The sequence below is a fragment of the Canis lupus genome, chromosome 25, assembly GCF_011100685.1.
Source record: "Canis lupus familiaris isolate Mischka breed German Shepherd chromosome 25, alternate assembly UU_Cfam_GSD_1.0, whole genome shotgun sequence".
Taxonomy (NCBI): domain Eukaryota; kingdom Metazoa; phylum Chordata; class Mammalia; order Carnivora; family Canidae; genus Canis; species Canis lupus.
This window is the reverse complement of record NC_049246.1, coordinates 50,123,470-50,190,450: the sequence shown is the minus strand read 5'-3', so window position 1 is coordinate 50,190,450 and position 66,981 is coordinate 50,123,470. Positions and strand designations below refer to the sequence as shown.

The 66,981-nt window shown below is 57.0% G+C and overlaps 1 protein-coding gene across 1 annotated transcript; it reads right to left on the bottom strand.

The window, feature by feature from the left end:
• Positions 1-26,313: 26,313 nt before the first annotated feature.
• On the bottom strand, positions 26,314-28,046 carry LOC119865820. The gene is made up of 3 exons (XM_038573036.1): positions 27,328-28,046; positions 26,839-27,160; positions 26,314-26,512 (listed from the first exon to the last, which is right to left on the bottom strand). Exons 1-3 carry the CDS (start codon positions 27,755-27,757, stop codon positions 26,314-26,316), a joined length of 951 nt encoding a protein of 316 aa, XP_038428964.1. The 5' UTR covers positions 27,758-28,046.
• Positions 28,047-66,981: the final 38,935 nt, after the last annotated feature.

Genomic DNA, 66,981 nt, shown 5'->3' with positions numbered 1-66,981 from the left:
GCGGGGGGAGGGGGCAGGGCCGGTGCACCTGGCCAGGTGCCCTCCTTCAGGCTCCAAATCTCCCAAGTCTCCTTTTTCCCCCAACGCCCGGCGTCCATCCTTCATCGTCTCCATCCCCTGCCCCTGCCTCTGGAGCTGGTGGCGGGGCCGTCCTGCAGCCCCCTCCCCCGTGCAGCCCCCCCAGCCCCGTCTTCGGCTCGCTCCCCATGCCGCTGGCTCCAGGGACCGGAGGGTCAGACACCACCTCCCTCCGTGGTTATGAGGAGCCGGGAGACCCAGGGCGCAGCACGCCTGGGCCCTGGGCCCCAAAGCTCCTCGCAGCCGGTGAGCGTGTGCCGGGGGGCGGCGGGGGGAGGTGCCCCAGGTCCAGGGGCTGAAGGGGCCCTGACCTGGTCCTCGTGGGGACGTGCCTGGGGTCCCCGGGCTGGCCAGAGGGGCCCCTGACCCCATGGGGGGGAGGTCCTAGGGCTCAGGGGCAGGTGGGGCCCCTGACCCTGTGGTCTGGGGGAGGCGCCAGGGGTGCAGGGGGGTCAGGGATTGGGCATGAAGCTCTGGAGGTGTGGCTGGTGGGGCTCACGGGGTGGGGATCTCAAATGTCATTCTGAGGGTCCAGGGTTCACAGGGGTCCGGGGTTCACAGGGGTCCAGGGTTTGCAGGGGGTGCAGGGTTTGCAGTGGTCTCAGGTTTATGGGGGGGTCCAGGGTCTATGGGGGGTCCCAGGTTCATGGGGGTCTGGGGTTCACGTAGGGTCTGGGGTCCGTGGGGGGTCTAGGATTTGTGGGGGGTCTGGGGTCTGTGGGGGGTCTAAGGTTCACAGAGGTCCGGGGTTCACAGGGCTCACAGGAGGTCCGGGGTACACAGGGGGTCCGGGGCTCACAAGGGGTCCAGGGCTCACAGGGAGGTCCAGGGTCCATGAGGGTCCAGGGTTTGTGGGGGTTCCGGGGTCTGCGGGGGGTCCAGGGCTCACAGGGGGTTCAGGGTCCGCGGAGGTCCAGGGTATGGCTCACAGGGGTCCGGGGCTCACAGGGGTTCTGGGGTTCACAGGGGTCCGGGGCTCACAGGGGTTCTGGGGTTCACAGGGGTCCGGGGCTCTCAGGGGGTCTGGGGTCCTTGGGGTCCGGGGCTCTGAGCGGCAGGGTGACGTGTGACGTGCAGGGAAGCGGCCCGGCTGCTGGGCGCACCTGGAGCAGGTGCCCCACAACCAGGGTAGAACAGTTGCATTACCACCTGGGCCCCAGGGCGCGGCCACCAGGGGAGGGGGTGGAGCAGCCCCACCCCCACCCCGTCCCGCCCCACGCCCCGCTGCACCTGTGCTGCCCCCGCAGGCGAGGGACGGCTGTGAAAGCCGAGCTCACGCACCCCCCCAGCAGGTGCCCCCGGCCTGGGCCTGCCCCCCGGGGGGGGGGGTCCGCAGATGGGGCCCCAGGCCCTGTGCAGAGCTGAGCGGCGGCTTCCCTTGCTGTCCCGCCCTCCTGTCTCTCCGCCCGACGTCCCGTCACCTCCGCCTTCTCTGGGCTCCCGTCACCCAGGGAGTTCGCCCGCCTCTGCTGTCTCTCAAACAGAAAGCACCTCGCGTATAATTTTTCTTCTGTTTCTGGAATAATTATGTCTTCGAAATGGCGATCTTACCTGCCCTCCCCGTTAACGTGTTTGCTCCCCTTGTTTTGTGTAGACGCGCTCCCGCCTGTAGGGGGGCCGGGGGCCGTGGGGCGGGGGCTCCCCTGGGTGCTGGCGTTTGGTGTGCTGGTTTGCTGGTTTGCTTTTAGTTGTGCAATGACTGTAGGTGCACGGAAAGTGTGAAATCAGCACATGGGGGTCCCAGCCCCCCTCCCCCCGGCTGCCACAAACATCTGCACACAGGGTTTGGGGGGGGGGCATGGTTCTCATCTCTGGGGTGGGGCCCAGGACTGAGGCCTCCAGATCCCCCTGTGACCTAGGTTTAGTTTTTGTAAGGAAACCCCAAAACGTTGCCCAGAGGGCCGTCACCCCCGCCCCCCGCCCCCCACCCTGCAGGGGAGACCTTCCCCTGCAGCCGAGCCGGAGTCCCTACCTCCGAGCCGGGGTCCCTACCTCCTGGCCCTCGGCCTGCCAGGGGAGGAGCCCCAGTGCCCTGCTGACGAGGGACGCTGAGCATCTTTTCACCTGCTCCTCGGCCTCTTCTGGCTCAAATGTCTGCTCCATCCCTCGCGCACCTTTGAACGACGCAGTTTGCATCCCTCGCTGCCAAGAGTCCAGTTCTTGGCGCGAGCGGGCCGGTGACCTTTGTCACCCGGGCTGCGCCGCAGCGTCCCGAAGGGGCGTCCACGGAGCAGAAGTTGGCAGGTTTCACAAAGTCCGATGTGGTCATTTTTCTCTCTCCTGGACTGCGCTTTGGATTCGAGTCTAGGAAACGCTTCCCCTCCGTCCCGTCCCCAAGGCTGCTTCTGTGCCGTCGGGGCGGGGCTTTTTTTTTTTTTTTTTTTGGATTCTCAAGTCTCTTTTTATTCATGCTTTGTTTTTGTTTCCTTTTTAGTTTCGGAGTAGAGGTCAGGGACTCATCAGCTGCATGGAAGGCCCAAGCTCCTCCCATCACGCGCCCCCTTCACGCCCTCCCATCCCCAGTGACCCCGTCCCCCTCCCCGCCCCTCCAGCCACCCGCAGGTCGCTTCCCAGAGTTACGAGTCTTCACGGTTTGTCTCCTCTTGTTTTCATCTTATTTTTCCTTCCCTCCCCCTGTGTTCATCTGGTGTTTCTCAAGTTCCACCCAGGAGTGAGGTCACAGGCTATTTGTCTTTCTCTGACTCACGTCACTCAGCACGACACCCTCGAGGCCCATCCACGTGGTGCAAATGGCGGGATGTCATCCTTTCTGACGGCTGACGAGTGCGGACCACATCGTCTCCGCCCGTTCATCCGTCGATGGGCGTCCGGGCTGTTTCCTCAGAGCCCTACAGATGCACCTTCCACCTCTAAGGCCGCGGCCGGCTTCGGGCTGCGTGCGCGGGCGCGGGGGGACCGTCTCCCGGGCAGCGACGTGTTCCCCAGGTCCCCTTCCCCACTGCGTCCCTCCGTTTCGGCTTTGTCTCTGCAGGGTGCCTCAGTGCACGCGGAACCGGGGCCCCGGAGTCTTCTGTGGAAAACACGGTGCCCGCCCTCCGTGGCCTCTGTGCTTTCCGGGGAGAAACCTGCTGGGATGGGTCATTCCCCTCCAGGTCACGTCTCGTCCCACCAACTCGGGCTTGACTAATATTTGAATAATAAGAGATTTTTGCCAATTTGGGCAGCGCGCACATTTACGAAAGGCCCTTAGGCCTCTCTGTACCTTACACCAGGTCGCCTGTGCCTGGCCGAGGGTAAAGGATGCACGTACTGAGGCCGTAATGTTTATTTTCACCATATTGTGGACATAATACAGGGCATTTCCCCTCCAACTTGAGACCCTTAAAAATGTCTAAATAAAGTCTCACATAAAGAGCTGCCCCTGGGATCCCTGGGTGGCGCAGCGGTTTGGTGCCTGCCTTTGGCCCAGGGCACGATCCTGGAGACCTGGGATCGAGTCCCACATTGGGCTCCCGGTGCATGGAGCCTGCGTCTCCCTCTGCCTGTGTCTCTGCCTCTCTCTCTCTCTCTCTGTGACTATCATAAATAAATAAATTAAAAAAAAAAAAAAAAGAGCTGCCCGTGTGTGGGTGAGCCACACGACACCGGCACCAGTCCTGGCCGCTGACCCTGCCCACGTGCGCCCAGGTCTGGCCCCAGGGTGTGTGTCCTTTGTCGACTGGGTGGCTGCTTGTCAGGAGCCTGTCCCCGCAGGGCAGCCCCGGGATAGAAGCTCAGGGGTTGGCACGCCCCCGGAGTCAGGGTAGGGGTGCAGACTGTGGGCCCAGAGCCTTCCCAGCCCCACACCCCGAGCCCCAGAGCAGCTCAGCGGCTAGAGGGGCCACAGCAGCTCCCACCCCCTGGCGTCCAAGGGTGTCCTCTGACAGGTGGACCATGGGTTCCTCTGACAGGTGGACCGTGGACCCTAAGAAAGGTGTCCAGGTGTGGAGTCAAGGTCTGCGCCGCCGTCCTGGAAGGCGGGGGTGTCCAGCTGCCTGCGGCTCACAACCAGGTGCATCCTGCAGACCCTGGGTCGACCCTCCGAGTGCCAGGGCCTGACGAACTCCATCCGGGGCAAACTCATCTGGGACAACTGTATAACCGAGGGGAAGTTAGGAGAAAAGGAAGAAAGGGAGGGAAAGTGTGGGGGGGAGGTGGCGAGCAGCCTCCTGTGCCCTGCGCTGCGGTCTGTCCTGGCGTCCCCACACTCACCTGCAAGGCCGGCCCCGCCCCCGCCTGGGGTGCCCGGTCACCCGGACCAGGGTAGGGGTTCTGGCTGTCGGACACCCCAGGGCATTCTGGTGCGTGTCCACAGACAGCACCGGGACTCGGTGAGGCGGCTGCACAGCCGTGGCCGTGGCGGTAGGTACCCCGGGGTGATGGGGAGCCCCCTGCGGTCGGCTCTGCCTTGGAGCCCACGGTCTGTGGCAGCCCAGGGACCCCCTGTGTCCCCGGGGGCAAGGATCCCCGGTGCCAAGCAGGCCCAGGTAGCCAAGCACGAACACGGTTCCCTAAGGACGTGAGGAACAGGCCCTGGAACATTCCATGTGGCTCCTCCGTGGCCCCCGCCCTGCGGCCCTGAGGGCCAGCTGAGCTGCCCGTCTCGCTGGGGGGGGCCCTACATCCACTGCCCCCTGCACCTGGGGCCTCTCCCGTGTGCCCGGAGGCGACGCTGGCCTGCCCGGGAGAGCGATGCCAAGAAGCCGGCCGCCCGCTCCTGGCCCGGGGATCCTGTCTCCACAGTGCGACCCGTCGTGCCCAGTAGCTGCCAATCCAACAGAGCCCGGGGCGGCTTCCCGAGCCCCGTCCCCACACGCCCTGATCCCCGCGCTCTCCTGCGTCAAGCGCCGCCACCACCCTGTGTGGCCTCGTCAAGGATGTGCTTCTGGGCCTTAGGGAGGAGCACCCCTTCAATCAGGAGTCCTGATCCGGAAGGTTCCAGAGCCCGGGCAGCCACAGACGGTCGCAGGGCGTGTGGGCCGAGGGGCAGCTCCCTTCCCCGCCATCTCCAACCAAGTGTCACCGGTGCGCCCCAGCTCTGCGTGCAAACCACGCGGCGTGGCACCTAGGTCGGCTCGTGGCCCGGAAAGCAGGCTGCCGAGCTCAGGGCAACTCGCCGCAGCTTCCGGGAGACCGGGAGTGGCCTGGCTCGGCCAACTAGCCGCCCCTGGGGTCCCCACCCCTCAACTGTGGGCCTCAGGTCCCCTGCCTACAAAACAGGCACGTGACCTGCAAGGCTGCGGCTTGGGTGACGGGAGCTGCACCCCAAATGCTGGCTGTGCCGTCTCACTCTGGGATAAAGTCCCATCAGGCCTGCATCAGGGGACCCCAGAGCCCCCCCATGGGAATCCTGCTCGCCCCGGGGACTTGCCCCCAGGGCACCCCAGGCCTGACTCCCCCGATGCTGATCCAGGGAGCACCCCCCGCCCCCCGCTGCAGCCGGCTCCGGCCGGGGCCCTGTGGTCCTGTGGTCGGGGAAGCCGCTCACCGGACCCTGCAAGGCAAGGGCCTTACAGAGCGTGGGATGGCCGTGCCCTGCGTGCGCGTGAAAACGTGCGTGACACAGACCCTTCCCGGAGCAGCCCCCGCTGGGGACCGCGCAATCCGGGTTGTGCCCTGCCTACCCTACTCGTTAGGAACATGACGTTCCCCGTGAGTCACCAGACTGACTTCCTGCCCCACCTCGGAGCCGCCCAGCTCCCGGCAGCGGTGGGACAAGGTGGCCTGGTGGGTCCACGGCCGGGATCTCCCGCCCGCCCGCCTCTCCGAGCTGACCTCGCCGAGTCTGCAGCCTCCTTCTTTCCAGAATGAAAGTCACCATGTACCGACCCCCCTCCCGCCGCCCCCGGGGGCCGGGCTCACCAGATTCTCGGGCAGGGTCCCGTGGGATGCTGCTTCCTGTGACGGGGTGCGGATCCCTGCCGCCATCCGAGAGGACGGAATAAACGCCAGCTGCGCCTTCTTAGGATGACTGCTGTTCTTACAACGCCTCCCCTGATCCGGGGGGTGCCCTGTCCTCCTCCCCTTAGGGAGAGGTCCTGACGTTGGCCGCCTGCCCCCGAGGGCACCTGTTAGGTCCTCATCTCCTCGGGGGTTGGGAAGCCCCAGAAGTTCACTGGGAGCAAAGCTGCAGCATCAGCTCCTGGTTCTGGAAATCAGCCGTGGGAAGGGGAGCAGAGGGAAAGGCAGTGTCCGCGATGGCTCCTTGGGGGCCATCCTTCTGGGCTCAGGGTGCAGGGGGTGGGGGACGAGCAGGGGCGAGGATGTCAAGGCTGGGCTTTGCTTGGTTGCCCGTCCCTCCTCTCCCCTCCACACACACACCTGGGAGGACTGAGGGCAGCAGTGGCCTCTGGCCCAGGAGAGGCTGTGGGGCCCAGGTGTCATCAAGTGATGATGCTCCGGCTGCAGGAGCGCGTGGTCATCGCTTTGAGGGCTACCAGGATGGCGCGGGCAGTGGCCTCCCATCCTTGCTGCCTCCTGCTCCACCGGGAGTTCTGCTGCCTCAGACCAGGGGGCCCCGCCTGCTCCAGATCCGGGGACCCGCCCTAAGGCACCCTGGCCCTGAGGCCCAGCAGCACAGCACAGCGGACCCAGCTTCCAAGGCACCTTCTGGGCCCCAGACACGGTCCCTCCGAACCTCCCGGGATCCTACAAGGCCAGGGCTGCAAGTGCTGCCCAGCACCGGGGCTCCAGGCAGGGCAGCTGGCACCCCCACCCCGCTCCGGCACCCCCTGCCCCCGACTCTGGCCCCAGCTCAGCACCCGGCCCCAGCTCAGCACCTTTGGCCCCCCTACCCCTGCCCCAGCTCAGCCCCCCGACCCCTGCCCCGGCTCAGCACCCCCTCCCCCCACCCCTGCCCCAGCTCAGCCCCCCACCCCCCACCCCGGGCTCAGCACCCCCTGCCCACCCTACCCCCACTCCCACCCCCTAGTCCAGCCCCTGCCCCTCCCCCCTCAGTCGCACCCCCTCACCCCTCCCCACACCCTCACCCCTCCCCACCCCCTGTCCCACCTCAGCACTGCTATCCCTGCCCCAGCTCGGCCACAGGCCCCAGCCCCACGAGGGCTCCAACCCAGCCCCCCACCCCTGTAGAGCCAGGGCCTCCCCGACAGAGAGGATGCTCAGGACGGGCAGAATTGGGGACGTCATGGGAATATTCTGGCACTGCGTTCAGCACAGACAATGGCACTGCGTTTGCGGGTACTTCTGGGCCCATGCAGGTGCTGCGGTGGGAATCGGCACCCTGTGGCCAACCTCAGCCTGCCCCCTGCCTTCCAGGGAGGCCCCGTGGGGGCTGGCAAGAGAGGGGCCGCCCATTGGGGGAGTCCTCCATGGCTCCCAGGAGCCTCTGACCTTGGGGTGTCATGGACAAGTCCCCCCATGGGGAGGGGCCTCCACTGCTCTAGTTTCAATGTTTTGACCCAAGGAAGATGAGAGCCTGTTCTCTGGGGTCCACCCTGGGGCCCCTGTGGGAGGCCCAGCCCCAGCCCACACCTGTGTCCCCACCGGTGTTACTGGGAAAACAGATGATTTGAACTAAAATAAGCTCCCAGTAGGTCCCGGCTCACAGGCACTGCTGCTGCACGAGTCACAGGGGCGGGCCTGGGGACACCGTCCCGTCCAGACCCCACTTGGAAGGGTGGGCACCCTAACCCTGCCTCTCCCACTCCCGCCTGGGGAAGAGGGCTGACAGATGGTGTGGGCACCGCAGTGGGGACAGAGCCGGGAGCCCGAGCACCACCCCAGAGCCCGCTGGACAGAGCCACACTTTGAAGCATGAGGGATGGGACTGGGCCTCTGGAGCTGGGGCCCCTCGTGACAGGCTCAGGGCCGGGCATGCAGGGCCCTTGTGAGGCTGGGTCCCCCGTGAGTGGGGCCCCATGAAGCAGGACCTCACTTTCCCTGTCGCCTTTTCCTTCACAACCTTTGTTTCCGTAGGATTGGTAGTTGTGTCTCCTCTTTTCTGATTTTAGTAGCTTGGAATCTTCCCACTTTCCTCCTTGGTCAGTCTGGCTAAACAGTTCGCTTTATTGAATTTTTCAACTTAATCATTTTATTGAAATTGGCTTTGGTTTCATTGATTCTTCTGTATTTTTTAAATTCTCTGCTTCGTTGACTTTCACTCTGATTTCTCCGACCTTCCTCCATCTGCTTCCTTTATTTTACGTTTGCTGTACCTTCTTTTTCCAGTATCATCAGATGGAAGTCGGAAAGACCTGGGATCGTTCTTTTTCTTTTTTTAAAGATTATATTTATTTATTCATGAGAGATACAGAGAGAGGCAGAGACACAGGCAGAGGGAGAAGCAGGCTCCATGCAGGGAGCCAGATGCAGGACTCGATCCCAGGACCAGGTCATGACCTGAGCCAAAGGCAGATGCTCAACCGCTGAGCCACCCAGAGGCCCCAAAAGATCATTCTTTTTTAATACAGGGTCACTTGGAGCATGTGTGTCCTTCCCGTACCGCTAAACTGCAGCACACACGTGTGGGCACGTGGGCTCCTCACGTTTATCTCAAAGCATTTAGAGACTTACCTTCCGGTTTATCCTCTGACCCGTTAGTTATTTAGGGTGCGCTGTCTGTCCCAATTTCCTGTCACCCCATTTCATCGGTCCCTGAACGCAGCACGGTCTCCATCCTGTCTCGTTGACGGAGGTTTGCCTGTGGCCGGGCCCGTGGTCTGTGCTGGAGAAGGTTCCGCGTGTGCTCAGGATGGGGTGGCTCCTGCGGTCGGCGGAGCCCTGTGGAAAGCTGGTGGGTCTGGGAGGCTTTCCGTGTGTTCGGGTCATGTCCTTGTGATCTTGTCACTGCCCTCACAGGCCATGGGGTGTCCACACCTCCAGCTGTGACTGTGGAAAGTCTCTCGTCCCTCATTCCTGCCAGTTCTGCTTCCCGAACCCCCTAGTCCTTGTGGATGGTTACACGGTGCCCTGCCGACTCCTGCAGGTGTTTTTGTTTCCAGTCTGTCCTGTTTGCTGTGAGTGTGGCCGCCCCCGCCCTTCTGAGGCTGCCATTTGGTGTTTGTGTGACGCATCCGTTTCCATCCTTTCACTCGCGACTCATTGCACTTGTGACCTAGGCACATCCTGTAGGGCAGCTGTGGTCCTGAAGTGTCGTCGGCTCTGCCCAGGGGGCATCCTGGGAGCTCCGAGCTACAGCCCTTGAACTCCCAGCCCCAGCGCTGCCCCTCGGTGACCCGGCCGGACTGCAACTCGCACCCTGGGACGCACCTGCTCGCCTACGCACCTGCCCACAGGAGGGCATGTCGGGAGCCCAGCTCCTCTGCTCTCCATGATCGCCGCCCCTTGGGGCCGAGGCACCGCCGCCTCCCTCTTCAGCTGCACCAGCCGAGCTGTGGACAAAGCTGCTCTGCGGGAGGTGATCCAGCCAGTGGTGAGCGGCCCTGGGGCTGGGTGGTCTGATCGGCCGCTCGCTGTCTGGGTGCTGCCCGCGGGCCAGCCTCCCGCCCTGCACACGGGGCTCAGCAGCCAGGGTTTCCTCCCAGGTGTACCAGTCACTGCAGGGGGAGCCCGCCCTCCGGGTAGGCTCCTGTCTGCATGGATGTGGCCCCATGTCCTCCGCACCACCATGCCGTCCTCGGGCCGGGGCCGTGGGAGGGGACCGGGTGCTCAGGAAGCCTCCCCCATGGGCCCCGCGCGGCGACACTGCCGTCCCCAGAATCTCGATCCCGTCCTGCCTCAGCTTGAGCGATCGCGTGGCCCCTCAACCGCAGCCTGAAACCGAGCGAGAGGAAAGTCCAAGGTGCCCTGTGTGAGCAGCCAGATGTCGCCGTTTCCAGACGGACAGAAGAGCCGCCTTCGCACAGTGACAGTAACTGGCACCGCGGGGACATCCCTTACTAGCGGGATTGCCGCGTGTCGGGTGTACACTCGTCAGACGGCACCCTGAAACTCTCATCTCGTCGGGTCTCTAGGACGTTGGCCAAACGCTTAATAACAGCAATAAAATCAAAGCAGGAAAAACAATTGAATTTACTGTAGAAGATAAAAATCTGGCTGCGTTTCTGGGTTATTTTAGTGAATTTATTAGCAGTAGTAAAGGGAGTGAAATTAGGATACAGTGGAGAGACTAAGGTGAGTCCAACACTCGGCCGTCGTAGAGCTGTATCTGGAAAGTGTGACTAAGGTTCGAGACATGGGCTCCTCACCTCCCGGCAGGAAGACCAAGAGGAACAGTGGAAGTGCGTGCGCCGAGAGGACCCCCCCGCCCCCCGGGGCGCCGTGTTCCCGGGTCAAGGCCGCTAAGGCGGCAGCTCCTTGATTCTCGGTGACTCCATGTGCCTTCTCGGCCGGGATCCTCGTGGGGACGCTGACACGTGTCTCCTTTGTTCCTTCCAGACAGCGTTACTTTACGGCCAGAAGACAGCAGTGTCTTGCTCCTTGCTGGTGGCCTCGTTTCCCATGTTCTGGGCTGGGCTCCCTCTCACGCCTCCAGAAGTTTCTGCGTGGCCTGCAGGTGTGTTGCCAGTCCGGCCGAGCTTTCCAAGAGTGCGGGTCCTCCCTGCAGGGGGGCCGGCTCTTCATGACCCAAGTCACAGCTCAGTAATAATAGGCTGTGAGAACCATCGCACTGCAACCTCTAGCAGCATCGGGGTGTCCCCTCCTCCAGCCCCCTGCCGTCAGGTCCCCCTCAGGAGCAGCGTGATGCTGCCGGCGCTCCACGGTTCTGAGGCCACTGCCGCGTCCCCTGGGCTTCCAGGGCCCGCTGGCCACAGCAGAGACACTCGTCCCAGGGCCACAGTGGTGCCCAGCCGCCAGGGAGACCCCTGTGGAGGTCGGCAGAGGCGGCGAAGAGAACCCTGGGGACACGCTGCTTATAACAGCTGCTCCGCCCAGCTCGACGTTCCAAGTGAGCAGTGGGATGGGGCTGTGGTGCCACTGTGGCTGGGAGTGCGTGGAACCGGGGCACTTTGCATCATCCCACCGGGATGCCTCACAGCTGGAATTTTGGATGAGTTCACAGCATGTCCTTCGTTTTCTTTCTGACTCTGGAGACCGTCCCCTGCCCCTGGGGACTCAGAGCCTCTCTGGGGCCACAGGCGGCCCCTTTCTGGAAGAATCCAGAGGAGGCTCTCCAGCACCCACAGAGCAGCTGCTGGGGTGGAAGCCACCAGCAAACTAACCCTGAGCCCTGGGTCACGGGACTTGGCAGTGTTCTCTGGAACCTAGTTTGGGAAACACTGACCGACGGCCTCAGGGGCAGGGTCCGCAGCTGAGCCGGGCCTCTCACCTCCCGCCTCCCCCGCTGCACCATCCTGGACACGCGCCACCTCCCGCACATGGTCCCCACACTCTATCCTTTGAGCAGACGTGTGCTCAGTGTCTGCAACTTGTCAGTCACTTGTTCGGAGCTGGACCACCTGATGCAGAGCCCGGTGTCACAGGACCCCACCCCACCCCAGCCGCCACAGAATCCAGTTGTTGGAGTTTTGCTTTGGCTTCTGAACAACTCCCCTTTGTGGAAAAGAGGATGGCGGTTTTCAGGGCCGCGGTGTGTACAACGGTCCCTGCCAAGACTGGACACATTCACGCTGTTGGCTGACGGGAAATGACACCCCGCTGTCCCCATGACCTTGGGGGCAGCATGGATGGCTCTGGGTATGGTGCGATTGGGGCCTCAGGCACTGGCACCTGGCCCTGCCTCTTCTGCGCCACCTGTCACTCCGCCTCCCTGGACGTGTCTTCATTCCTCCCAGAGGTCTCCAGATTAGGAAACGTGGTGGTCAGCACCGTCAGGCCTGCACCGTCAGGGGGGCTCTGGATCCGTGAACGTCCGTCTCTGTCCCCCTTTCACAGCGACCACATCTCGGAGCAGCCTGAGGAAAGTCCACTCAAGGAGCGTCCTTGCCAGTGCGCGTGGGGCGTGTGCTACATACGTGCATGGCGTGTGTGCGCCATGGGAATGAGGGCTCCCCGTGTTCCTGGACCCACAAGGGCAGGGACAGGGAATCTCAAACAGCATTTAATTTTATTTAAAACAAGAAAGAAACGTGGTACTTTTTGTCGCTCAAGGATCGTGGAACTACCAGGTTTATGATGTGAGGAACAAGCAGATGAGGCCACGTGTGGCTCGGGTGACTGTGTAGCTGGTGGAACACGGGTGTTAGGGCACAACACCCAGGACATGCAGGCACCAGGGCAGCATGCAGGCAGCTGTGTCGAGGAGGAAATTGCCTGTCCTTTTACCTGGATATCGGCCACCATCCAGCTGGCTGTCGTTGACTGTCCCCACTCTGGGTGGCCACTGCATAGGCTCAGCCTGGTGCCAGCTGCTCAGACATCTTTACAGGGTTCAGCCTCCCCAGGCTTGTGGGACCCCCAGGGCCCAGCACTCCCTGCCCCCATCTACCCTCCAGTCCACACTGACCGCACCCCATGCCCCCTCCATGTCACGTGTCACATCCCCTCACCCACCATCTGCTTGTCTGGACAAAAGAGGAACCAAACCAGCGACGTGGCTGTTGGCGCCTTGTCGCACGTGCACTTGTCTTGATTTTCCCTTGTTCTGAGGGATCATTTCAATGTCTGTAGAGTCGGTAGTGATGTCTCCCCATTCACTCCTTATATAAACAACCTGTGACTTCCCTTTTTTCCCAGATAATCTGAATAGATGTTTACCATGTTTATTCATATTTTCATAGAATCAACTTTTCAATTTATTTACTATCTCCATTTTGTTATATTTTTACTGATTGCTTGGGTTACTGATGTTATTTTTATTTCCTCAAGATTAATTTTGCTCTTTTTGAAGCTCTTCAGAGTGGAAGCTTTGATCATTAATTGAGGGCCATTCTTCTTTACTAATATATACATTTAATGCTATAAATTTCCCTCTAAGTGCTGCATCAGCTGTGCTCTACAAATGTTGATGTGTTGTTTTCATTTTTATCCAGTTCATGATATTTTCAAATTTTCTCTGTGGTTTTTGAACGAATGGTTATTTTTTTAAGATTTTTTCCACCAGCAGTTTTATTTTTTTACTTTTTATTAAGGTTTTATTTATTTATTCATGAGAGACGCAGAGAGAGGCAGAGACACAGGCAGAGGGAGAAGCAGGCTCCATGCAGGGAGCCGGATGGGGAACTTGATCCCAGGACCCCAGGATTACACCCTGAGCCCAAGGCACTCGCTCAACTACTGAACCACTGAGGGGTCCCTCCCTGATCCAATGGTTATTTAAGTTTATGTTCTGTTCCAAGTATTTGGAGATATTTCAGATTTTGCAGAGGAGGGTGTAGAGTTCTGGTTTAAGTCTGTAGTGATCAGAAGTCATACTTGCATGATTTGAATACTTTTTAAAATATTGATAAATGTTAACGGTCTGTCTAGATAAATAGTCCATGTGCAATAAACACAATATGTGTGATAGTTTACTGGGTGGAGTGTTTTGTAAGTGTCCAATAGGTAATACTGGTTTGTGCATTTCTTCAGGTCTTTTATCCTTCCTGATTGTCAGTGTACTTGTGTTACTGAAAGCCAAGTTCAGCTGCCCGTCACTCTAAAGGCCAACACTCAAGAGGCGAACTCTGATCGGAAAGGAATACGAGCCAGTCAGGAGGCCAGCCCCCCGGGGAGAAGGCAGACTCGTGTCCAAAGGCCAGTTCCCAGGTTTCAGCCTGGCCCAGAGACTTTAAAGGGGCTTAATCAGTTAAAGGAGTGAGATGCTCTGTGACACTTCTTGATCATGTGCAGACTTGGCGATTGCAACCACAGAGTGGTGTCTGTGCTTGGAGGTTGTGCAAGAATTTCTAGTGCCTTGGTGCCCAGAGAACATTGTACTGAGTATCCTGTTCTTCCTGCAAAGGAGGGCAAGGTCTACAGATGTGCCGGGGGGGGGGGGGGGGGAGCGGGGGTGGTCAGTAAAGCCATTTCTGTGAACTTAAGAAAAAAAAATCATTGCTAAAAGATTGCTGAGCTAATCCGGAAGCTTAAGGGGCCTTCCACCTTAAGAGACCTGTTGGCCTCCGTGGCCTTGGGACGCTCTGGTCCTTTATTCCCTCAAGGCCAGTGGTCTGCAAATCTCAAAGAAAGTAACTTAGTTCTGTTACAGATCAGCAGCCTTAGGTCAGCAAGCAAGGAGTGTGTTATCTCCTAGCAAGTTGACCCTTAAGGCTGGCTGGAGTGCGGTCATGATCGCTCTATTAATTATTGGGACAGGAGTGTCGACACCTCGGACTGAAATGGTGGATCTGTCTGTTTTCCTTTCAGTCTGAACAGTTTTTGTTTTATGAGTTTAGAAGCCCTGTTTTTAGATATGTTTAAGATTTTCCTCTCCTTTTGATGATTTAACTGGTGAAATTATGATTATGAAATGTTTCTCTTTTTCACTAATAATTCTGTGCTCTCAAAATCTTTTTTGTGTTATATTAATATAGTCAATTCAGTTTTCTTTGGAATATTATGCAATCGATGTATATTTCCTATTGTATATTTCCTATATTTCCAGTTTAAGGTTATCTGTTAGCAACCTTAGTTACACCTGTAAACCTAGTTCCTCTCTGCTGTGTAAACCAGCATATCACAGGTTCTGAGGTTTAGGACGTAGACACCTTTGGGGGGACCATTATGCTGTGTACCACAGTCAGTCTTCCCAGAGATTTGTCACATTTTTTGTCTCTCAAAAAAAAATGTGCTTTATTTTTCTCTATTGTTTTCTGGCTTTGATTTTATTGATTTCTGCTCTTCATTATTTCCTCCTTTTTGCTTCCATAAGGTTTATTTTGCTCTCTACTTTATAGGTTCTTGAAGTGGGAAGTCAGGTTACTGACTTGAGACTTCTCTTCTTCTCTAATGTATGTGGTTATTGCTGTAAATTTCCCTCTCCGTGATGCTTTATTTAGCTCTGTCTCACGTATTTTGATACGTTGTAATTTAATTTTCATTCAGGTCAATGTACTATTTTAAAATTCCCCTTGAGATTCCATGTTAGACCCATAGATTATTTTGCAGTGTGTTTGGAGAATTTCCTGTTATCTTTCTGTTATCGATCTTTGGTTTGATTGCATCACGTTCAGAGGACATGCTCTGTATGATCAGTTCCTTTAAAGTTGGTGAGGGTTGTCTCATGGACAGGACGTGGTCTGTCTGGCTCTCTGACCCTTCGGCACTTGAAGCGGACACACATTGTGCTGCTGTTGAGTGGAGTGTTCCGTAAAGACCTGTTGTATCTGTTGTTATGATGTTGTGAGTTCTTCCAAATCCTGGCTGACGTAGTCAAGTTGTAGTTTTGAAGTTTCTACCTCTAATTAAGAGTTTGTCTTCTTTCATTTCTTTCAGTTTTTGTGTCTTATGTTATACAGCCCTGTTCTGGGAATGTACACATTAAAGATTCCTGTGTCTTTTTGCTGGATTGGCCACATTATTATGTGATGTCCCTCTCGGTTTCTGGTATTTTTCTTTGCTGTGAAATCCACTTTACCTAATCTTGATGTAGGCCCCCCACCCCTGCTTACAAAGGTAATTAATATTAGATGATACTTAGATCATTAATATTTAGATGATACTTTTTCCATTATTTTACTGTTAACCTTTCTATATCATTATATTGAAGTGACTTGCAGTCAGCTTGTAGTTGGGTCGTGATTTTTTTATCAATCTTTGTCTTTTAACTGGTGCATTGAGACCATTTGCATCTAATGTAACGATTGATATGCAAAGGCTATTGTTTCCAATATTAATTTTTGTTTTCTGTCTGTTTTGGTTTTTATTTTGGTTTCTTCTGTATTTCTGTGGTTTATTGGACATTTTTAGCATCCTATTTTGACTTATCTATAGGTTTTTTCAGTGTATATGTTTGTATAGCTTTTTTAGTGGTTGCTCTACATGTTATATTATGCACACAAAACGTCACAGTCTGGTGGCATTAGTTTGCCAGTCTGAGTTAAATGCAGAAAACTTATTTCCCTTTACATCTCTTTGTCCTCCTCATTTATAATATAGTTGTCTTAAATATTTCCCCTGTATAAATCTAGAGCCCTATCAGACAATTATAACTTTTGCATAAATTGCCAACCTTAATTTAGAAAACTCAAAGAGAATTATATTTACTCTTTTTATTTTTTTTATTTTTTATTTTTTTTAATTTTTATTTATGATAGAGAGAGAGAGAGAGAGAGAGAGAGAGAGAGAGAGGCAGAGACACAGGCAGAGGGAGAAGCAGGCTCCATGCCCTGGGAGCCCGACGTGGGATTCGATCCCGGGTCTCCAGGATCGCGCCCTGGGCCAAAGGCAGGCGCTAAACCACTGCGCCACCCAGGGATCCCATATTTACTCTTTTTATTTTCTTATCTGTTCTCTCTCATTTCCTGATTTCCTTCTTTTATCTTTTCCTTTCTGTTGAGAGGATTTTGTTTAGCCATTCTTTCAATGTACCTCTGCTGCCAATAAACTCCCACAGTCTTTCTTCATCTGAGAATATCTTAACTTCCCCTTCATCCCCAAAGGTTATTTTTTCTGGATATAGGACTCTGGGTTGACAGTTGTTTTCTTTCAGCACATGAAAATTGTTTTTTTTCTGGCCTCCCATGGTTTCTTACATGAAATTTACTGTCATTTGAATGCTTTCCCCCATAGGTAATGCTTCGCTCCTGTCTGGCAGCTTTCACATTTTTAAATTAGTTTTTAGTTTTTGTAGGTTTGATTATGATGTCTTTGTATCAATTATTTGTGGTTTATTCTCGTTGGGATTTGTTCAATCTCTTGAATCTGTGAGTTTGGGTCTTTTGCTGAATTTGGGAAGTTTTTAGCCATTATTTCTTCAAGTGTTTTTTTGTTGTTCTCATTGCTGTTGTTGTTTTGTGTTTCCTGTGTGTTTTTGTTGTTGTTTGTTTTTGTCCTATCATCTTTCTCTTCTTTTTCTGGGACTCTGATGGCACAAGTATTAGATTTTTTGTTATAGTCTCACAGGTCCCTGAGGCTCTGTTATTTTTTTTTTTTCATTACATTTTCTCCCTCTTGTTCAGATTTGGTCATTCCTATTATTCTCTTTCCCAGTTCACTAATTTTTCCTCTGTCTCCCTATTCATCTGTTGAGCTTATCACTGATCTTTAAATTTAGTTTTTATTTTTTCAAGTTATAAAATTTCTACTTGTTCTTTAGATCTTACATTTTAGTCTTGCTACTCCCTATTTTGGTTGCTGAAACTTTCTATTCTTTCATTATTTTTCAAGCATATTTTTAATTGCTTTTTGCATTATTCTCATGATGGCTGCTTTAAAATCCTTATCAAATTATTCTGGTTTCTGTTATCTCATTGTTGGCATATCTTGACTTTCCTGTTTCATTCAGTTTTAGATGTTCCCTGGGTCTTAATATGACAAGTGATTTTCTATTGAAATCTGGGCAGTTCGTATACTGTTATGAAACTCTGGATCTTATTTAATAGTTTGCTTTATCTGACTTCCTGTAACACTGGTCCTGTGGGGAAGTGGAGGCACTGCCTCAATACTGCTAGGTGGGGGTAGAAGTCCAGGAACCCTACGTGTCCTCTGCTGACATCTGCAGGGGGAGGTCCTATGACTAAAGGGCCAGGCTAGGAGTTCTGGCTCCCCAGTGGATCTCTACTGATTCCTCCCTAAATCAATAGTAGCACTTGTATAGGAATGTATCTTATAAATGAGACATCAGTTAGGATTTACAGCTGCAAGTAACAAAAAAATCCAACATCATGCTGTGAATCATCAGGATACTTATCGTGATGTTGACAAGAATTCCAAGGTTAGATAGTCTCAAGATTGATCTGGCAATTCAGTAATGCCATCAGGGATCCAGAATTTTTTGATCTTCCTGCTATGAAAACTTCTCAACCTCATGCCTATGCCACATATTTGCAAGATGGCTTCCACTGGTCCGGGAATCACATTTATATTTCAAGGGAGAAGAGTAGTACCAGGGAACTCTATTCTTGCATCTGTACTTCTTATTAGGAGGGAGAAGCTCTCCCATGAGGCTCCCTGCAGTCTTCTGCCTACATCTTGTTTGGCAAAGGGATATCATATGACCATCCCTGCTGCAAAGGAGGCTGGGAGAATGAGTATCTGGAAAAGGGGATTAGGACTTTGGAGATCAACTAAGAAGTAGGGTAAGAGTATATTCCACCTAAGAATATGGGATCTCACCTGCCTCCTGACCCAGCGGAGAATCTCTTGGTGGAAGAACATGTGGGGGTGAGAACCCTGCTGGGAGGCAGAAAATCACGTGCACAGAACCTCTTCAGCAACCCCATCCATTCTCCTTTTGGAGTAATTTCTCTGTTGATTATCTCTTCTCAAAAATTAAAAGGTAACTATGTCTCCCTAACCCCTTCCTCACTGTGATGCTTGGGCATTGTGTATGCACCAAAGAGCAGACTTGTTCCACTCACGGCTGACAGCCACTTCAAGTGGGCTCAAGTGGGCTGCTGTGTGGATGTGAGTGCAGGGACAAGTGCAGAGACACCCTTCTTCCCACGGATTCATCCCATCTTTCTGCTCTTGGGCTAGTCTGAAACATACTACTGCACACAGGTGTGCACGAGCCAGGTTCGATGAGACAGAGCAGTGCATTCATCACTTCCCTCCTTATTCATTTCCCTATCAAGCTGACAAGGGCATCTGCCATTTACCTTCTCCAGCTGTGTCCAGATGTCTGCCGAGTCAGGACTCAGTGAGAGAGGCAGACAAGGCACCCTCGTCAGTCTTGATTCTGATGCTGGAAGCAGGGCTGTCTTCATCGGCTTGTCAGCAAGATCGTGGGAGGTAGGGATGAGTGAAGCAGAGGAAACAGGACACAAGGGATGCAGGGTGCACCTGGCGAGGATGGGTGGGGGATGGCAGGATACAGGGCACATCTGCAGAGGAGAGGTGGGGGGTTGTAGGATGAAACGTGCATCTGAAGAGGAGGGGTCGGGGGTGGCAGGATGCCCAGTGCACCTGGAGGAGAGGGGTTGGGGGTGGGAGGCAGCCAGAGGCAGCACAATGGAGGAGACCAGGAGTCTGTTCATCACTTCCCTGCTTGCCCCGTGCTGGAAACATTTAATCACCTTCCAAGAGGGGAGGATTTTTCCAAGGCCTGTGAGGACAGGAAAGGGCAGATTCGGAGTCAAGGACAATAGTACAATTTTATCATAAGTCAAGGTGCACTTGTAGAAAAACCTGGGAGCATAAGAAAAATCCTGGTGTTTGAAAGCAAAGGACCATTTTGTCCAAATGCTACAGATGCAGCTTGTGATCTAGTCAGGTGACACCACCCAGAGAGCCTCTGGAGGTGATGTCATGGGGAAGTGACACCCTCTGGAGGTGATGTCCCCACAGGTGACTCCCTTGGATGTGATGTCCCCTGGAGGTGATGTCCCCTTGGAGATGATGTCCCCTGGAAGTAATGTCCCTGGTGACTCCCTTGGAGGTGATGTTCCCCAGATGTGATGTCCCTGCAGGTGACTCCTTTGGAGGTGATGTCTCCTGGACGTGATGTCCCTTGGAGGTGATGTGCCCGCAGGTGACTCCCTTGGAGCCGAGGCTGATCCAGGGTGTGCCCTCTGTGTGCCCCAGTTTCCATGGAAAGCTCCTTGTGGTTGGGCCTCTCAGGACCAGCTCATGCCCCGTGGTCAGTGCATCCCCCTGACTCTGTCCTTTCTGGAACATGGCAGCTGCAGGTGTGGAGGTGAGGCAGGAGCTAAGCCCTGGCTCCTCGGTCCGGTGGGCCCCGCCCATCCACCAGTGCAGTGTCTCCCTGTCGGCACCTTGTCTTGCCCTCCCTGGGGCCAGGAGCTCACCTTCAGGTCAGGGAGCCTCTGTAGGTGCCCTCCCTGCCTGCCGCCGGCCATGTCCTGGGGACCCCAGGCCTCTCTAGGGACCTGGCTTCAGGAGGCCGTGGGATCTGTGGTCTGGAACCATGTAGAGCTCAAGGTGACACGTCCCCGCCCTCGTGCCATCACTGCACCAAGGACATCTCACACCCACCGTGGCACCTGGGTCCAGAACTGAGGTGCTGGGACTTCACTTCCTCTTAAACCCCAGGGTCATGACCGTGGACACCAGAACTGGCCAAAGAGCCTCGGGTCCACACCCCAACTTTGCAGGTCAGTCCCGGGGCTGCTGGGCCCTGTGGCCTTGGAGCGGGCACCCTGGAACCCCAGGCCAGTGTTCGGGTCACGCAGCCTCCTGGTGCCCTCTGCAGCCGTCTCTCCACGGACCATCCACCTGCGCTTGTTTTGTCCCCCTCTGCGCGCCCTACCGCCGATGACTTTCGGTTGTTTGGAGGACGACCTCAAACGTCTTCATTTTCTTGGGGGACAAATTCTCCAAAATGCCCTGTGAATGGCCGTCGGAGTTTCAATACCCCAAGCCCCGAGCAGGTCAGGGCGACTGGGGCTTGGGGTGGCCCCGCCGCCTGAGGTCTGCGCTGTCCCCCCTCCTCTCTCCCAGCGCCGCCTCAGCCAGAAGGACTCTCCCGCCTGCCCTGGGCTCTCCGTCGGCGCCCAGCTGGACCGGCACCTGGCAACGACCCACAGGACCCTGGCCCGGCTCCGGCCGCCCCCAGCCCCTCTCCCCGGTACCCCCTCAAGCCGGGGCCTCACCCACCTCAGGCCCTTTGCCCCAGTGGCTCCCTCGGCCCCGAAGCGCTTCCCAGACCCTCAGAGGCTCCACGTCGGCCTCCCCATCAGAGCCACCCGGAGGCACCTCCTCCTCCCTGGTCCCTGAGCGCCCGCCCCCCACACGTGCCGTAGCCCCTTTTCCTGGCCACGCGGTCTCCTCGCAGGTCTCCCCCCTTCACGGTCCCTTCCCCTGCCGACCCGGGCACACTCGCAGGCCGCAGGCGGTGCGGGGAGCGGACACCAGGAGGGCAGAGCCGGGTGCAGACCCTGCTGCTTAGCAGGACGTGGCAGTCCTGTGGTGTTGCACCTGCCGCCGCACGTCCCAATGGCCCTGCACCCCGCCACCTCGGGGCCTCCTGCCCCCACCCCATGCCTGGCAAGCGGCTCCCTTCCCCAGAGGCCCCCGCGGGTGCCCCCATACTGGGCCAGCTCACCCCGCACTGGGCCACTGCTCACAGGGTGACACTCCCGTCTACACTGCATCATCACCCCAAACCATGATCCAGGGCCTCAGGAAGACCCCAGACGGGCCCAGGGCCTGGCCCCAGGGTCAGCCCGACCCATCCGGGCCTCGTCCGTGGGAGCAGAGCCTCCAGAGCAGACCTGCTGCCCTGAGGGGTTACTCACAGGCTGAGCCGTGTCTCCCCAGCTCCTCACGACGCCACTGAGTCAGGGCCTCTGGGCCCGAAGCTGGGGGATCCGCCAGGATCGTCTGCACAGGGCGAGCCAGGAACCTCTACTCTGCGCCAGGCACCCCCAGACGCCCCGTAGCCCCATGGGCCTGCTCCCGCGGCCCTGTGCCGGTGAGCTGCTTTGCACCGTCGGCCTCCCCGGTGACCTCTGCTGTGACCCGGGCGCGGGACGGCTCAGCTCGGGGTCCCACGGCCTGGCGGGCAGCAGGCGCTCGAGACGTTGGCTGCGCGAACCCGTGCCCCGGGTGGCCTCTGAGCCGGGGACCGCCGTATTCACTCTGGGCTGAGATACTAGAAGGGTTTCTGCCTCCGTCGGGGGAGAAAGGCGCCTGCCGTCACCCGCTGTCTCTGAGGCCATCAGCGGTGCTGGGGGACAGTGGCCGTCACCTGGAGCCCGCAGGCCTGGTGCCTCCTGGTGGGGGTGGGGGCGGGGGGCGGACTGGGAACCAGGCCTGGCAGGGGGTGACGCCCCCGGTGTCTCCCGGCCCCGAGGTGGTTCCTGTCGTGGGTCCAGGGGGAATGTGTCCCCGGGGGGGGGACAGTGGGCGGGTGTCCACTGCAGCAGGAGCTGGGACGGGCGGCATCTATTCGCCCTCTTCCCGCGGGCCCCGGCTCCCCTGACGGTCCTTCCCCTTCCAGGCCGCAGCCCATCCTGGGGGGACTTTTACGTTTCCCTGGTATGAGCAGGAAAGGAGGAAATGGTTTGGAAGCCGGCTACAGAGAACCATGGCTGAAGGACCCGCGGTCGGGATAAACAGTCCTGTCGCCTCTGGAGTCTGTGCATTAAGGCCACTCAGGAATGTGTGCTCGAGGGGGAGATAAAGGCCAAGGCCAGCAGTTCTGCCCTGGGGGGGGCAGGCTGGGAGGGGGGCGGGGGCGGGGGGGTCCCCTTGCTGCCCCCCCACCCGCAGACCCATCCTGCGGCCTCAGCACCAGAGCCGGGCTGCCTGCCAGGTGTGCGGCCCGCCAGGTCCCTGCCAGGTGGACTGGGTCTGGTGCCCAGGAGGACGGGCCTCGCAGCAGGAGGGGCTCGGCCTACTTCTGTGATCCCTCTGCAGGCAGCCCTTCTCGCATTTGTTTGGGGGTTGGGGAGAGAGCACAAGTGGGGCGGCCGGAGAGGGAGAAGCAGGCTGTCTGCCGAGCAGGGAACCTGGCCTGGGGCTACATCCCAGGACCCCGGATCATGACCTGAGCCAAAGGCAGGCGCTCAACCGCTGCGCCGCCCAGGGGCAGTTGGTCTTAAAGGTAAATGTACCCAAGGAAGGAAACGACTGGAATTAGCACGATGGCTTCTGCGGGGACACTTAGGTGCGGCTTGCTCCGCGGAGGGGACGGGGACCCTGAGGGAGGGGCATGGCTCCTGCTCCCAGCCCCTGGTGGTGGGGAGGCATTGCAGCTCGTGCCCTCCTGAGTAGGGAGTGGGGGGCTGCCCAGGGCGGCCGGACTGTGCCAGGGCCCATCTGGGCATGGGGCGCCCGGCTGTCCGTGACCCGGCCACCTCTGCCTCGCGGTGGCCCGGCCCGCGAGCTCCGGGGCGTCTCTGCCAGCCCCAAGGCTGCCCTCTGAGCGCCGCCTCTTCGCATCAAACCCCCGGCGGGAGACGGCAGCGGCCCTGGTCTTGGCGAGGCCTGCACGGGGCCCTGAGCGCGCCGGGGGACCCGGGCATCCGTGCACTCGGCCGCCGGCCTTCCCCGCGCACATCCACGGCCGCCCCGGGCAGCAACTTGCTGTAATAATATATGTGGAGCCCGCTTCAAGCTCCGGCCTTGCCCTCTGCGGAGGGGGTACGCGGGCCTCGTCGCCCCCGCCCGGCTGGTTCTGCTGCCCGCATGAGCCCGCCTGAGCCCCCCTGCAGCCTCCTGCTCGGAGCGCGGGGAACAGAGGTTCTCGGATCGCGGAGGACAAAGCAGACGGATCAAGGACACACGGATGCACCGACAAGGGTCCCTTCAAAGAAGTCGTGATGGGAAAGCTCCTGCTCTGCACTTGTGGGCATGGGGCCTGGTGGCCCGTGGGCTCCGTCCCCACCGTGAGACCCTGCACCACGCGGGGAGAGCCTGCTCGTGCTCGGTTACTTCTTGTGGAAGCTCAGAATAGCTGTGGGTGCGTCGTGCCGGGTCCGCCCCTGCCCTTGGATTTGCACACAGTCAAGCGGCTTCAGGTTTTCAAACACTTGAAGGTGCACGTGCTCTCGAGTTTCCTTTTTCAGGATGGGTGTCCTGGGCTCTCGCATCCGGTCCTTATGTGGCCGAGCTTCCGGGCCTCCTCCCTTCCCCACGCGGGGTGCTCCACTCTGGGAGGGTGAGGATGGCAGCCCCACCGCCCCCACTCACAGCTGGACTACACTTCCCAGCAGCCCGTGCTGTTAGGGACCAAACTTCCCAGCAGCCCGTGCTGTCAGGGACTACACTTCCCAGCAGCCCGTGCTGTCAGGGACTACACTTCCCAGCATCCTGTGCTGTCCCCTAGGGACTGGCATGTCACCAAGTTCTGGCTGTGGAATGTGTGGGAGCGATTTCGGATCCCCCCAGGCCTGGCCCCGGGAGCCCCCAGTACCTGTACAGGGAGACCCTCCCTCCCTGCCGAGCCCCACAGCAACCCAGGGTGCTCTTGGAAGCACAGGTCCCCAAGGCGGGGCTGCCCACGGCCGGTCCCCCCGTGACCCCGTGTCACAGAGCGGCCACCTCCTCGCCCGACCTGGAGCCGCTCCCCGCCCTGACTTGGCGGCACCTGGAGGGCCGGGTCGGCCTGGCGGCACAGGCAGGAGGTCTCGTCGCCCCTCCGCCACGACCTCAGGTCACCCCAAGGATTACAGCCCCGGGGGCCAGCAGCACTGGGGTCCTCATGGCGCTGCTGACTCCGGAGGAGTGGGCCCCCGGGCTCCCCTAGGAGCAGGACAGATGGCCGCAGGGATGTGGTGACCCCTGGGATGCTGCTGACCCCTGGGGATGCTGGCCCCCCCGGGATGCTGGTGCCCACTGGGATGCTGCCCCCCCGGGATGCTGCCCCCCCGGGATGCTGCCCCCCGGGATGCTGGTGACCCCTGGGGATGCTGGCCCCCCCGGGATGCTGCCCCCCGGGATGCTGCCCCCTCGGGATGCTGGTCCCCACTGGGATGCTGACCCCCCCCGGGATGCTGGTCCCCACTGGGATGTTGGCCCCCCTGGGATGCTGGTGACCCCCGGGATGCTGGCCCCCCCCGGATGCTGGCCCCCCTGGGATGCCGGTGACCCCCAGATGCTGGCGCTCCCCAGGATGCTGCCCCCCACCGGGATGCTGGTGCCCCCCGGGATGCTGCCCCCTACTGGGATGCTGGCCCCCGGATGCTGGCCCCCCCGGATGCTGGCCCCCCTGGGATGCTGGTGACCCCCGGGATGCTGCCCCCCACTGGGATGATGCCCCCCCTCCGGATGCTGGCCTCCCGGATGCTGGTGCCCCCTGGGGATGCTGGTGCCCCCCAAGATGCTGGTGTCCACCCGGGATGCTGGTGACCTTCGGGATGGCTGGCCCTCCCAGGGATGCTGGTGACTCTTGGGATGCTGCACCCCTCTCCCCGGGCTGCTGGTGCCCACTGGGGATGCTGGCCTCCCCAGGATGCTGGCTGGCGCTCCCCACCCGCACCCCCTGCAGAGGGCCGGCGGACACATGGACTCTTCAGAAGCAGCCAGAGGCCGGGCGGGGAGGGGGCGAGCCGGCCAGCTCGGGTGCAGGCGCTCCGTGAAAACAGCGGGCTCTGCACCACTTTTTCCTACAGGAACGCAGTTCTCAGCCCTGGGTTTTCTGTGGCGTGAAAAGGGAGAGTTTTTAAGGACGGAGAAGTCTGCCAGCGGCCTACCAATCACAGGAAGGCAAGACGGCACTGACGCCCTCCGCTCCCTTCACCCCACATGACATTAGTCCAATTTTACAGCCAGTGACTTGGGGACACCTTTTATTTCTGGCTAAATGAAAATGAGAGTTGTCTTGAGTGATGAATTATCTGGGCAATCCTGCCAGGAGTGAAGGATGCTCAGGTTCTAAAATAGAATAAAGCACAAGTGGCCCCGGGCGTGGGTTGTCTGCAAGCGCTTACTTTCTCCAACCTGGTCTGGTTTTCCCGGGGCGGGGGTGGGGATGAGGACAGTGGACCCAGGCCTCCCAGAGAGGGGGGAGGGGCTGGAGAGCCTGGGGGCTGTGCCTGGGGGGCATTGTGCCTAGGAGGGCTCTAACTGGGGGGATGTAACTGGGGGAGGATGTGCCTAGAGGGGGATGTACCTGGGGGTATGTGCCCAGGGGGTGATGTGCATGGAAGGGGATGTGCCTGGGGGGGGTTGTGCCTGGGGGGGATGTACCTGGAGGAGGATGTGCCTGGGGGCCTGTGCCTGGGGAGGATGTGCCTTGAGGGGGGAAGGAGACCACAGAACCCCCTTCCAGCTTCCCTGGCCACACCCAGCAGCAAAGCTCTGCTGGCAGGACCAAAGCCGGGGGGTGGGCGGGACACGATGCACAGGGTTGGGCCTGCAGGGGACAGTGGGCACGGTCCTGGGCGGGGGGGGGGGGCTCCCTGACACCCTGTAAAACTGACCTCAGTGTGCCCCGGCCGTCTGCTCCAGAGGAAAGCACAAGGTTCGTGTCCAGCTGCCGGGAGCCCCAGGAGCCGCCCAGGCAGGTGTGGGGCCACGGGCAGCAATCCCAGAGGGGGCCAGGGGCAGACACGGGAGCCCCGGGACTCAAGGGCTTTGGGTTTTATTCTGTGGACAGGGCTGTGAGGTGGAGGCCTCTGGGGGTCTTGGGGGCACGGGCTGGGCGTCACATGGCGTACCCCGGGGTGGGGATAGGTGCCCCCGGGGCGCACCAGGCAGGGCTCCTGGCGATGGATGGGTCCTGGGCTCCCTTGTCGCCCCCCCCACCGCTCTGCTTCTCCCCGCCGCCCCACCCCAGCGGCTCTCAGTCTCCCCTTCCCATCTCCCTCATCCCCACGGGGCCACAGGCACAGCACCCGGGCACAGCACCCAGGCCCACCCTGGGGACCCAAGATGCCAGGCAGTGGCTGCAGGGCGGCGGCAGGTGGCAGGTGCGAGGCGTAACGGGTCTGAGAACTGGGGCCAAGAAGGTGGAGCGAGGAGCAGGGCAGCCCCGGCGAGGCTCCCCCGCCCCGGGAGACCCCACCTGCAAAACCCGAAGCCCAAGAGGCGCTTGTTAGGAACCTTGAGCCGATGCCCGGGGAGCCCCGCCCATCCTCTCCACGGGCTCCCAGCAGCACCCACAGACAGCGGGTACCCCCACGGCCCTGTCGGTCCTCGGTTCTGGGACGGCTGCCCCCCGCACCCCTGTGCCCTCCACTGGCTTTCCTCCCGCCATCTGCCCCGGCAGGGCCCGCCTCCACACCTGGGGCTCAAGGCAGGGTCCTGGCTAATGGGAGCCTCCCGGGCGCCCCGGCCACGCCAGCACCCCTCGCCGCCCCCTCCCCGCGGCCGTGGGGCTCCCTTCCTGACCCGAGCGCAGCCTGGCGCGCTGGACGCGTGTCTCTCCCAGACGGGTCTCCCCCTGGAAGGCGAGATGCGATCTCGTCCACCGCGTATGCGCGTTTCTGTGCCTCGGAAGCTGACTGGCATCGCGCGGGAGCCCCCCGAGAGTCACCACGTGGAGGAGAAGAGGAAAGATCCAGAAACTGTGTCTCCTCGTGAACAGCTCCCTGTCGCTCTCGGCTCCGCTGCCCCCGCCTGACCCGGGCCGCCTCCGCACCACTCGCCTCCCGTGTCTGGCTTGCAGACTCGAAGCCCACTCGGCAGGTGCGCGCTGCACACGCCACGTACACTAAGTTGGACGAGTGTGGACAGATGTAGACACTTAGGTATCCAGTCCCCGGCCAAGACTCAGAACATCCCATCCCCGTCACCCCAAAAGTCCTCCTGCCCCTTTGCCCCTGCAGCCACCACTACCCCGACCAGACCTCTCCCCGCCGGTTGGGTGGCAGTGTAGACCTGGATTGGGTTGGGATCCTGCAGCACGCCTCCGGCTCAGAGGCCTGACAGTCGAGGTTCCCTCCACGGCGCGCGTCTCGGGGACTTGCTCCTTCCACCACTGGGTGGCTGTCCACCGTGTGAACGGACAGCTGGCTTGTCCATGCCCTTGTCTAAGGGCACTGGGTCTGTTCCCAGCGTGGGGGGGTGTGGACACGCAATTGTGCCTCCCTTGTGGAGGACACCGGGGCTGGGGCAGCCCGCGGGGAATGCACGCCTCCCTGGGCCACAGAGCTCGCCGCCGCGGGCCAACAGGGGTGTATTCTCGGGGGGCCCGGCGCCAGCTTACTTTCCCAGAGAGGGGGAGGGGCTCAGAGGCCATCTGAGGCCACGGGAGGGGCGCGCTGCACGACCCCCCGCCCCAGCTCCTGCTTGCTGCTGCGACCGTCATGTCCTCGCCTCCGTTCTCCCGGTGGCCATGGTCCTGTGGATTCGGGCTCGCCCCGCCCCCGGGTAGCCTCGTCTGAGCCGCTGCCACCTGCAAAGGCCTGGATTTCCAAGTAAAGTCCCTTCCCGAGGTGCCAGGAGGAAGACTTGCAAGTGTGAGCTTGGGGAGGGGGTTCGGTGCAGCCTCCTGGGGAGGGAACCTGAGGCCCACGAAGCCCTGGCCATCAGCCCCAGGCTGTGGATTCCCGGCTCGGGGGCTACGGCCAGCCGGTGTGCCACCCCTACCCGGCCGAGCCACCCCCACCCGGCCGAGCCACCCCTACCCGGCTGAGCCACCCCCACCCGGCCGTGCCACCCCCACCCGGCTGTGCCACCATCTCCAGATCTTCCGGCCGAGCTGCTCCATCCCCGAGGAACCAGACACACACCGTCCTGCATGACTCTGAAGCCCCGCAGTCCCATGTCTGCCCTCCCAGCTCCAGATCCCTGGACTGTCTCCAAATCAATGACCCTCACTGTGATTCAACCGGTCGTGCCGGTGACCGCGAGCCTTGCTTGGTACCTCCCCAGAAGGGCTCCGTCTCTGCAGCGGTCACCTCTGTGGTCACGGGCCAGCACCTCACGCCTCTGGCCCACCCTGTCCTTTCCTCCCTGACACCTGCTTCATGACCTGACGGGGGGGGAGGGGTGCCCACTCTCGTACTACGCAGGCTCAGGGGCCGCAGCTGGTGGAGCCCCGCTTACAGTACCTGTCGCCTCCCCGGCAGGGGCAGAAACTGGTGGCATCAGGCACGGTGGCTGGAGCCAGGGGCCAGGGCAGTGGGCAGTTCTTTCCATATCTCCCCTCCTGTCCTGGCTTCTTCCCTTCCGTCTTTCCCAGTTTGGGTGGACGTAGTCCTTGGACAGGTGTCTGCACCTGCTGGCACGTGGCCACCTGAAGCCCCAGGCCTGGGTTCTCATGGCTTGAGAAGAAATCTGGAAGGAAGAGGACATTCTTTCTGGTACAGCCCAACTATCACGTCTCTGCAAAGGCTGTGGGAGGCGGTGGACTGGTGACCCCTGGGCTGGTGGCCGCCCTGCCCCCCCCGCCCAGGAAGGGCCCCTACAGGTGGACCGTCCGGGCGTCTCCATGTCGACGCCGCAGACACTTTCACTCTGAGAGTCTTTGTTCCAAGTTTCATGAACCATCGTATTAATCAAAATCACACCAATAGCTGCTGACATTCATCAAGGAAGTATTTTCTGAAGCTAATTCCATTAAACCAGTTTAGTATTTGGATCAATTCTCCACCCACATCGCTGTTAACCAAATTGTTTCTATTTTTATTTCTCAGTAAAGATCTGACTCATCCATTTTTGTGGAGTTTTTTTGTTTTGTTTTTGTTTGTGTTTTTTTTTTTTTTTTACCCATGTCTGAGTTCAACGACTGTTATCTTCCGTGCTAATGGGTTTTCTTTTGTGGCCATTACTTCTCCAAAGCCCAATTTCTTGGATAATTTGCACAGATCTAAATTTTGCTTGGAATTTTTTTTTATTCTCCCGTCAATCTCAATCCTCGACAAACTTAACACGTTTTTTTTTCCATTCTGCTACTTTGCTTTCTGTTGATTACTTCCACCAACTCTCATCTTTCCTGGCCTGATTTCATAGTTTTCAATGTCAACGATGATGTTTCGCTCCATTTTTTTCCCCTCAACAACTTTCACCGTGTGCGGCTTCGGTCTTCGTTGCCTTTATTTTGTGTTATTTCTACCAGTGATACTGATTTTGAACTGGACAAAAATCCAGTAGTTTGCACATCATAGCCCGTCCTGAGAAAATGGTGTGGAATTCTTGGATAATTGCTCTTGACCACAACGGGTCTGCTTTATGGCTAATTCCATTCTTTCATACGTTTGAAATTACCCCATGATCTATGAATAACCATTTATTCTTCGACAGAACAGAGCCTTGGGTCAGTAGGAGGAGGCCCTCCACCTGCAGGAGCACCTGCAAGAAAGGTGCCTTCAAATACTGCTCTTCGGTAGGATAACGGACACGGTCTCATCCACCCATTTCCAACATGTCTCAGGCCCTCCAGCCTTCACTATCGGCTTCATCCAGATTCTCACCCACAGTGCCCCTCTTCATCCACCAGTAGGTCCAGGACGTTCCTTCTCCAGGGATCCCATGCAGATGCTGGGCAGATGACCAACGAAGGATGGACTCAGCCCTCCCTGCTCCTCCCTATCCCCAACAGTCCCCTCCCCTACTCATCCCCTCATCTACCTGTGGGTGTACTTCCCTTTCCTGCTCATACCTTCAGCTGCCAGGGCGGGGGGGGTGGGGCGGGGGGGGGTGCAAATGCAATCCTTTGGGGCCCCTAATGAGGGGGAATCTCCAGGAAGGGAGCTCTGTTCCAGAGTCTTCTGTTTGTCTTGCTCTCCCAGACCTTGTGCAGAAGGTCAGCCCAGCCTCGAGGGCACAGGGTCCCCCCTGCATCTGCCTGCAGCCACTTCCCTCTCAGACAGTGGTGTGGGTGGCTGCCCGGGCTCCTGCTTTCTCTTCCACTCAAACCCAGACTGGCTGAGTCCTCAGCTGCATGCCCAATAGTCCCCTTGGGTGGCCCGCTGTCCAGCTCAGAGGAAGAAGGGAGGAGGAAGAGGGAGGGATGGTGGGACTCAGACCCAGCTGGTCTTGCATCCAGGGACCAGGTCGGCCCTTCCTGCTTGTGCCAGGGAAGGAACCCGGGACTGGTCTCTCCTGGCCCCATTAGGCCAGGATGCAGGGTGCAGGTTAGCATGGGCAGCAGGGGTGTTTCTGGCCCTTGGGCTTGCCGGGGCGAGCGAGGCACAGAGGGCCGGCCGGCCTGCTGCAGCTGGCTAAGGATCTGCTGCTTGAGCACCACCTGGATCGTCCCCGGCCCTGGTGTGTCAGACGGCCTCGGGAGCTCCTGGTCTATCTGAAGCCCTCCCGGGGGGCTGGGGCACTGGGTGGATCTGCTGCCCTGTCCTTTGGCCCCCAGGTCCACTCTGCCGGGTTGAGCTCGGGCTTCAGCATTGAAGGCAAAGACGCAGACACCAGCCCCCCGCTCGGCAGCCCTGGGACGGAGGACCACGCTCTTCGCCTCTCTTACCCTCTCATCGGGGATAACGACAGCCCCGACCCCGTGATGGCTGGCGGACCGCGTGAGCTAATGCTTGTAAAACACTGCACGTGGAAGCTGGCGCAGTCCTTCCTGTGGCATTCCACTGTAATTATTCATATTTCATAAGTCCTCTGTTAGACTCGGGCTTGTAAAAATATTGACACGTATGTTTTCTTCCCCTTGAATACAATACGCTATTGTGCGTGTTCTGTACCTTCCCAGTCAGAGCCCGAAATCAAAGAGGGGGGGTGCAGATGGGACCTCATCACCAAGGTCGCGTTGCGCCTGACTCCCGTTGCCCCCGGGCCCCCATGGCCGTGTCCCTGGCTGGGGCAAAGCCATCCCGGGTGCCTCCGCAGCCTGCCTGCATGAGCACCTGTGTCCTTCCACGGGGCCTCTCCAAGGTGGCACGGTCAGACCCCCACCCTCTTGATCCTATCGTTGCCCCTAGGGCCCCAGGGACATCTACCCTTGCATGTACCCCAGAACCCCTCTCTGGTGCTTGGGGTTGTGGCTGGGATGCCGTGACCTCAAGTTAACTCACGTTGGGGCATCTTTACCAGCTCCTCCCCGACTGCCCCTCCTGGGTGCCTTGGAGACGTCTTGGACTCTCCCCTCTGCAGGGTTTGATCGCTGACCCAGGGCCCACTAGGGCCAAGCGGAGCTCAGGAGCCAGAGCCCAAGCTGCAGAGCTCCCAGGGAGCAATCAGGTCAATCTAGGTCGCTCTAGGCCTCAGCCTGGCCTAGAAATGCCTCGGACGGTGACACCCAAATGGACTGAGCCAAAGCAGAGCGGAGAGGGTGTTTCCAGGTGGGAGGAGCCCGGCGGAGCTGGCAGCCGTGGTGGCGGCGACGGCGACGGCGTGGGGACAGGATGGCACCCGCACACCTGCTCTGGGCGCGTCCTCTTCCGGAGGAAACCTCACAGGGCCCGGAGGAGGCGGCGGGTGCGCCCCGGGAGCCGTGCCGGCGGCCTCTCCCACACTTGGTTGTAACTGATGCCTCTGCGCCACTTTTGTCGAGGAGAATGGCCGACACGGCGACACACCTGTGTGCTTCCCGCACCTGCACGTGGGGCCTGAAAGCATGCTCTGCCCGCCACCCGGTCAGGGCGCCCGCACGCGGACATGTGAGCCCGCACGCACTCGAGGCTGTTCTTTTGTGTGTGGATGTTTGTGCCAGATTGTGCTCTCATGCTGGATTTTAAATTAGAGTTTTTTTTTTTTATTATTAGAGCTGAAAGTGGAAAATAATATACCTCTGGAATGGTATTAGCTAAACCTTCCACAGTAATAAATCCGTGTGCTAATGGTTTGTTTTTGTGCTGTTTGGTTGTCATGGTGACAGGCTGCATTAACTAATAAGTTTGTTTTGAGAATTTTAATGCCAGTTTGCCAAACGTTCTCCTCCTGCTACAAGGGCGTGAGCATCTACAGCCCGCGTGGCCGAGCACGGGCTTGGGTCTCAGTGTCTCTCGTGCTCTCAGAACGGCCTGGGGCCCCTTCCACAGCCGCGGCTTGAAAAGCCGGAGACACGTGCCGTCCGTAAACGTGTATATATAGAATAATGGCCTTTGAGAGATGCCGTGGAAAACAGTAGCCCCCGAGACGGGAACCTCGGTTCTAGGAATACGCTCCAAGGCAGGAACGCCCCGGTGGCAGGCCGGAAGTGCGAGCCCCTTCGGGTGGTGGGATGGGGCTCGGGAGAGGCTGCATGGGCCTGGGGCAGCCCAGACGGGGCCGGAAAGGGGTGACACCTGCCGTGATGCTGGGGAGGGGAGAGGGGCGCTGGGTGCAGCCTGCTGCCTCCAGATGGGGAGACGGTTTGAGGTCTGGCCAAGAGGACGGCCCCTGCGGTCGGTGTGGCTCTCCCCGAGGGATGCCCGCCCGCAGGAGGAGGGAACCGCAGGGAGGTCGGAAGGCCCGTCCGGTCCACGCCTGCCTTGGTGGAACGATCTGGGCCTCAGGACGCCCACTTGGCAGGCGGGATTTCCTCTGTCCCTAGGAGCCGCCTGCATGGCGCCCAGCTTCCTCTATCTTCCCCTTCCGTGGACGGGACCGTCCCGCTCACCTGTCCTGGGGGGTGGCCCGCCTGCCGAGCCCGGCCGGGGAGGGTGCCTGCCAACAAGGCCCTCCTGTCGTCCTGGCCCCGGTCACGGCTTGGGTCCCCCCCAGGCCCTCCTGGAGGCCTGGGCTTGATGTCCACGAGCAGGCCAGTCCTCACACCCCGAGCCGGCCCCCGGTCTCCACCGTTTTGATGCGGGGGGCCTGCTGGGCGACAGTCAGACCTCCAGCCACACGTCACCAACCTACCTCGGAGCCCTTGTCAGGCCCCGGGGCTGAGATCCCAGGGGGAAGCACATGGTCTTCGACAGTGGACCATCCCAGAGGTCGAGAGCTCCACCTGCCAAGGGACCCGTCTGTGGCTCAGAAAATGGGGAATAAATTAATTAATTTAACACAATTGCTGCGTAGCTGCCACTTGCTTGGCACTATTCTGGGAGTTGGTGAAACTCCGGGGGCAGAGCAGACCACCCTGCCCCAGTGGAGCCTGGATTCCAGTGATTAGGGCTCAAGCAAGTGGGCAGCTGAGGGCAGTGAAGAGGAGGAGGCCAGTCCAGGTGGGGCGGGAGGGATGGAGGGGAAGAGAGTTTCTGGGGGGCCCAGCTGCACGGCAGGTGAGGGGAGTCGCGGGCGAGCCAGGTGGGCCCTGCGTGGTGGGGCGGCTGGCGTGGGAGGGAAGGCGCAGGACAGGAACCAGCCTGTTTGCAGGGAAAGAGGAGACCTCCGGCTTGGACAAGCAGGCGGTGGAGGCAGGGGCAGGACAAGGTGGCTGTGGGTGTCCCCGTGCGAGGGGCAGAAAGACTCAGGATAGACTCTCCATCAGTGGGAGTTTCCCCTGCCGCCCACCGTCGTGCGTCACTTTGGGGGGTGCAATGGGTAAGATACGACGAACTCAGAAGAACCACAGGAACAGGAAGTTGGCATGTAATTAATTTTGTGATCTGTACAGTGGGGTGTATGCACGCGCGTGCACGTGTGTATGTGAGTGTGCGAGCGTGTGTGCTTGGGACGGCATGCATCCCTGCTTCGGGTGGAATTTCCAGAAGTAACCCGTGCGAAGCCTCGTGATCGCCCTGGACGAGGGCGCTGGGAGCAACAGTTCTGACGCTTTGTCACCCTACGGTATCTCTTCCTATGAACACAGCTAGGGACCCCATGTTTGCGTCTCCCCGAAAATTCAAATGTTGAAGTCCTGCCCCCCAAACTGACAGTCTAGGGAGGCGTGGCCTGTGGAGGTGATTAGGGCTGGGGGCGGGGGTCACGGTGGGGGTAGCACCCCAGTTAGAAGAGGAAGACAGGGACCCGGCCCTCGGTCTCTGTCTCGCTGCCCCGTCTCTGCATCCCAGCGCCCGGGAGGCCCAGCGCCTGCGGGGGGGGGGCGGGGGTGGTCTCGCCAGGACCCTCACCTTGGGTGCCAGCGTGAGCACCGAATGTGTGTTGTTTGAGCCCCGACGGCCAGGGTGGTCGCGGCCGCCGGAGCCCACCAGCCACTTGCTGAGAAGGGTCTGAAGGCTCCGACCAATCCCTGGCCTCGGGCCGCGCCCTCCAGGCCCCCACCCGGACCTGCCCCCTGCTCCCCCGCGCCGCGGACACTGGCTTGCAACACGAAGACGCGGCGTCCCAAAGAGGAGCGCGGCGCTTGGAAGCATCTGGAAGCTGCCTCTGAGATCAACATGGATCCTAAAAGAGTGCAGAGGAGCTGAGCCCAGCCGACACACGGCCCAGGCGCCCTCTGAGGCGGGACCGTCCGGGGTCGGAGCGAACGACCTCAGGATTCCCGTGCGCCACAGGTCACGGGCCCGTGGGGCGCCGACCCGTTGAAGGCAGCCTCCTCCTAAACGCCAGAGTGAGGATCCGCCCTCGAGGCTGACCGGCTCCCCCGTCGCCTGCTCTGGCCTCTTCATTTCGCGGAAGGGTCGGGCCCACGAGGCCCGGCCACTCACTAGTTGCCCCCCAGGACCTTCCAGCTCAGTCGCTTCCCTGTGACTTGGGAGCCTGGGGTGCTGGGGGGCATCTGAGCACTTGGAGTACCAGGTGGGGGGACAGAGGACTGGGCAGCTCCCCTGGGGTGGGGCCGGTGGGGGCTCAGCTCGGCTGTAGGGTGGCCTCAGGGCAGAAGCCAAGTCCCGGCGGCTGTAGCGGCAGCGTGGGATGGGGGGGGGGGAGCGCGCACCGCCGTGGAAATGGAAACCCCCTTCTGTCTGGAGAGAAAATCCATTTATAGCTCCTTTCTGACCGGATTATGATATCCCTGCCAGCAGATCTGAGAAAAGTCTTTCCTCTTCCAAATTCGACAGCGCTCTGCTTTTTCCTAACATCACAAATTCCCTGATTCCACCTCAAAGCCCAGGTGGGTGCCAGGTCCCCTGTGCCCCGTCCCTGCAGCCCTGCGTCATTTCTCCCGCAGGCCGGCGCCAGCTCCCAGGGGGCGGGCCGGGTCCCTGTGCGGAGCCGCGGAAGGGTGCCAGGGGCCCGGGAGCCCGGGTGCCGCCCACAGACTGGGAGGGGACCGGGAGCCTCCGGCGGACAGAGGGAGAAGCGGGGAGACCGAGGCCGCGCTGGCCTGCTCCCAAGGCTCCTTGCCGGGGCTCCGGCTGGGTGTGTTCCTTCTGAACCAGCTCAGCGTCCAGGACCGGAGACCATGGAGGAAGAGAAGGTCTCCTCTCCTGAGGGCCTCCTGTGTTTCCTGACGAGAGGAGGGCCGCCGGGGCCGCCGGGCCTTTGTCCTGCATAGCGCTGAGCTGGGCGCGTCTGGCGTCTGGCGGGCGCACAGTAGGCCTGCGATCGCCCCGCTAAGCTCTGAAGGGAGTGAAGGCCACTCACTGCTGACTTCAAAGTTATTGATAACCTCGTGTGCTTGCATACAGCTTCCTGGGGATTCTTCTGTGTGCACGAGGCGGTTGCCTTGGGTGGTGACAAAGTTCAACCACACTTGGATCAGCTCCTCAACCTGGAACCACCTGTGCCCTTCCTAGCAAACCCAGTTTTAGCAGGAGCCCTGCTAAGTCGTGTCACCAGAACCCCCACCCTCCATGATCTAGACTAGGCCCTCATCCCCCACCGCCCCCCAGATAATGTCTGATCTCCCCGGCCTGCCTTCAGCCAGAATCCTCTTAGGTCGTTTTAGCTAGAATTGGTGATTTCCCATCCACGGACCCTGCCCAGCATCTTGGCTATATAAATTCCCACCTGCCTTTGCGGTATTTGGGATTGCGCCCAGGTCCATCCCGAGGTCTCTTCCCCCCAAGTTGCAATAGTCCTGAATAAAATGTGTTTTTACAGCTTTAAAGCTTTTACTGTCCAGCACTAGGTTTTCTTTGACAATAATCACTGCTACTCTGAGGGAAAAGTCAGAGCTTCGCATCACAGCACACACATGCACGAGCTCCAAGACCACAGAGCAAGGCCCGGCAATGGCTTGCACGCACACAGAGGCGGGGCTGGACCACGCCGGGTGTCTGTCCGACTCGGGTTCTGTGGGCTTCAAGGTAGGCATGGCCCTGGGCCGTTCTCTGGTCAGCGGTGGAAGCGCTTCAGTGACACAGCATCTCGCTGAGACCAGAGATCCCGCGGGCGCTGTAACGGGATGAGAGGAAGGGAAGGGGGGGCAGACTCAGGAGCAGAGGGGCAGGAGGTGTGGGGGAGAACAGAGCAGGAGACAATTCAATCAGGACCAGCAGGCTTCTTCCACAGTTGCCCGTGAGTCCCTCTCACAGCTCTGGCATCCACATGGGTGACGGAGACCCCGGGCAAGGCGCCTCCAGATCCTTTCTGTGTGGCCCACAAATGCCAGCATCAGTCTCACCCGGGAGCTTGTTAGAATGCATACAGACTCTCAGGCCCCACCCCAACACCCTGAGTCAGAATTCCCATTTAAACAAGCCCCCAGGGACGCGAGAGCACACCGCAGTGTGACAAGCTCTGCTCTAGCTCACACAGAAGAGTTAAGGAGGCTTCACAAGCTTCCATGGCCTGATGCCTCCTCAAACAGCCTTGGCTAACACCTAATGAGCTAGAATCCTATTAAAACCCTTAAGTTCATTTGATCTCTATTCGTGTTTAAAACATGTTTGCTCTCTTCACTTGTTTTGCATAATCACAGTGAACACTGATGCAAGACAACTTGATACTCAGCGAGGGAAAAGGTCTCCTGAATCAGCTTGTTTTTGCCGACCTCCCGCAGGCAGCTAGCGGGGTGCTATGCCTTGCATTCCTGACTCTGCCCAAGTTAGATCACCTTACTTTCCAGGGCCAAGGTGTTCAGAATAACATCCAGCCTACAGAACTAGCGGCAGGAAAAAAATAACTAAACATGCACTTGACTGATCTCCAACTCACTGGGTTTCACTGGAGCCCCACGGCCCCACGTATAGACCTGTGGGTAAGGAAAGAAGACCCTGACCTGGGAAACTGAAGAAACGGCCCTGCAAATGCTGGTCTGCGGGGCACAAGAAGTTACTGGATTGCTCTGAGAGCACATATTGTGGAAAGGAGGACATTAACTCTACATGACAAACAGAGCCCCGGAAGGGCAAAGCAAAGAAGTGAATATTTATTGAAACGATTTTGTTCCAAGCATCATTTCATGTAATTTTCAGTTTGACTTTGCCATAAGACAGTGAACAGATCACATTCTCATTTTAAGATCAGGAAACTCATACTAAGAAGTGACATCATGTTTTGAGATGTCCATTTTTGCATCCACTCCCCCATCCATCCCCCCCCATCCACCCATCCATTCGTCCATCCATCCATCTTTCCATCATTTACTGATCAATCCATCCAACTATCTATCATCCATCCACCACCCATCCATCCATCCATCCAACCCGGGATCCAACTATCTATCATCTATTCACCATCCACCTACCCATCTATCATCCACCCATCCACTCATTCATCCATCCACCCATCCATCCATCCATCATCCATCCATACATACATACATTCACCCATCCATCCATCAATCCAGTCACCCATCCATTTTTCCATCCATCCATCTATCCACCCATCCATCTATCCATCATCCATCTATCCATCATCCATACATCCATCCACCATCCATCTATACATACATACACACATACATACATACATCTATTCATCATCTATCCACCTATCCATCCATCCATCCATCCATCCATCCATCCATTCATCTATCCATCTATTCATTATCCATCTACCCATCCATCATCCACCCATCCACTCATTCATCCATCATCCACCCATCCATCCATACATTCAGCCATCCATCCACCAGTCCTGTCACCCATCCATTTTTCCATCCATACATCCATCTATCCACCATCCATCTATCCATCATCCATACATCCATCCATCCATCCACCCATCCACCCATCCATCTATCCACCATCCATCCATCCAGACATACATACATACATCTATTCATCATCCATCCACCTATCCATCCATCCATCCATCCATCCATCCATCCATCTATTCATTATCCAACCACCCATCCATCCATCAATCCAGTCACCCATCCATTTTTCCATCCACCCATCCATCTATCCACCCATCCATCTATCCACCATCCATCCATCCATCCATCCATCCATCCATCCATCCATCCTTCCATCTGCCCATCTGTTCGTCTATCCATTCATTCTTAATGATGTCTCTGTGCTTATGGGAACTTAAAATGGTTACAGGTATTCATTGCTCCTGACACTCATGTGCGAGAAACATAATATAGAATTTAAGTGTTCTCCCACGCACTAAAGTTGGTGAGGAGTCCAATATTGGGTAATTTTCTGCAGTGCCTTCCCCATTCCTCCTCAGGTGGAATGCTCCTCAGGTTGTGTCAGAACTACAAGACTACCACAGCCACTATTCTTTGTCCAGGTTTGTTTTCCTGTCAGTGAAAGTCACAGTCCCTCTCCCTCAGTGCCAAGCTTTATATTGGGACTTTGGTCAGGGCCCCCAAGGGAACTTGTGGCACTTAGTTCTCAGGCGCCATGGGCACCACGCAGCCTCCACTTGAATCCCGTGGCCTCCAGGCAATTTCCAGGCATGAGAGAGAGCCCAGAAGCCCCCTGGTGTTCCTGCTTCAGCATCCCGCTGAGGGGATAGCCATGGGATGGAACAGTCATCTTGGACATCTAGCCCAGTACCACCTGCAGATTGCTCCCCCGCCATCCTCCTGCAACCTCCTGAGAGGCACCCAGCGAGGACCTCCCAGCTGAGCCCAGCAACCCACAACATCACAAGAGATAGCGATACATTGTCGTTTGAACCACCAAGCGTGGGCTGGCAGATTGCACAGCAATAGATCACTGGACCAAGATCCAAAGATGAGACGCTGACACACAGAGCGCCACCTCCCTGAAGTCAACCTTCCACCAACAGGGGACACCAGGGAGTAGGGAGAGATGGCGGATGCCATCTCTCCCAAGGAGGAAGGGACAGGGCCACAGGCATGGCTCAGTGCTGCCCCCACCTTCCAGAGGTCAGCAAGATGCAAGGAGGGACACACTCAAGGCGGGGCAGGAGGAGCATAATGGAGTGAAGGAGTGGGTGGGCCACCTCTGGATTATCTGCCCAGACCAGGGACCCAGGAACACAGACCTCGAGCTGGGACCAACGACAAGGTGACTCTTGGATGGGGAGATGCCTCGTAGCAAAACCCGTAAAAGAAGAATCACTGACAAATATTTCAGTTTCGAATGTTTCCGCGTATGGGTGCAGAACAGAGGGTCCGCAGAGCTGGACTCCTGGGGTTCAAGGCCACGCCTCGGGCCCCGTGCAGGGGGTGGGGGCATGCAGGGAAGATCAGAGAGCCCTGTGTTCCTGAGCATGTATTTCCGCACTCACTTATTTTTCCAACGACCAGGTAAAACCACGCTCATTACAGATTCAAAGATTACTCCCCAAAAATGGAAGAAGAAGAAGAAAAACCATGGGCCTCCAATTCACAAGAACAATCCTAGAGAAGAGCCATGTCGGAGTGGCGACCCGCCAGGAAGTAAACTGTCTTTAAGGCGCTGGTCGTGAAAACCAGGTGTGGGTGGCGCGGGGCCAGGGGGACAGACAGACCGGCTCTGAGCGGAGTGGTGGCTTTTCAGACCAAGTGAGAAGGATGAGGTTTATGCTGCATTGACACATTTGGGGGCAAATCGTTCGGCACGTGGAGGCGGAAGGTAGTTTGAGTCCTACGCCTTCAGAACTTAGTACAACCGTATCCATCAGGGGATTAAACCCTAAAACCCAGGGCAGCCCCGGTGGCTCAGCGGTTTGGTGCCGCCTTCAGCCCAAGGCCTGATCCTGGAGACCCGGGACCGAGTCCCACGTCGGACTCCCTGCACGGAGCCTGCTTCTCCCTCTGCCTCTGTCTCTGCCTCTCTCTCACTCTCTCTGTCTCTCATGAATAAATAAATAAAATCTTAAAAAAAAAAAACCCTAAAACCCAAAATGCACCTGTTCTGGAACCAAACAACGCTGAAAAGAAAGTCTGGTTTTGTGTGTCCCCCGCCCCAGAAATCACAAGGGCAAGTTCTGATGCCTGTGCCCGCATGAAGTATGAAACAGGAGACACGTCTCCTACGAGGTCAAAGGCGAACTAAGAATCCGGGGAACTGTTTTCCGCATGCCCGGCAGACAGAGCCCAGTGGGTGAGGGTTTGTGTAAGCAGCTGGGGCAGCAAGCTATCCCAGGAAAACAGGTGGCAAAAGGCTCTGCAGAGTCAGCACAGAGATACACAAAAAAGAAGTGAGAACAGCCAATAATCGTAGGAGATAAATGCGGATATAACAATAGGAGGGAGGCCCACTGGATGCAGAAATACGACAAAGATGGAAACACCTGTGTTGGAGAGTATTCTCGCTGGGTTAGCAGGAGTCCTAAGTTAGAACGATCTAGAAGACAGTCCGGGAACAGGTATCCTGGTTCAAAATGTCTCTGGCTCCCGAGGTGTGGTGGCAGAGGAGACAATCACACAAGGGCAAGGGGGCAACGCGGGAAGACGCGCTCGGGGTCTGATTTCTGAAACAAAGTGAAGAAGAAGGAAAACAACTCACGGGGACTGTGCAAGCCGTGACACACGCGTTGGGATAGCACCCGGTGATTCGAGGCAATGATGTGCACGCGGTCTGTTAACCCTGCGCTATTTCTGGAGCTATTGTTGGTGGAAAATCGCTGATTTCAGAACAACAGGCGCGCGGCCACCGTTGATGGGAAGCCGTTAGCTTGCACGTCGCAGACCGGCAGCCCTTCCTGCCCGCCCTGATGTGGCACCTGCTGGGAGCGGGGCGGGAAGGAAGGGGGTCCCACGCCCTTCCCCTCCTGGGCCGCCGGGCGCCCCTCCCCAGCTTGCGGCCGCCCAGCGCGGCGTGGACCAGCTTGGCGCGTCCAGGCGGCCGAGCCTGGGGGATGCCTACTCTCCCCTCGTTGGCTTGCTTTATTTATTTGTCTTCTCCCCTTGTATTTATTTCTACAGAAACAACACATTTTCAGAGAGAAGCGCGGAGCTGTGTGGGATCCCCTGGCCCCTGTGGCGCTGTCTCTTTCATCAAGCCCTGGACGGATTTGCTGCGCCCCGATGCCAGGCCAGGGACGCGGGGACCCCTCCGCCTGCTTCCGGGCTCTGGTGCTCAAAGCGTCGCCCTCCTTTATCTCAGGGGCACCTTCCGAGGCGCGGGGAGGGCAGTGCTGGCACCTGGAGGGGCTCAGGTCCCGGGGAGGCCTGGGCGCCGGGCTGGGGCCTGGTGCGGGGCCGCAGTGGCAGGGACGGGCTGGCGGGGACACAGCGCGATGTCCCCGTGCGTCCCGCAGCCCCTGCCAGGCTGAGGCGTGAGCGCACCCGCCGTGAAGCGGAGGGACGGGCGCGGCTCAGCTCGCTTGGGCCTCCCTGGCCCTTCTCTGCTGGGCGTACAAGCACGACGGACACGGCGACCCGGGGACAGTGAGGGGCAGGTGGCTGCCCAGGGCTGCCGGGAGGAGGAGGGACAGCCCCGCATCCCCTGTGCCCCTGGGGTCTGTGGCCCCCCGACGGTGGCGCTCTGCTGGGCCAGGGACGCCGCCTCCGAGAAGCTGCACGGGCCTGGCTGTCACATCCTTCATGCGTGGACACCTGCCTCGTCCGTGTCTGCCTCCCTGGAGGGGCTGAGGTCTGGGCCTCCAGCGCGCCCGCCGTCCTGGGTCTGGGGTCCGCACCCCTCTGGAACTGCGACAGGAGCCGGAGAGTCGGGGTTTCAGAGGCGAGCTCTCCCCACAAGGCTGCCGTCCCCGGGCACAGCCCCTCGTAAACCCCCGCCAAGCTCAGGGCCCCCGGCCAGCCCGCGGGCGCTTCCTGGGTGGCCCCGGGGGCAGGTCCGGTCCTGCTGGCAGCGGCGGCAGAGGGACGGCAGCTGTCCCTTGGCAAGGCGCGGCCCCGGGGTGGGTGGCAGGGCGGGGGCAGGCACCGGAGTGCGCCACGCGGGGTTGGGGGGGGCATTGGCTCCATGGGCAAACCTGTCAGCGCGTGGGCAGGAGTGTCCAGGAGCCCCGCCCCGCCACGGGCCGCGCCCAGGGAGGTCAGGTCTCGCAGGGGCTGCTAACCTACTTCGTGGTCGCACAGCAGTTTGGGGGACTTGGGTTCTCACGGGGGTTGTGTGCGGGGTGCCTACCTGCAGAACACGGGCACCGGCCGCTCCTTGCCCAGGGCCTCGTGGCCCCCCAGCCCCTGCTCGGGCTCAGCCACAGTCAGACGGGGGGACCTGCAGGTGCATAGACCGCGGAGGAACCTGCACTGTCCCTGCCCCCGCCCCCGTCGCCCCTCACGTGCCCTCGTCTCCGCTGCGCTTTCTGCAAACGTGCAGCTCCTCTCCTGCCCGGCCCTGTCACTGCCTCCCATGAGCCCGGGGACCCGCGGGGCTGTAGGTGCCTCACCTCCAATCGGGCCTGAGCATCGTACCGTGGAGCTTCCGGAGGCGCAGCCCTCTTGCTCTGCAGGGAGGGACACCGAGGCTCGGAAGGGCAGCGGCCGCGCCCCGACGTGGACTCCGTGCTCTGCAGTGCTGTCGTCCCGGCCACATCCTCGGGCAGCACTGTCGCCTCTGGGGTCTCGGGGTCCCACACGGGCCCCGCTGGCCTCACTGAGCGGAGTTCCCGAGCTCCCGGACGCCGGGTGGACTTCCGCAGGCCTCGGTGGGCGTCCAGGCCGAGCTCGGGGGGACGGCGGGCTCCCTGGTGAGGGCAGTGCCACGCTGGGCCCCCGCTCCGGGCCCCTGGCCTGCACGGACGGCGGCGTGGGGGTGGGGGACTGTTCCGTCAGGACACAGCTGCCACCTGCATGGATCACCCTCGCCGCCCACCCGCTGGGGACCTGTGACGCCCAGAATCTCTCCCAAACCGGCCCCGAGCAAATGGACCGCAGCCGGCGGCCTCCAGGACCCGCGCGGCCTCCTCCTCCGCCCGCCGCTGCGGTGTTGGGGGTACGTGTCCCCTTCTGGTGAGCGGGGCCACAGCTCCGTGTGATCTGCCCTCCGCCGTCGTTACCTTGTTTTCCTTCCCTGCGGGTATGAGGCCATCTGTCCCCTTCCCCGTGGCACGCTGCGTGCCCCGTGTCCCGTCTGTCACTTCCAGCGCCGGCTGCCGCCTTCCTCACCGAGGCTGCACCGGGGGCATCGTGGGGCAGCGTTATTGGGCAGGCCTGAGAGCCGAGGAGAAGCCTCCAGAAACGGTACCAGCCCACCGGCTGGCGCCCGGCGGGGAGGTCACCACATTTGTCCTTCCTGATTGTGTTCAGAATCGTGATGACAGGTGCCACCGCCGCTGCTGGGACCCTGCGTTGCTCCTCCCTGGGGCTGCAGCTGCAGCGAGTGGAGGCACGGTGGGCGCTGGACGCTGTGTGTGTGTGTGTGAGTGTGTGTGTGTGAGTGTGTGAGTGTGCGGGGCAGCCCAGGTGGGAAGGGCCTGGGCGCATCAGGGAGGGCTTCACAGAGGAGGTGTCCTCGGAGGGGCTGTACAGGAGGAGAAGGAGCTCCCTGGGCTGCAGGGCGGGGAAGCAGGGCACCCGGGGAGAGGCACTGCGGGGCCCCCGTGCGGGGTGGGGGTGTCCCGGGGCCATGTCTCCGGTTTGCAGCAGCGGGAGCCCCCCTGTAAGACTCTCTAGGGGTGAGGAGGGCAGGGCGGGGCTGGGGACACGTCATGTCGTCGTGGATGCGTCTTCAAACAGGGCTGGAGGCGCAGTTCGCGGGCGGGTGCAGGCGGCTCTCCCGTCTGGGGTCTGTTCCTAGTTTGAAACTTCTGGAAAAACGAGGGTGCAGGATACACGCAGCTGCTCGTGTCATTTCACGTTTGTTCCCAGGTCCGGGCAGGACGTCTCCAGGCCCCAGTCCCGCTCGGAGCCCGCAGGCAACTGTCTGGTGTCACCGGGGGCAGCGGCCACCCTTTTTTTTTTTTTTTTTTTTTAAAGATTTTATGTATTTATCCATGAGAGACACAGAGAGAGAGAGAGAGGCAGAGACCCAGGCAGAGGGAGACGCAGGCTCCACGCAGGGAGCCCGATGTGAGACTCGATCCCGGGACCCTGGGGTCACGCCCTGGCTGAAGGCGGCGCTAAACCGCTGCGCCCCCCGGGCTGCCCAGCAGCCGCCGTCCTACGCCCATTGCCCCCCGCCCCCGGCGTCGGGGTGCCCCTGGAGTCCACCTGGGCTCGTCCTCCCCCTACCCGGCCTCCCGTGCTGTGGCTCCAAGGTGCCACGTCTGCTGCTCCCACCTGCTCCTCGGCGGTTCCCTGTGTCCTTGTCTGTCACTTGATCATCTCTCGTCAGAGTCCCCTGAACTGAACTGAGAATGTGGAGCAGATGCCTTCTAAAAATTGCCTTTATCCTGTTGTGAGCAGTGACTCCGTACTATATATACATTCACACACGTGCGCACACACGCACACACGCACACACGCACACATGATTTTTAAGGGAGCTCTTCCTCTGCATCTGGAGGTGACACACTCAGGCACGCTGCCGAATCCCGAGGAAGCGCTGCCTCAGGCCGGGGGTGAGGGCTCTCTCCCCCACACATCCCTGGAAGGGGTTAACCTGCACCAGCCCCAGCCCCATTCTCTGCCCCAGCCCTAGGCCCTGCCCCAGCCCCAGCCCCTGCCACAGGCCTTGCCCCAGACCCATTCCCAGCCCCAGCCCCAGCCCCTGCCCCATTCCCATTACCTGCCCCATTCCTATTACCTGCCCCAGCCCCAGGCCCTGTCCCAGCCCCAGCCCCATTCCCGGCCTCATCCCTATTCCTTGACCCAGCCCCATCCCCTGCTCCATCCCCTGCCCCTGCCCCAGCCCCAGCCCCAGCCCCAGCCCCAGCCCCAGGCCCTGCCCCATTCCCCAGCCCCAGCCCCAGCCCCAGGCCCAGCTCCATTCCCTGCCCCATTCCCTGCCCCATTCCCTGCCCCATTCCCTGCCCTATCCCTTGCCCCAGCCCCAGCCCCATTCCCTGCCCCAGCCCCATTCCCTGCCCCAGGCCCAACCCCAGCCCCTGCCCCAGCCCCAGCCCCATTCCCTGCCCCAGGCCCAGCCCCAGCCCCTGCCCCATTCCCAGCCCCAGGCCCTGCCCCAGCCCCAGCCCCAGCCCCATTCCCAGCCCCTGCCCTAGTCCCAGCCCCTGCCCTAGTCCCAGCCACAGGCCCAGGCCCTGCCCCAGCCCCAGGCCCTGCCCCAGCCCCATTCCCAGCCCCAGGCCCTGCCCCAGCCCCTGCCCCTGCCCCAGCCCCTGCCCCAGCCCCAGTCCCATCCCCTGCCCCAGCCCCTGCCCTAGCCCCTGCCCCAGCCCCATTCCCAGCCCTAGCCCCAGCCCCTGCCCTAGTCCCAGCCCCAGGCCCTGCCCCAGCCCCATTCCTTGCCCCTGCGCCAGCCCCAGCCCCTGCCCCAGCCCCTGTCCCAGCCCCAGCCCCAGCCCCATGCCCAGCCCCATTCCCTGCCCTTGCCCCATCCCCTGTCCCAGCCCCAGCCCCATGCCCAGCCCTAGACCCTGCCCTAGACCCATTCCCTGCCCCATACCCATTCCCTGCCCCAGCCCCAGCCCCTGCCCTTGCCCCTGCCCCAGCCCCAGCCCCAGCCCCAGCCCCAGCCCCAGCCCCAGGCCCAGCCAGGACGGCATCCCCCACCCCCCAGCCATCCCACAGGAAGAATGGGATCCACTCCGGAATAGCTTGAGAATGTACAATGACCCTCTTTCCAGAAACAGCAAGTAAAGTCCTAGAAGCCCTGGGTCACTTCCACGGCAGCCCCTCCTCCTGCCAGCTGCCCACCCCAGGGGCACCTCCAGCCTCCAGCCTCCCAGGTCCCTCCGGGCGGTCCTGCCGTGGGTGTAGACGTGAGGCGGTTGACGTGGCCGGGAAAGTGGCTCATGCACCGTAGTGTGGCCGTGGCGGGAGTCTCAGGCCGCAGACCCCCCCGCCCCCCCCCCATCGGAAGCTGCCTTTCTGAGGCGGGGATAGTGGGAAGAGGGCCACCTGCTCCTGGTTCCTTTTTCCTCCTTGTGCCTCTGGTGTCTCACCGCAGTGATCCCGTCCGCGGACGCCAGAAACCCGTCTGGTGCCACCAGCCTCTGGGGGCCGCGGTCCAGGGTCCCCGGTTCGGCTCCCGGCGCTCCCGGGGCAGCGGGCAGACTCAGGACTCAGGTGCCCGCCTCTTTCCCGCGCACCGTCTTCCCGGCGGGGAAACGCAGACCCCTGGGGGACTTTGCTGCCCGGAGCTGGCGATGCCCGATGCCCGTGGGCTCAGGAGGCGGCTGCGGACCTAAGGGCCGGGCGGGCGGAGGAGCCTCCGGCATCGGGGGAGGGGAGGTGCCGCGGGGGAGGGGGGGGTTTCCATCCAGTCTCCTCTTCGCTGAGTCGGCGCCACGTGTCAGACCCCGTGGTCCATGTGTCGGTTGGGGCACGTGTCAGGCCACTGGGGTGGGGTTGTCTGTGGAGGCCGAGAAAAATGAAGGCCATCCCGCCCGAAGTTTAGCATTAGCACAAGTGCAGCCACGTCGGGCCCCTGGGAGTAAGAGCTGAACTCGACGGGGAAACTGCCGAATGTCCTCCATGTGCTCGCAGGGGATCCCGTATCAGAAAGACAACAGAGCCCACGGCCGTGGTAGAAAGTCCCGTATTAGAATGAGAACAGAGCTCAATGCCCTTAAGCCCCACATCAGAATGTAAACAGAATTGAGAAATTCCTCCCCCCCTTCTGAAAATCCCCTAGACCAGCCTATAAAAAACCCAGCTGTAACCCACTTCGGGGTCCAGGTCCCTGCCCCGCTGTGTCGGGTACACTTGGACCCAAGCTCGAGCTGCCTAATAAACCCTTGTGCGCTTGCATCGGTGTCGGCTCCTTGGTGGGTTCTCGGATTCGCAATCTTGGGCACAACATTGTCATCATCAGACTAGAGGACGATGCGGGGAGGTGTCAGCAAAACGAGCCCCGCTGTGACGGTGCCGCTTCCGAGGGGAGCGGGACTAAGGGGGGAGCACCCGGGCCTGGGTTTCCTCTGGGGGGTGAAGGGTGCGCTCTTCCCGAGTGTCACCTTGGAAGGACTCGGACACCACACACTTCTTAGCTCACGGGGGTCGTCTTCTGCCTAAGAGGCCCGTGTTTCTCATGCACCACTTGCAGGTACTCAGGGCTTCTGGATCCATGTCCTGGTCCCTCCCCGTCACATGATGCTGTGGCCTGAAGTTTTCTGTATTCGTTCCTGGGGTTTATCTCCTCTGACCTCGGTTCAGGGAAGGAGGCAGGGGAAGAATGTCAGCTTTGTTTTCCAAAGGAGGAAATTGATGTTTAGGCAGGTGAAGTGCTTCCCGCAGGGGTCACGGCTAGTGACCGCCCGGACTTGGGCCTCAGCTCGGGACTCTCCGACCAGGGAGGGCCTGTGAGGGGCAGGGCTTCCCCTATTGGAACACCTTCTCAGTAGGAATTTTTTTTTTTCAGCAGGACTTTTAACTCCCCCCACCACCCCCCCGCCAGGAGAATTTGTTTTGTCGCTCACTCTTCCCAAAAAGCCAGGGCCGCTTCAGTGCCCGGCTGTTTACTGATCATCTGGGGACTCAACGGCGACGTCCTACCTCTTTGGGCAACAGGCGAATCGTCACTGTGCCTTCCCTGACTCCTGAGGTGTGGGGGAGCCTGTTGGGAGGAAAGATTCGTTCTCTTAATGGGAAAAGAGATAAATGAAATGAGGACTTTGATTATCTGAGACAACATCAGCAGACTCCGTGCTCTCCACAGGGAGTTAGAGCAAAAGCTAATTGTTTACTCAGGAAATGCAAAGAATGAAAAGAGAAGAGATAAGGCAAAGTGGTAGTTGATCCAAAGACAGATCTTAGATATACTTTTTTATTATTGATATATATATTTAGCTTTTTATTGTGTAAAATTTCAAACGTATACAAAAACCCCATAGACCACTATAATGTGCTTTCTCATGTACCCAACACTCAGCTCCAAGTATTGGCTCATGGCCAATTTTTTTTTTTTATTCCAAACCTCCTCCGGCTTCCTCCTTCCTCCTTATTATTTAGAAGCAAATCTAAGACATTATAAAATATCTTTTGTAAATGTCTCTGCATGTATTTCTAGAAGATAAGAAGTCATATTTTCAGGCTCAATAATGGTTTTGTGGTTACATTAAAAAATTTCTTAATATCAAATATCAAGTCAGTGTTCAAATGTTCAGTTGCCTCACAAAATGTCAATTTATTCTTTTTACATATTGTTTAAATCAGAATCCAGATAAGGTTAACACGGTGTGATTGGTTGATGCTTTTTAAGTCTGTTTCAATCCGTAGATTTCCCTTCCATGTATTTTTTCTCTGCAATTTATCTGTGAAAGAAGCATTCCCGATGTATTTCATTTTTTTTTGTATTCATTGTTAAATTTCAAGTTAAAGAAGAAAGCAAAGAAAAAGTCTGCATCCAGTGTAACTCTTCCGGGCTTTTGATAAATGTGGTTTCTTATGACTTATCAAAATGAGATAAGAGAAGAGAAATTTGGGATGTGTACACTCTGGTCCTTTTTTTTGTTCTGGGCTCCACTCATATTTCAACTCTCTGTGACTGTCTGAAGAATGGGTTGAGACTTAAGTAATTCCCAACTTCTCATAAGAGTTTCTGAAGATGGAAGACAGAAATGCCAAGCTTGGAGGAGAGCCAGGAAGGTGCTTCAGGAAGTCAAATACAAGGAACACTGACTGAGCACCAGCTCTGTGCCAGGAATTGGGCTTAGTCCAAAATGTGTTATCACTTGGATTTATTGTTCCCCTTTTAACAGAACAAAATCATGTAATCTAAAACTTTCTTTAAATCATCACAAAGCATTCGCCCCGCTTCCTACTACTCTGAAAGCTCCACAGGAAAAGGCTGGAAAGACGTTATTTGCTTTACCTCTAGTACCTTGAGATCAGGCTTGACAAATACTTGCCATTCATGGTCTAGTAATTCACTAGCTTGGGAAGAAAGGAAGAAGAAATGAAGTTCATTTTCATCACCCTTCTGTGCCAAAATAGGCCTGAAAAGGTCAAAGGGGAGTCGTCCACTTTCCATAATGGTGAACTACATTCACCACTGCCACTGAGAGCCATTCATAAAAATCTGGATAAGACACAGTTAAAAAAATCAGTTTAGAGATACCAGATTGCTGCCAAGGCACAGTGTAACCAAGAAGTCAAGATAGGTCCTGGACAGAAGAAAACCCCACAGAAATAAACCCAACACTTGGCTCTTCTTCTCTTTAGGCATTCACTAACACTGGCTCCAAAGACTGACAACTGAGCAGAATACCCCACTGAGTGGCTGAAGCATCAGATAACCCCACAAGCTGGGGTAATAAATGGAGTGACGTGTCTCCTAGAGAGGATGGGTGTGGCTAAAACCTCAGCTGATGCTGAAGCTGATAGGTCCACCTTTCCAGAGACCCACTCAGCTCACCTCCAAGTGGGGTTAGTCAAAATTCTCTCCCCATTAACCAATCACCAGAAGCCAACAACTATATCTTTGGAGGAAGATAATGTAATCCAGAATCTCTAACTAGGCCTCAAATATTTCAAATATAATGTTAAATGCTGAATCAAAAATTACCAGACATGCCAGAGACAATGCTAAGTGACTACAAGCCAAGCGATACAAACAACCTATAGAAGCAGATCTAGAGAAGATACAGTTATAGGAACTATGACACACTTTTTTTTTTTTTTTTTTTTTTAATGAGAAAGAATAAAACAGAAGTGCTGGGACTGGAAAATAAAATCACTAAATTGAATAATCTTTCAATGAATTTAATAGCAAATCAGACACGATGAAAGAAATTAGTGAACTGGAAGATGGACCCATAGAAAACAGCCAGAACAAGGCACTGAGAGGCAAAAGGATGACAAATGCAAAAAAAAGCACATATGGAGATGGTGACAAAGTCAAATGCACTTGCAGCCAGAGTCCCAGAGGAGAGAGGAGAGAGCAGAACAGCTTTACAGACACACTGCAGAGAATTTCCCAAACACTAAAAGCATCCATGCTAAAACCAACCAATGTTACAAATCCCAAGTAGAACAAATAAAAAAGAAAGTCACAGCTACGCATATGTAGCAGAACTATTAAAAACCAAGGACAACAAGAAAATATTAAAAGAAACTTAGGTCACTTCACACCCATGAGGGTGGCTACTATTTTAAAAGATGCTCCCAAAAAACCAGAAAATAACAATTTCGGGTGAGGATGTGGAGAAATTGGAACCCTCATGCATGGAGAGTTGGAAAGTAAAATGGTGCAGCAGCTCTGGAAGACAGTCTGGCAGTTTCCCCCCAAAATTACGTACACATTCACCATATGACCCAGCAATCCCACTCCTTGGTACATAACCCAAAGCATTAAAAGCAGGATCACAAAGAGATACTTGTGCATCCATGTTCATAGCAGCATTACTCGCGATAGCTAAGACATGAAACCCAGGTATCCACCGACGGATGAGTGGAAAAGGGAAGCACAGTATACAAATACAATGGAGTAGTATTCAGCTTTGAAAAGGAGGGACATTCTGACAGACCCTGCAGCATGTTTGGACCATGAGGACATTAAACTGAGTGTAACAAGCCAGACACAAAAGGAAAAATATTGGATGAATCTATGTATATGAGGCACTGGGGGAGACAAATCCATAGAAACAGGAAGCGGGATGGTGGGTGCCAGGGGCTGGGCAGGACGATAAGAAGCTGGGGTTCAGGGAGGTTTCAGTTTTGCAGATGAACATGTTGTGGAGACAGGGGAAGGCGATGCTGCCCAACAGCTACGGCTGCAAGACACGCTTCAAAACTGTTAAGATGGCAAATTTTATGTTATGTGTACTTTACCCCAATTTTTTTAAAAAACGAGGAAAACAAGAAGCTGTTGGTGGTAGTGAGGAAGATACATTATTTTCAAAAAACTAAACCTGACAGCTGCTTTCGCAACAGGAAAAAAAAAAATAGAAGTCAGAAGACAATTGAATGCCATCTTTCATGTTCTAATAGAAAATAATTGCCAACTTAGAATCTTGTGCTCAGTGAAAACATCCTTTAAAAATAAAGGTAAAGCAGAGACATCTTCAAATAAAGTCTAAGAGAGCTTGTGATCAAAACACATGAATGAAGGATAATGTAAAAGAGAATTCTTCCCGTAGAAGGAAATGATCCCAGATGGAAGCACGGAAATGAAGGAAGGAATAAAAGTATAAACGCAAGGGTCAGTCTGAGTGCTGCTTGTTGACGACAACACTAATCATTTCCTGCGAGATTAAAGTAGATGTAGAATTAAAATAAGGAAGCAAATGGAATCTGAGAATTGTCAGGTCTTTGCATTGTGTTGAAAATGATTATTTATTTTAGAATTTTGTAAGTGAAGGCTACATTTGCTAAACCCTAAGATAAACCCTGAGGATAAAAGAAGAGTAAAGGGGTGTATGCTAAGGAGCTGATGGAAGAAAGAATGAAATTAAAAAGAAAATTAACACTAAGGTGAGAGAGAAGAGAAAAGGTACAAAAGGTGAAGAAAATGGAAACCAATCAATAGGGGCACCTGAGCGGCTCAGTGGTTGAGCATCTGCCCTGGCTCAGATTGTGACCCCAGTGTCCTGAGATCGAGTCCTCCCTGCATGAGCCTGCTTCTCCCTCTGCCTATGTCTCTGCCTCTCTCTCGTGTGTCTCTCATGAATAAATAAATAAAATCTTAAAAAAAGAAACAAAACAATAGGACAGTCATTTTAAAGATCAGAGAGTGGGGCACAATATTTGCAATACACATAACCCATGACTCAAATCCAGAGCGTGTAAAGTACTCCTTTACACCAATAAGAAAAAGTCAGAAAGCCCAACAGAAAAATGGGCGAGATGCTTGAATTGGCTACGCACAGCAGGGCACCCAGATAACCACAAACAAGGAACGTGCTCTGCCTCAACCGCAGGGACACACAAAGCCAGACCACTGTGTGACGGAGCGGCAAATGAGAAGTGGCACGTACCAGAGTTGGCAGGGATGTGGAGCACACGTTGGCACGCGTGCTCTACAAAGCATCGGGGGTCCCTGCTGCAGGGGGACATGCTCCTACCCTTGTACATCAGAAATTATTTTCCTGGGTGGACACCCGATGGAAACTCTCACATGTGTGCACACAGACACCTGCACTAGGAAGAAACACCTGCCAACAGAAGAATGGACGCACTGTGACATCTCGTTAAGTTGCAGAGAGCAGCACAAGTGAATAAACTGCGGGTGTACAACCTGCCAGGACGGAATCTTACAGACCTGGTGGTGAGCAGAAGACGTCAGACCCGAAAGAATAGACCCCATGAATACTTTCGCATTCATGGAAATCGCTCCTTAGGCAGATGTTAGAGATGCGGTCAAGGTCACAAGGATCGTTTCTCCTGGGAAGGAGGGACTGGAGGGGCCTCTGGATTGCCAGTCACGCCCTGTTTGTTTATCTGGACGCGGTTACCAGAGGTATAGGTTCGCTGTGTGCAAAATCCACCCTGCCGCACGCCTCTGATTTGGTACTTTTCCATGTGGAAGTTAAACTTCAATAAAAGAGCGTGTTTAAAATAATAAAAGAGGCCAAGGGCCATTTGGGGGTTACGGTTATGTAACTGCAGATATTCCAGGAAACGGGTGATTAAGAGCATGGTCTAGAGACAAGATGATGTCATGCCATTAGCACAGGGCTCGGGGAAAACGCAGTGATGTGAAGAGTGGGGTAATGTTGCAAGCCTGGGGCGGCGGGTGGGGGGGGGGCGCTGCTGGTGCACTTGGCCGTGGGGCCGGAGGGGGCGGCTGGGGTACATCAGCAGGGAGAGCGTGGCCCCTGCTTGTCCCTGGGCTGGCCCGTTGCAGGGTATCGCCTCCTGGAACCCCGACTTGGCCACGTCGTGTGTTTGCCTAGACTGGCTGGTCATGCTAAGCTGACCAAGTGACCCCATCCAGTTCCCGACCCAGGGGCCCGTATAAACCCACATCACGGTCTCCAGGCATGGGAACGCCCTCCAAGGTACACAGCCCATGACCGACGTGGACGGGAGTGAGGCCCCGCAGCAGACGCGTGTGGGCTGTCGCTGGGGGAGGCGAGGTGCCGAGCTGGGCTGAGCTGGGCAGGGCACGCCAGGCTCCCGCACCCAGACTCACCTTTCCGACAGGTCACCCTTGCTACAGAAAGGAGCAGGGAGGGACTGACGGACAGACGTGTGGCCTCCGCTCCCTGCTGCGGGGCTCCCTCCGGGGGAAGGCAGCGTCGCGGGGGGAAGGAAGCCGCCCTGGCCCTCCCGTCTGTTACCTGTGGCAGCCCTGCTTGGGGAACCGTGGGGAGAGGCGACTCTGCTTTCACCGCTGCTCAAGGCAGGGGCTCCCGGGCCCCGGAAAGACGGGGTCAGCCGGTCACCGTGGGGCACGGGGCGCGGGGACTGCAGGCCACCCCCTGGGTCAGCCACCGCCAGGTCCTCCCCCGCAGTGCCCGTCCCCTTCCACGCGGCTCCTACATTCCGTCCCTGCCACGGAACAGCAACAACCAATTTTTTTTTGGGGGGGGGGGGGGAAGCACATCTTGCACAGCTATATTTTTCACAGTGTTTTGAAAATTGGCTGGAGCTGGGAGCGCAGGTCCTTGCTGGGTTTATGAACTCTGGATCGTGTTCCAGAGAAGCTTCTTAGGGCCGATAATAGCGCTCCGTAATGGAAACACTCCGAGCTCAGTCGCCGTAGCAGTTCTAATGGTGCAGTTTATAAAAGAGTTTTTAATTAGGCCTTGTTCACCGACTGTGCGGAATTGTGCTCGGGCCCTAATCCTTCGAATTAAATGGCTAATAGTGAATAATACCTCTCGCTGTTCTTGGGAATAGTCGTGTTCTTCCCAGGTCTGGCTCGCTCGCTGGCTTGCTCTCCTTCCTCCCTCCCTTCCTTCCTTCCTTCTTTTCCTCCCTTCCTCCTTTCTTCCAAGCCACGTACTATATATCTGTGCGGCCGAGGCCCGGATGGGGGATAGGCAGCAGTGACCTAAGGCGTGTTTCTCCACAGACTACTCGGCTCCGCCTTCCAATCTCAGCAAAACGACAAGCTCGTATTATTTTCAGTCTCTGCCTACAAGTGACTCACTGTGGGCCGAGGTCCTGGGAATGCCTGATGGGGAGCGCGGGCGGGGACTCGGGGCGTGTTGTGCTGGTTCCCCGCTCGGGTGCGTCCCTGTAGGCGTGGGTGCGAGGCGGGTCCTCGCTCTGGCTCCCACCCTGGGCGCCTCTTTGCAGGCCTTCGGCTCGGTCTTCATCGACGCAGGGTGCAGCCAGCGCACCTGAGCCAGGCCCGCCGCGGCGCCCTGCGCGCCTGCTTCCATCTGCTCCCTGTCGCCCCAGGAGGGACGCAGGCTGGCCGGCGAGCAGAGGAGTCTTACTCAGGAGAACCACGAAATTAGGCGTCAATACGCGTCTGACCACGGCCCTGTTTCTAACTGGGCTCCACACAACTCCTGCTGCGGGGATTCTCGCCCTGCCGGGAGGTGACACCCAAGAGTCCCCTTGCTCCTGCGTGTCCGACGGCCTGTGAGCCCCCTCTGCCGTGACCAGCTGCCGTGAACACGCACAAGTTTTGCTAACGGGAAGGGCTGTTCCTCAAATAAGGTGCAAAGGGGCAGAGAGAGATAAAAGGCCCAGGCTGGACCTGCGCTGCGGCCCTGAGCCTGGGGACGCCGGGCCTGCTCCCTCGTGCCTGGGAACGCACGTTTTCGATGCTCACGCTCCCCTTCTCCACGACATGCCTCGTGCATTTACAGTCGTGTCTTCCTGCTGCAGGCCCGCCTGAGGTCAGGTCAGTCCGGCCGGGCCCTTGGTCCTGCCCCTCAAAGCCAGGGAGTGGCCGCCCCTGGAGCAAAGGAGGGTGGAGGAGCCGTGGCCCCACGCTGACCCCTTTCCACCCTAGGACACTGCCTCCCGCGCAGTCTGATGGGGTGCATCAGAGGTCACCCTTGGAAGGTCCCGGCTCACTTTCCAGGCAGGAAGGAGTCACAGAGAGCTCGCCAACTGCCTGCAGTCCCCAGAGCCCGGGGAGGTCTGGGCCAGGCCTCTGGGGCAGCCGGGGAAGCAGGGCTGGGACAAGGAGCCGCGGCCTCTCGTTGTCAGACCCGCAGCCACTGTGCCCGAGGGCTGGACTCGGCTGGGTGTGAGCAGATAAAGTGTGATGTTCCTAAAGTCTCAGCCCTAGAAATTCTGAAAACCTGACCATGGTATTCTCTTCTGCTGAAGAATCCACTTGCAGAAGAAGGAAGGGGCTGGGCAGCCTGGAGGCCGGCCTCGAAGCTCCAGGCAGCAGCGCTGGGGCTGCGGGGAGCTGGTCTCCTCGCTCGGGGACGTCTGAGCAGGACACCCGGCCCTTCTGGGTGGAACATCCACTTCTACGGGGTGGGCCTTGTACGGGATGCACTCCCGGCCCTCACGGGTGTCGGGGCCCATCCACCTGCTCTGTGGACAGCATAACCTCGAGTGTGGACTCAACTGCCGACAGAAACAGAGACCTGGGGATGCCCTTCTCACCCCGGGCCTCCCAGCCACAGAGACTCACCCGGGAGCCCTGGCCCCTGGTCCCCCCACACCCACAGGGGAGCCACACTGGTCATGGCTAACATCTGCAGCCGGCAGGGAGTCCGGCCATCGCGTGTGGTTAGGTTAGGACCGCATTCCCACGGGCAATCCTTTCACCGCAGCAGCGTGGAAGCCCCGACACTAGAGCGCAGTAGCCGGGCCTCACCGACCTGACCGCCTATCAAGCCTCATCAGCTTGTTTCCTTAGCCCCTGTTTTACAGTAATTGCTCTGTGAATCCGGAACAAATATCAGCTCGCACAGCCAGCGACGCCTCCTGAGAAAAGTAAGTTCTGTTGTTTTTCCTTGTCCCCCATCCTCAGGAGGCCCGTCAGACGGGAGAGAGAGGGAGGTAGGATGCTATGCTCAGTCACTCCATCGGCCACTTTGATTAAAAGCGGGAATTCAACTAAAAATACCGTAACGCTTTCCCGCCTGCTGGACCTGGACCCCGCGGAGCCCCCGAGCATTTCAGCGCTGACAGTTCCGTGCAGTTCGCCGAGGGGGAAGGGGAGAGGGAGGAAGGCTGGACCCCCATCAGCGGGGGGGGGCATTCCAGGGGCGGTGAGTGACCTTCTCAAGTAACAGAGCGACTTGCCAGCACCAGGACGAGCCTTGATCTCTGGCACCTCAGATTCTCGATACTTGACTCGCCTTCTGCATAAACTCCTTGCGGTGCTGGGCTCAATAACGAGGACACGTCTCGTCCGGCTGCCAAGTGAGATCCCACGCGTCACTGAGTCACTCCCGTGTTACGAGTCCGGCTTCCTTCCTCTGTGACAGCGTGTCCCTCCGCCTGGCCCTGCTGACCGTTGTACGTGGTTGTCAATCTTATCAAACGAGCAAATGCATCTCCAGGGAGGGGCTTGGTGGCAGCTGCACCCTGAGTCGAGTCTTCCCCGGGTAATGTCTTCTGTGGCCCACGTGCCTGGGACAGGCCGCCAAGGTCGCCTTGACCTCGTTTGTTGACTGGCTTCCGGTGCTGACGTCCCACTGTCCCGAGACAGACGCCTTACCTCAGACACACACGCTGGCCCATCCGAAGCCACCAGCGTCACCCCCTCTTCACTGGAGCTTTGGCTGCCGGGCGTCCGGGTGTCATCAGCACGGGCAGTGCTGAGAGCAAAGGAGATGCTAGACATGATAAAAATACGGAAGTTTTGCAATATTTATGTAGTGGCCAACAGGATAATCACGTTGCATTGCAGCATCTACAAAACAGTTCTTTTATTTTATTTTTTTTAATTTCTTTTTTTTTTAATTTTTTACTTATGATAGTCACAGAGAAGAGAGAGAGGCAGAGACATAGGCAGAGGGAGAAGCAGGCTCCATGCACCGGGAGCCTGATGTGGGATTCGATCCCGGGTCTCCAGGATCGCTCCCTGGGCCAAAGGCAGGCGCTAAACCACTGCGCCACCCAAGGATCCCCAAAACAGTTCTTTTAATGAATAAGTCTGGATAGTAAAATTCTTGTCGGGGCACCCAGGCGGCTCAGTCGGTTACGTGTCTGCCTTCGGCTCAGGTCATGACCCCGGGGTCCTGGGATCGAGTCCCACGTGGGGCTCTCTGCTCAGCGGGGAGCCTGCTTCTCCCTCTCCCTCTGCTCGTGCTCTCTCTCCCTCTCAAATAAATAAAATATATATATTTTTAAAAAGTAACATTCCTGTCAAAAATAACACGTCCGCACTCATTAAAGCAAAACAAAACGTCTGCACATTGGCGATCTGAATACTAAACCGGTGTCGCAAGCACGTTGCCGGTGACATGCATCCAGGCCCGTGCTCGTGTTCGCCGCCAGCTCCCTCTCTTTCCGTGAGTGCATCTTTTCTCTTTTATCTCTTCATCTCATTGTAAAAACGGCAATCTTCTTCAGATCTTGTTTGTGGTTAATATTTGAAATTGCAGATGCTTCACCTGAGTCTTCTGCGTCGATCCCAGTGTGCTTCCTTGAGCAACTAGTCTCTGTGTCTATGCTGGGGGATAAGGAAGCCCAGAATACTTATGCTAAAGGAAGGCGAATCTTAATCATATTTTTCATATACAAATATGCCAATATTTCAGGCCAAATGTTTTCATAGGTACTATCTTTCTGCCTCCTTTCAGGGTACATTTCTTTGGCAAATATATTTGTAAGAAAACTTGTCAAAGAAATTGCATTCATGATTTATTTGAACGTTGCACCGTATTTAGATCCTGCAAAAGTGTGTGGCTTCTCAACTGAATTCCATTCTGGTACGGAGTATAACTTCATCCAATTAAAAATGAGGATTCCCTCAGAAGGTTTTTTTCCCCCACACATTGAGATGTACCAAAGCACAGCATGTGGAATTTCAAAAATAAATCTTGTACGTGGTTGTCACTCTTATCAATTTAATGGCTCAGGACTTTCTTTGACTTTGGCCCATTTACATTTAATGAAATTGCTGATAAAATTGATTTTAATCTTGCTGCTTCTTCTGTGCCATCTGTTTTGCTCCTTTATTCCTTTTCACTGTCTTTTAAAAATATTACTCACCAAGTGCTTTTTATGATGGTTAATTTCAAAGATACTTAGACTACATTTTTGTGTTTTCCTTTTAGGAGGTTGCCTGGAGATCGTAATACGCATCCTCATCCTTGATTTATCACGGTCCCCCGTGACATAGAACATTTACCACATCCAAAAAGCAAACAAGCACAGCAGCCGGGGCATGTCCTGGGGGTTCCAGAGACCCTGCTGCAGGGAAGGTAGTTGAGGGCAGCGTCCAGCATCCGACTGACACCAGGATCTTGTGCCCAGGCTGCACCCAGCCAGGGAGGGCTCATGGAGGAGGGTCATGTCATCTCCCTCCGGGGCACAGGATTCCTTTGACAGGCCGTCTGGGTGCCCAGCTGACAGGCTGTGTCACAGTCCAGGCCCCTCCTACGTGTCCTTCCCTTCCTGGCTCTGTCATGGGGATCAAACCAGCATCACGACTGAGGGCCCTGCTGCCTGGCTCCTCTGTCCTTCACAGCTGTCCCTCGTGAATCTTCTGCAAATCTTAGTTCTGGTGTCTGCCTCCTGGTCCCAGCACGGACAACAGGAGAGGCTCCCAGGAATGTAATTCCACTTGTGTCCTGCTCTTCCTCCAACCCTTCCTCTGTCGTGTAAGCCTGACAAACATAGAAGTTACTGTTGCCTTAGACAACTAATATTCTCTGCTATTTACATACAATATTTGTCTTTTCTGTGGGCCAGGGGTTGGGGTGACTGGGTGATGGGCACTGAGGGAGGCACTTGGTGGGATGAGCACTGGGTGTTATGCTATATGTTGGCAAATTGAACTCCAATAAAAAAAAAAAAATCAAAACCTGAAAAAAAATCGTCTTTTCTCTGGTTCTTTCTTTCTTTCTTTTTAAATATTTTATTCAAATTCAATTTGCCAACATGTAGTAGAACACCCGGTGCTCCTCCCATCAAGTGTCCTCCTTAGTGCCCATCAGCCAGTCCCCCCGTCCCCCTGCCCACCTCCCCTTCCACTACCCTTTGTGTGTTTCCCGGAGTTAGGAGTCTCTCATGGTTTGTCTTCCTCTCTAATTTCCCCCCTTTTCCTTTCTTTTTGCAGTTCTTATTTCTAGCTCGGATTGTCTTCCTTCAGTCTGAAGAACTTCTTTTAGTATTTCTCGAAGTGTGGGTCTACTGACAATGAATTCTCTTTGCTCTTATTTTTCTGAAAATGTCATAAATTTTACTCTCACTTTGGAAAGACTCATGTATATAGATTTTTAGGTTGGCAGGATTTCCTCCCCCCACCCCTGACCCTCTCATTTAATAATATGATTCCATGGTCATTCAGCTTCCATTAGAGTATTTACTATTATTCCGTCACCCTCAGATTCTGCTCTTTTTCTTTTTTTCCTTTTATTTCTCTGTTCTATCTTGGGTATTTTCTATCAATTTATCTGTCCTCTGCACTGTTGAGCATATTTTTAAATCCATTACATAAATTTCTCATTTTGGGTATTGTGTTTTTTATTTCTAGAATGTCTGTCTGATTAAAAAAAAAAAAAAAAGATTTCTGTTCTCTGTTGAAATACTCCATCCTCAGGATCCCTGGGTGGCTCAGCAGTTGAGCGCCTGCCTTTGGCTCAGGGTCTGATCCCAGAGTCTTGGGATCAAGTCCCACATTGGGCTCCTTGCAGGGAGCCTGCTTCTTCCTCTGCTTGTGTCTCTCATGAATAAATAAATAAAATCTTAAAAAAAAAAGAAATACTCCATCCTCCACCTTGAGTATCTACCCCCTGTTTTACACATTAATTATATCTATACAATTAATCATAACATATAACCAATTAGGTTAAAAACCTTGTCTGATATCTGAATCACTGGTGAGTTTGATTTTCTTGTCTGTGGATAAAAAAAGACTTCGAGGATGACATTATTTTCCTTTAAAGAGTTGAAATTTTATAGCATACTCTCTCATATTTCAAGGATTGTATACCTTCTAGTTTCTTCCTGATTTGGCCTCTCTCCAATACCTTGAAAAAGTTCATTATAAACTGATTTTTTTTTTAGCTTTTATAATTACTACTGGCAGGAGAATCAGAGCAATAAAAGCTACTATTTTATTTATTTGGATTCCATGATTGAAACTCCCCCTTTCCTCCCCCTTTCCTTTTTTTTTTTCTAGTTGAGTTTCAACACCTTCCTATTTATGGCTTTGTTTTGAATAATTGTGCTTGACAAAATCCTCAAAAACTAAAGTTCTTTGACACTCTCCTCGGTTAATACCTCAACTAAAGATTTCAAATGTCATTTTTAAAATAAAGTGCTATCAATAACATTGTAGGACGTTAGGTTCTGCAGAACTCATATATTTCTAAAGTATAATTCATGGTAGGTACTGCAGAAAGAAAAAAAGTGCAGCCTTGATACATGCATTTTTTATTCAACACGAGCTTAACCACTAAAGTTCTATAGTTCAGCTATTCTGTGTGTGTGCATGTGTACACACGTCCTATGTATACCTATATAATACCATAAAATATGATGGCTGTAGCTTCCATTATGGTTGGTAGACCATCATAGCTCATTCGACAAAATTATGCATTATATTTGCACCATAACCAAAGCCAGGTTCCTATCCTAAGCTCCTTAATTTAGCAAGAACATTGCTTTACCACCAAACAGTGTCACCATTGCAAACAACTAGCTTTATTACAATGTTCAGCTTTTTTTTTTTTATAAAATCGTTTTTTTTTAACATTTTTTTTTAATTTATTTATGATAGTCACAGAGAGAGAGAGAGAGAGGCAGAGACACAGGCAGAGGGAGAAGCAGGCTCCATGCACCGGGAGCCCGACATGGGATTTGATCCCGGGTCTCCAGGATCGCGCCCTGGGCCAAAGGCAGGTGCCAAACCGCTGCGCCACCCAGGGATCCCTCAGCTTTTTGACTGAATTGCATTCACAGGAATAAATGTTTACTTTTCAAAAGGATGAATATCTGAAGGCTTTTCTTTGATTCTACGAATTAATTTTTTTTTGTTTTTTTTGTTTTTGTTTAACTGGAATCCTGTGTTGCAGTGAGCACACCGGGTTTGCTGCTTGTAGCACCCAATGGCACTAATTAGATGGTCTGTGGAGCCACCTCTGCTAGCTGAGCCGTCAGGAGCAACTCTCATCCCACTCGCCCTGCACGCGTGCGAAGCCTAGAGTTTGGGGTGAGCGAAACACATTAGAAGAAAAACTAACTGATCTAAATGAAAAGTCAGGCTTCCCAGAGTACGCAAACCCACCTTTTGTATATGCACGTGTGACATTATGATTTTTGGTCAGAGTTTTATGTGAAGTACAACTTAGTTTTTAAAGTAGATGTGGCCATTTTTCTGGCAGATTTGTGTCTCCTCATTTTTGTGAGTTCTGGGCTACCACCGAGGTCCCATGGTGGTAAGATGCTGATACAGATTTTAGGCAGTTTACATGCTTATTATCCACTTAGTTGAGAAACAAATGAGGTAGAGTTTTTCATTAATTGTGTACTTTTTAAGGCTTATTGTGTTAAAAGTGACAGGGGACAGCCCGATGCTTGTCCCGCGGAGTCAAGAATGAGTCTCCAGCGACAGGAAGTGAGCAAAGCGACAGAGGTTTGTCAAGCAGAGATGCAGGGAGAGCTCCCGGGAGGGAGATGGGACCCCCCGGGGCTGCGTCCGGGGGTGCTTGGAGTCCCTTTTGTAGGGATGGGGCAGGGAACCTGCTAAATGTCTGGTCAGGGTCGGGGGGGGTCGTGAGGATCCCACTCTACTCGGAATAAACACGGGGACTCGCACAAACTGCATTCCCTCTGCACAGCCTGAGCAAGCTGCTCCCGCCCTCAGGTTAGTCTCTCCTGCACAACATCCTCTGTGTCTGGGGTTCTGGGCCCCTGCGAGCGCTGAAGGGGGGGGCTCCCGACGTCGCGGGGCTGGGGAGCCACGTTTATTTTTCTCTCTGTTTTTGCTGTCTCCTGTCTGCTTCCTTGGGATCAGACGGAGCCTGAGCCTGGGCCTGTGCCTCCCCTCCCCGCTGTCCCCGGCCGCCCAGGCTCATGCCTCTGTCAAAAGGATGTCTGGCAAATTTGAAAGACATTACCAAATACTAAATTAGATACGTTGTCAATATTCACTCCACGCAGAGCAAAGCCGTGGGAGCAAGGGCCGTAGGCTTTCAGTCCCCAGCAGCACTCGGCCCAGCCCCTTACATCCCTGCCAGGGTGTGTCAACTTCCTGGGGCTGCCTGACAAATCACCACCGACCAAGGTGGGTGATTTGTTCCCTCACCCTTCAGGAGGCCAGAGGTCTGCAGTCGTGGCGTCTGCGGGCTGGCTTCTTCTGGAGGCTCCGAGGGAGAACGTGGCCTGCCCTCCTAGCCTCCCGGGGCTGCCGGCAATGCTGCGTCCCTGCTTCAGGAGGCATCCCTGCCATCTCTGCCTGTCTTCGTGGGTTCTCCTGTGTGTCCCTATGTCCCGACCTCCGCTCTGTTCCCTCGTAGGGGCTTCTGCATTGGCTCCAGGGTCCCCAACTCCAGCATGACCTCATCGTAACTTAGCGACAGGCAGCCCCTGGCCCTGGGCTCCTCACGGTCCACAGCGAGGACCGCAGGTCGGCGCACAGGTGTGCGGGTCACCAGGGCCACCAGGGCAGCCGCTCACACCCAGCACAGCGGCACTTGGCAGATGTGCAGGCCCGCGTGCCGTCCCTGAAAGGGGCTTTGAGGAAACCCCAGAGCTGGACAGGAAACCAGGTTCTATTCAGGAAGTGTTGCAACAGGGGGAAGAGCCCTCGGGCAGAGCAAGGGGGGCCGGGGGGGATTTCTAGCCAAGGAGCAGGTGTGGGGGCTGAGCGTGTAGGGAATCACTGGAGGAAATACCAGCTCGAGGGTCCTGGCTCACCCAGATGCCGGGACCCCCACTGGAGGCGGGCCTGGAGATCGGGCGCTCCTGGGGTGGCGGGGTGCAGCAGGTGCCAGTTGTGGAGGGTGGGGGACGCACCCTGAGCTAACTGAGCGGGATTCTTGAGGACACTGGGCGATGCCAGGACAGGGCGCCCACCAGGGGAGGCGGGTCCGAGACGCCTACCTCGGGTAGAGGATGGGGCCAGTCGGGGGTGTTGGCCGCCACCGCCTAGACAGGTCTGAGGGCACAGGGCAGGCGAAGGCGGGTCACTTCTGACCTGGTGGCCACGCGGGAGGACTCCGTGCGCCACCGCCTGCTGACCTCCGCCCTCCACCATCTCCGCTTCGCGCTGTCCACCGGCCCCGGGGGTGCTCAGTGAACACCTCATCCAGCTGTGTCCCCAGGAGGAGACCCGGGGCCAGTGCCTCGCTGCCGAGAGGTCACCGCGGCTGTGCTGTCCGTTGTGCCCGCACCTCCACACTGCCCGGCCCCCTACTCAGGGCTGCCCCGGATGGAATGTTCTTCGGCCGCACTATGCTCGCCTCTTAGTTCTCCCTCCATGCGGTGAGGCCAGCCCCCGCCCACCCTGTCACCTCCTCCAGGGCCGGCCTCCTACACAGCCCCGCACACCCCACATGGGCACTCGACTGGGAAACCCACCAAGCCGGGCCCACTCGTGGTCTCCACCCTCCCTGGGGCATCGGGCTCCTGTCTGCCCGTAGAGGACACCCACGGCACGTGTCCACCAAGGCCGGCCCCCGCCACGGCTCCGCTTGGGGATGGATGGACGAGAGGGTCGCATTCCCTGCTTGGGCGATGCCGTCACTCATGACTGCGGGGCTCCCACGCGTGGCCTTTCTGGGCTCTTTCCAGCTGACGGCCTGGCCCTCCTCCTGCCCCAGGACCAGAGCCCCCACCCACGGACACGAGCGTTCCAGAGCAGGGGCCCCGTGGGGCGCAGCACAGGGGCTCTGGGGCAGGTGGAGACGGTGATGCTGGATTCCTACTAAATCGAGCAGACGGGCCTTGAGCGACAGGAGCACCACCGACTGGAAGGGTAAAGACTTGGGACCATCCCAACATCCCCGGGTGGCCCGGTGGGATCCCTCCCCCTGCTTCTCACTTCTGTGTGCGGAACCGCCCTCAGGATGCCCGACGAGCGTCACCAGCCCACAACCCCATCCTTCCAACAGCTCTCAGGAGGAGGGGATGACTGCGACCCCATTTCACAGATGGAGAAACAGAGGCACAGGGCGCAAGCGAGCCCCTGCGGAAGTCCATGCCTGACCCCGGCGCCTGCAGCCCGCACGCCCGTCTCCTGTGCTGGGTGGTGACCCGGCTCCCCTGCGCAGGGCCTGGGAACATCTCGTGGGCGGAGGCAGCCCTGCTGTTTGCGATAGTGGACCCCAGGCTGCTGTCAAGGAAAATCCGGAAAGCTCGCTGGCTCAGCAGGGTGAAACGCAGCTCTTGCCCTGTGAAGCCCGGCAGCGGCGGCAGGGTGCCCTGTGCCTCCAAGCTCTCCCCGCCACCTTTGTGTCCTGGCTTCCACGTCGTCATGACCCCAGGCCCCACCTGCAGCTGTGGGAGGAGGTTGTCATTTCTGCTCACACTCATTGGCTATAAGCCCCATGGCTGCTCCCAATCTCAAGGGGGTGGGAAGTGTGGGACCCGACGGGGGTCCGGTGTGTGGACCTTGGGCGCCTCTTTACCCTTTCCCCGATTATCAGCCTGGGCCACAAAATGGTGCAGAGGGCATTCTGGGAATCGGGGGTAGACCCGCCTCTTGGATCCGTGTGGGGGGCCTGTGGGCTCACTGCTTTCCTCCGTGTGGGGGTGGGACTCAGGGCCGCCTCAATACTTTCTCTTGGGGGGTTCTGGGACAGGTCTCTCCCATTTACACTCTGCCCTCCCGTCCATCCAGCAAGATGACATAAGATGTCAAGACCTAGATTTGGGGGGCCCCTGGGGGGCTCAGTCGGTTAAGTGTCTGCCTTCGGTGCAGGTCGTAATCTCAGGGTCCTGGGATTGAGCCTCAAATGGGGCTCCCTGCTCAGTGGGGAGTCTGCTTCTCCTCCCTCTACCCCTCCCTCCTGATCATTTCTCTCTCTCTCTCTATCTCTGTGCCTCTGTCTCCTTCAAATAAATAAATAAATAAGATCTTTAAAAAAATCCAGGTTTGGGGTCTGGTGTGAGGCCAGGCTTCTAGGCCAGCATATGCTGCAGCTCATCTCACCAGCACGTCCTGTAGTTGGAGAGTCGGGGCCAGAACCCGGCCGACGAAGCGCTCCCCTGTTACGGCCCAGGGCGCATCCCTCTCCTGGGGACCTCGACTGGAAATAGCAATGATCATAATGACAGCCAAGCCTCCTGCAGGGCCTTCTGCCCCAGGCAGCCTTCTAAAAACCTACATGCATTGCCTTCCTTAACCGTCCTAACAATCGTATGGTAAGTACTAGTATAAGCTCCGTTTTACAGATGGAGAAACCACAGACAAACAGTTGGCTTTGGGCTGTAGGGGCACAGCCTGTTCACGTAACTGGTAAGCCACACGGAGTGAGGTTTGGGCTCAGGTGGTTTGGCTGCGGGGCCCACACTCATCCCATGGATCCCCCGAGACCCTGCAAATAACATCACAGAACAGGAAAAAGAATTCCTCCTTCACTCCTACCAACCACCCTAACAAAGTATTCCTGGGGCTCAGCTCACACCCGTCAAAGGGCATTGTCTTGACTATTTCTGGAAATGCCAGGTGACGCTCCTCCTTGTTTCTGGAGCTGGCCTGTGAATGAATCCCTACACGTCAAGGATGGTTTGATCCCTGTGAGTCTCCTGTTATAGACAGCTGCGTCTCTCCCCAGGAGCTGGGTTCTTGCCCACTCCTGGGGCCCGGCTGTGCTCCTTGGGCCAGAGCAAGGACCTGAGGACAAGCTGTGTGACCTGTGGTTCTGGAACGTGCATGGGGGAGCGCGTCACAGTGGACGACCCGTGGGGCGGGAAGGTGGGCCAGGGCCCCAGGGTGGAGGACGCAGCAGAAAGCAGGGTCTTGGCTGTGGCATTTATGCAGAGCAAGTCACAAGCAGGTGGCTTTGTCTGCCAGCTCTGAACTTGAGGTACATTTCCATCGGCTAACCGTTATTTCTACAAGTTTATATTGGCTGCAAACATTTAACAAATTTGGAAATTCTGGCTTGACAGATGAGAAGGTCCCGCCACATTGGGCTCACTGTTCCATTGCACAAAGTTAGCTGGAGCGGGGTGGCCCTCTGGTGCGGCCTGTGCATCAACAGCCCTGCCTCCCTTCCATGCAGACGCTGGCGTCTGTGGTCCTCCCTATGGACCAAACCAGGTATTTTCTGCAAAGCGGTTCTCAGATTTCTAATACAGATTCGTGCATTTGGGTTTTTGTGATCCGTCTTCTCTAGATTTGATTGATAACGGACGTCGTAATTATGCAGATCCTGGTTTACCGGGAAGGAAGAGGGACTGTTTTTGGAAACTGTGAAAATTTGGACTTTAAGCGTATTTTCATGGAGCTCGAGGCGTCTGTGTTCCATTTTAAATCTGCAGTTAGCTAAGTC

Coding starts and splice junctions, on each gene's coding strand:
- LOC119865820 (XM_038573036.1), bottom strand. CDS start 27,757: ATGACGGTCGCAGCAGCAAGCAGGAGCTGGGGCGGGGGGTCGTGCAGC. Junction 27,161..27,327: donor AGGATCCCAACCCAATCCAG/GTCTACACTGCC, acceptor CGTCCAACTTAG/TGTACGTGGCGTGTGCAGCG. Junction 26,513..26,838: donor GCGCGCCAGGCTGCGCTCGG/GTCAGGAAGGGA, acceptor CGGGTTTTGCAG/GTGGGGTCTCCCGGGGCGGG.